This window comes from Peromyscus leucopus, chromosome 6 (genome assembly GCF_004664715.2).
Source record: "Peromyscus leucopus breed LL Stock chromosome 6, UCI_PerLeu_2.1, whole genome shotgun sequence".
NCBI classification, from domain to species: domain Eukaryota; kingdom Metazoa; phylum Chordata; class Mammalia; order Rodentia; family Cricetidae; genus Peromyscus; species Peromyscus leucopus.
This window is the reverse complement of record NC_051068.1, coordinates 113,641,958-113,714,046: the sequence shown is the minus strand read 5'-3', so window position 1 is coordinate 113,714,046 and position 72,089 is coordinate 113,641,958. Positions and strand designations below refer to the sequence as shown.

The following is a 72,089-nucleotide window of genomic DNA, read 5'->3' as shown; positions in this document are numbered from 1 at the left end:
GTGGGGTAAAGCTGCAGTAACAGTGGAGACCCAGGAAGTTAGAGATGTCCACTGAGGAAAACTGGAGTCAATGAGTGGACCTAACCCTAGGGGGAACCCTTGTATCCTGTAAAAAGCAGGAACCAGGAGGCAGGGTCTGCAAGCTGCTATGGTCTAGAGAAGGCCACCACAAGCCCTATATGCTGCACATGGAGCTACAGGGTTATGTTTGTCCTTCTGAGTTCAGTCTTGCTATGATGTGTTCTGTCCTTCCTATCCCCCTGAACACTGCAAATGGGGATGTTTATTCTGCGCCATTGTAAATTACAGGTTTCCTTGAGTCTCAGATGTCATGGTGGACTTTTACACAATGTTAGAACTATAAGACTATGGGGACTTTTGAAGTTGGTCCAACTGAATTTTGGAGGCAGGAGCAGAATGTTATGGTCTGAATGTAAATGTTCATCACAAGCCCATGTATGTGAACACTTGGTTCACAGTTAGTGGCACTGTGTTGGGACTTGTGGAAGCATTAGGAGTTAGGACCTGGCTGGCAGAGGGCAGGCTTTTTAAGGTTATTGCTGGCCTTGTTTGTGGCCCTCTGCTCTCTGCTTCCTGGCCAGCCATGATATGAACAAGCTGCAGGCTCCTTCCACTATACATATAGCCATAAAGTCCTGTCTCCCCTGCCATAGTGAGCTGATATCCCCTGAACTGTGAGCAAAGTACATCCTCCTTCCTTACATTGCCACTGTCAGTCATTTGATCAATGATGAGACTAATACAACCCAGAAAATCTGAAAGCCTGGACTCAGACAGGTGTCTGTATAGTCAACTTCATGTCAGCATCATTCAGAGTACTCAACTGTCTTGTTTACAAGTGAATGGATGAGGCAATGTTAGACATACTTTATCACTGAAATTCAAAAAGGAAGAAAACTTTGACACACATTCTCAAAGTGACAAACCTTGAAGGTGTCATGTTAAATGAAGGAACCAGTCGCAAAAATTCTGTAATTGTATGAGTCTACTTATTCATGTGGTATTCCTAGGACAGCCAAATTCATAGATACAGCATATAGAATAGTGGTATAGGATGGGCAATGAACTAGTTCTTAAGATGGATGGTGGAGATAGATGTATGAATTTGTTTAATGCTACAGAACCAGATACTTAAAAAATTATGAAGATAAATCTGATATAATTTATAATAATAAAAAGTCAATACATATACTATAGATAGCCGCTTTAACCTTAAATATCAGTAGAAACTTTATTACATGACTGTTTTAGCAATACTTTAAAGTTTATTAACACATCAATTAAATTATCTTTATTACTATCTCCATCTAGGAAATGAACCATTTGTGTTTTTGGAAGGTAAACTAGGGGTCAGATGTGGTAGTACAGGACTGTAATCAGCTCTCAGGAGTCCAAGGCAAGAAGATCATAAGTTCAGGGTCAGCCACCACTACATGCAGAGCTAAAGGCCTGCTTGTGCTATGTAGCATGACTGGTCTCAAAAACGAAAGCAAACAGACAAAGCAACAGCAAAAAGGATCCCCACATCCAACTGTGACTGGAAGATTAAATTCTTCACACTCCAATGCAGGAAGCAGACAATGTGAGTGGACACAGGGGACCCAGCTCAGCTTTGTTGATGGCACTCACCTGTTTTCTTCCCAGCCAGCTTGTTCATCAAGTAGGATTTGCCTGTGCGGTAGAGGCCCACGATGGCCACCACCACCACAGGCTGCTCGATGGCTGACAGGAACCCCAGAGCCTCCTGGTTGACTGTCAGTTGCCCTTCCACGTTCTCAATGAGGCACACAGGGCCTGGCATGTGGACCTCTGAGGCCATTGTGCAGGCTTGTCCCCTGTCTATAGAGGGAGAGATGAGATTAACTAGAATCTTATTTGTTCACTCAGAAGTAGAGTTATGAAACTCTCAAAAAACACAACATATATCAGAGATATAGGTGAAGAAGAACCTGTATGGTTTTAGAATCTTATAAGATATTATTGAGGAATTTCATTTATAATGTGACATTGACAGCATTCTACTGCCCACAACACAAATATTCTGTTTAATTTTGCACTGAAAATTTTCCTTCTTAAAGATTTTGTACTAGACATCAAATGGACAATGAAATCAGATTTAGAGAAATTATTTTATATTGCAGCTTATATAATCAATCAAACATCCATTTACTCATTAGTTTACCATATGATGAATAATGAATTTATAATGAATAAAGACCATGGAGTTAATGCTTCATTGTTTGATGCATGCCCTTACACAAATTCTAGATATTATAAAGTATATTCATTCTATGTTTCCGAGTAGTTATACCCATGTTGTAGCCCAAATTTCTAGAGATTATAAAATGTATTCACTCTATCTATCCTTGTAGTTATTCTCATGTTGTGGCCATGAGTCTCTATCCACAGAATTAATCACATTGCCATTCATGAAAGAGAACCAACGTAATATGTCTTTTGCAAGATTTATGGAAATATGTGACAGTGACTCTTCCAAAGAAATAGTTGTACAAGAGCAGTGCCTTGAAATTTAAACTTCATTAGCTATGAATGAGCAATGAATAAAAACTGGGTTTAGTCTCGCAGCAAATGAGGATTTGCAAAATAAACCCAACTATGCAAACATTGGATATTGCAGAAAGCAACTGTGATGTAAATATTAAGAAATGGGAGAGCTGGTCAAGACCACAGGAAAGAAAGTGGTTCAAAGAAATCACTTCCTGCCATTCTCCTTTAGGTTTTCTGTTTAGTTTTCATTTGGTAGAGAAAGGAGAAATGCAAGAGGAGGAAGAAAAACAATGGAATCAGAGGCTAAGAGCTGACCATACAGAACAAGACTAGTAAACAGGAATGTGATGAGTGAGAATGGGACCTGAACTGGTGTTCTGGCCTCCAGAAGACAGGAACAATTGCCTGAGGGCCTGGAGTTGGGGACAGTGTAAGCAGACTTTGTCCTCAGCCTTTTGTGCCCAGAGTTCTTCTAAGAAAGCCGTTCACTACAGAATAGGTGCTGATCCTGCAGAAGAGGGTTAAGAAGTAAGTGGATATGAAGAATGAAGCCATCTTCCAACTGAAGGAGGAAATTCACTTGGCAGCCAAGATTAGATGTGTGATGGACACGCCCATCTTTCATCTTTCACTAGGAGATTCAGCTGTGAACTGAGGTTCCCAGAAAACAGCCACAATTCTATAAAAGAACCCACAAGGCTGACTGATTAGAATTTGTGTGATTGTGGAGAGTTGGGATGTTGTAAAGTCTGGAGCCAAATTTTCCTAGGCAATCTTTAGCTGACTCCATGGCCGTTTCTTGCATCAGAAGGCTTGTAGCAAACTCCTCCTTTTGGCACATTCTGCCTTCCCCACGTTGCCACCAATGCATTTTAAAAGTACATTGATTTATGACTTTCTTTATTCTGTTGCTACAAAACTTCAAGAAACTTGCCAAGTTGGAACATGATATGTGTGGTAGGCAGAGCTTGTGTTTCTGGGATATCGATCACTCATATTCAGCTCTAGAACAGATCATATCTCTTATTCCCTTTGTGTTCGTACATCAACACCATGTTTCCTCTATTTGTCCTTCACCATAGCAGTGGCTGTTCACCCTGCATCTTATTCTGTTTCCCTCATGAAAATCAGCTACAGGCAGCCCTTTCTGTGCCAGATCTGCTCCATCACTGATCATAGCCATTTAACTGTGTCCCTGTTAGCAGAGACAAGGTGAACACTGAGAAAGACAATCCCAATGCCTATCCTGCCCTGTTTCAGCCACATGGCTCCTGGTCCCTAACTCATAATGAGTACAGTGGTGTCCTTTAGAGCCTGGCTGCCCTGATAATATGACCTAGGGTTCATTTGCCATGCCCAGGAGCAGCCTTTTCTAGTCACAGTAGTTCTTACAAAATGAATTATGCCATCTCATTCCTGCCCAGGTCATGGCAGGTCATCAAAAATGCCATCTCATTCCTGCCCAGGTCATGGCCACATGTTCCGGATCAGAACTCCTCAGACCTCGAAAGAGCAAGTGTCCCTTCTTACCTGCCTTTGCTGCTCAGTTGGTGGAAGGGCTCTGCTTCTTGTCTTATATCCTCCTGCAATCTGGAGAGGCTTTCTGAATTTCCCCAAGTGAGCAAATGTTGAAAAGCACTGTAACTTTTGTAGTAGGGTGAGGTCCTGAGAAACTGAAACCATTTGGCCACGGAAGTGAAGCAACAATGGTGGAAAATCCCAGTGATTTTGTTGGGGGAAGAGTTTGACCTGACTTCCCCACCAGAACTTTCAGTATTTGGTTCCAAGAGATCTTGAACCCCTTTGTTATTTAAAATCATACCACAAGAGGGAGCCCAAGCCTGACACTGTCTGGGTGGCCAGGAACCAGAGCAGAAGCTGTGTAGCCAGATATTCTCGATAGAACCAAACACAACTTAAAAAAAAAAAAGGGTGTGTGTGTGTGTGTGTGTGTGTGTGTGTGTGTGTGTGTGTGTGTACAAACAAACAAAAAATCCAAACCCATTTCTTTGTGATATGGAATGATTTCAATTTATGTGCTGTTTAGAAAAGCATAGATGAAGAGGAAGGATATATATAATCCTTGTAGTGTAATTTGTGGACATTACAAACTAACAATGGGATTGCATATTCTTTTAGAGGAGCAGTAAGTGAGAGGACAGCGTGACTCCATCCTTCTGACACTCAGCAGCTGGTTCTTAGGCTCAGTACAGCCAGGTGGTAGGGTCCTTTTTCATACAGATGTCCCAGGCTCAGTGCTGATGTCTGTTTATGGATCACATGTCTTAATGTCATAACACACATTGCCCCGTGAGTTCATAGAAATAAAGGCAGAGGAAGACTCTCAGGCATCACATTATAATATCTAAGGAATCTTCATGGAAGCACTCTTGACTCCTAAGCTGTGTCGTGAACCCCTCTCCATGCTGCCTGTCTATTTACTGAGTGAATGAATAGCTATGAAAACCTCACTGACAGATTAATTTCTAATAGCTCCTTACGTTCCTCACTGAGGTCAACCCTTTCTGACTACAACCATGAACAGATAGGGTGCTGTCTTGGATGTGGTGGAAGTGGGACTTTCAAGCTGGCCTCAGTGTGGTGATATTGGAAAATGGGGAGCTTCAAGAGCTGTGGCTATGGGGTGGGGGGTGACAAAGTTTGAAAGACAGTTGAAAACTTTCCTTGGGGCTGTGGTTTGGGGGCTCTTGTGGGAAGTCTCCCTCTCTCACCATGCGACATCTCTGTCACTTTGGGTCTTCTTGGCAAGATGACACGTGCCATGTTGTAATGTAACAGACAGTGAACTACCACTCTTGGATTTTTAGCTTCCAGTGCTGGCAGCCAAACGATCTCCTTTCTGTATAAAATATCCAGTCTCATATATTTTTAATTTTTTCATAACAATACCAAACTTACAGAGGCTATGTGTAGTCCTGCCTCCATCCCTGAAGCTAGTCCCAATGGTGGTGTGAAAGTGTGCAGTACGACAGACCCGTAGGGTTGAGGAAATTAGCTCAGACCAGTTTCCAAGGCATGCGCATAATGTACTTCTTTATGAGCCAACCTAGAGTCTGCCTGAAGGCCTAGCCACAGGCACTGTCAGAGTTCCTGATTGCGCCCAGCCAATGAGGGATGACCACGCAGACTGGGTGCTCAGAGGAGGGGATATAAGGCCTTCCCCATTGAATAAAGGAGTTCATTATTTGCCTTCAACTGACTCCTGGTGTCTGTGCCATCAATGCTGTGCCTTCTGACTCCTTCCTCTGAGGGAGCCGTCATACAAGTGTTCAAGAATTTGTCTCTATGCTCTTCCTTCCTTTCCTAATTGCTTCTCAAAGTAGAGTGAACACACTAAAGCCCCTTAACAGTGCTGAGGTCCCTGATAAACTTTTCTGTGAACACAGTCCTCTCTGGCCCTGTGAACTGAACACCACACAGTGTCTCCTCCCTACCTAGGGTCCTCATTAATGTCTGCCCTTCCTCTGTCGTCTTCCAGTTTCTGCTATTCATGGAGTCCACAGGTAGTGTGATCCTAGCATCCCCAATGCCTCATGTGAGCTGGTCTCTCAGGGAATGATTTCCCTGGTACTGCCTCAGGCTATGCAGGCTTATCTTAAAAATCTGTGGTGGCCCACAGCTTTAATCCCAGCACTCAGGAGGCAGAGGCAGGTGGATCTCTGTGAGTTCAAGGCCAGCCTGGTCTACAGAGTGAGATTCAGGACAGGCACCAAAACTACACAGAGAAACCCTATCTTGAAAAAAAAATGCATGGGTGGTTATATTTCTCTCCTTCACCCACACTCAAACTGGTCCCACCCACCATCCTGTCCCATTGACCACCCTGTCCCACCCACTACCCTGTCCCATCCACTGCCCTGTCCCACAAGTCAGTGAGGATCATTTTCTTTTTGGTAAAGAGTCTTCTCCATTTCACAAAGTTCAGATGCAGACTATTTCTTAATTATCATAGTTCCACACTGAGCCATTATAAACATACCCAGTACACATACCACATTTTCCCTTTCTCTCTGTTAAAGGTCAGAATTGAGAGCTATCGTCTATGATGAGCCTGTTTCACTCTCTTCATCGTCACTCTTCAGTTCTTGCCGTGGGCCCCACAGTTTTGGATCTCAAGAAGAGCTCATCGCAGATCTAACTTGTTTATATTCCTTATGTTGACATCCAGTTAGCTGTGAGAAGCACCAAAGTTGCCCAACTCATCTCTTCTCTTCTACTTTTCCTGCCAAATCAGGGGCAAATGAAGCAGTTAGCAGGGACCCCTGCTCCCACTCTAAGACCTCCATTACTTTGTCAAGTTCATTTTGTGAAGACAGCTAAAGCTTGGTTGCATGTCTTAACAGTTTACAACAGAAACCACACAGATACTACTGCCAAAAGTTGTTTACAAACCCTTGTCTTGTGTGGTCAGTTGTAATATATTCAGTCTATCTACTTTCAGGGGCATTCTACACTTAGGGGATGGACCCAATCCATCAAAGATGCATGCCACTCCACAGCACATAGAGGAAGATGGCTGTACTGGTATTTCCCTCAAGGTCACTCTGATTCTCAGAATGACTTATTCAGGTTGCATGTCTCATCCTCTCATGGAGCATGTGACCACCACTATAGCAGGAGGCACAACATCCATGCTGCATGGATAAAAGGAAACTTATTGCAGGAAGATAAGGCTCAAACCAGTTTGCAAAGGCATGCACATAGCCTTCTTCCTTATGAGCCAACCTGGAGTGTGCCTGAGGGCCTAGCAACAGGTGCTGTCAGAGTTCCTGATCATGCCTAGCCTATGAGAGGAGACCATGCAATGTCACCAATAAGGGATGACTAAACAATGTCACTGGATCAGGATGCAGGGTGCTGGGAGGAGAGTATATAAGGCTTCCCCAGTTACGGAATAATTGAGTCTGCTGTTTGCCTTTCACCTGACTCCCAGTGTCTGTGTCATTGATGCAGCACTTTCTCACCCCCTCCCTTAAGGGAGCTTTTAGGACCCAGCAACACCTTGTAAGGATTGGGCTTGCAAAGTGACATGGATCAGCCTCAGTTGCCTGTCTCAGCACCCATTGCAGGGACCATGTCACCAGTCCTTCCCAACCCGTCTTTGGTTCTTTTGGTATCTGTACAGGTGACAGTTGTGTTCTGTGACTTTTTCTAGGAAGATATGAACAACCATATACTCACCATAAAAAAGTACGTGGTGGTTTGAGAGAAAATGACCCCCAAAGGGAGTGGCACTATTAGGAGTTGTAGCCTTATTGGAGTAGGTGTGGTCTTATCTGAAGAAGTGTGTGTCACTGTGGAGGTGGGCTTTGAGGTCTTACATATGCTCAAGCCACACTCAGCGTCCCAGACCACTTCCTGTTGCCTACAAGCCAAGATATAGGACACTTGGTTACTTCTCCAGCACCATGTCTGCATGCCACAATGCACCATGATGATAATGGACTAAACCACTGAAAGTGAAAGACAGCCCCAATTGAATGTTTTCCTTTATAAGAGTTGCTGCGGTCATGGTGTTTCTTCATAGCAATAGAGACCCTAACTAAGACAGAGGGCCCATGACATATTGAAAAGTGGTCCTATCCAAGTCCAGGATAGTGAACCCATGAGTGGGTGACTTAAAGGCAGATACAACACCAAAAAGCCCACCCTGGCATGAGTGATGGCCATGACTAGGGAGTACAGATTTAGGTTACCCCACATTTCATATTCCAGTGTGGTAACAATTTTATGAAGTTTCTACAGTGACAGAATAAAAGTCATAAATCAAGACACTTCTCAAATACATTCATTGAAACCTTAGGTGAGCAGGTTACAGCAAGGTGAGGAATCTCTGCTGTAGACCTCACATGCTATCAGAGGACATTCTTAGATTTGGGGTTGGTGGAAGTCAGAGAGTTTGTTTGTATTTCAGAAAGATGTTAGGTTACACATAGAGAGGTACAATGAATGGCTACTTAAAGCTGCGAAGGTAATTTAACTATGCTCTGGCTCTTAATATCCCAACTTGTCTGCAATCACTGAAGTTCAGCTCAGTCACCAGCATTTGTAGGAGGGTTCAGTTTGGCTTCTTTTTAGTATCTTCAGTTCACAAATGATACATTCTTTCAAGCTTATACATGTCCCTAATTGTATTATGTCCATCATCAGTTTGAACAAAAATGAGCAAATATACTTAGGCACTTTTCATTCCAGGTATTGTCACTCTGTAATTGAAAGTATTAAATGCTATCAGAGTCTTGATATGCCATTATATATATGGCACTATATATAATAAAAAAAGCTGGCTGTTTAATACATTGCTCAACCTTCTTTGATTTTTCTCTGTAGCATCCCAATAAAGCTTTATAACTGTTTCCCATGGACATTTTGTTACAAAAAGAGGGACCATACAAAAACTCCAATCCATCACTCCCACCCAGAAGAAAGCAGGCAGAACTGAGGCCCTGATCAATTCAATAAGCGTGGAAGGAGGAAGTGAACCAATGTAAATATTAATCCTGCCTCAGCTTCCCCTTTCTCAGCTGTGATAGGTGATAGAACCAGAGGTTGGTTGCCCAGTCTTCCTCCCTCTAGCCTTCTCTTCTCTTTGCCTCTCATTTCTTTACTAACTTTTGCACAGGAGGCAAGGGTTGAATAATATTTTCAGAGAAGAAAATAGACACTTCCACCCTGCTCTTGTCAAAGAAAAGATGAGGATAGGCAGACAAAGGACTCTGCCCAGCAGGAAATGAATGGGGATTATCCACTCATTATTCAGTATAAAACACCTGATACTCAATATTTTGGAACAGACTTAAGAGTAGACTCCAGCTAAACTCAGCCCACAAGCCCCCCTTCTAACCCTGTCACTTGCATGCATTTGTCAAAAGGTGTCTCTTTTTGTCATTGACTTTTTGAATCCTTTCAATTCCCTCCCCGTGTGGTATCAGATCACAAAACCACACACAAAACAGGGACCTTCATTCAGGCATTGTGTGTGACAGTTAAAACCAAAGCACAGGAATGCAGATCAATAGAATCTTGAAAATTGCCCTAGGTCCAGGGAGCAGCTGTCAGAACTGAAATGGGTCACAACAGAGATGGTGGCACCAAAAAATAGAGGTGTATGAGTTTGCCGCCAACTTGAACAGCTGGACAGAAAGACACAGAGATTGTGCAGACATGGAAAGGGCAAGGAGCTCCTCACCCTAGATGAACACCTCTCACCAGCTAAGAAAATGGAATTCCAGACCAGGTATCCTGTGCTATAAAGGCTGATGGAGTTGAGTTTGCCGATGTTTCGTGTGGCTGAGGTCAAAGCCTGAGTGTATATGACTTTGGTCAGGGCCTCACTTCTTTCCTCAGACATAGCCTCAGTTTACAATGAAGATTTCTCACCTTCCTATAGCCTTGTGAGCTGGAGGTTCACTTTCTTGATTGTAATCCTGAGTGGTGTCCTTAGGAATCACCCTTTAAAGGTAGTAACTTGAAAACCCAGCAAAGTCTATATGTGATTATTGTCTGTTATATGACAGGCATACTCCATCTTTATATTTGTTAGTGGGTTGTTGTTGTTCTTCTTTTTTTTTATTATTATTTTACAACACCATTCAGTTCAACATAATAGCCACAGATTCCCCTGTTCTCCCCCTCTCGCCCCCCTCCCCCCAGCCCACCCCCCATTCCCACCTCCTCCAGATCAAGGTCTCCCCGAGGCCTGGGATCGACCTGGTAGACTCAGTCCAGGCAGGTCCATTCCCCCCTCCCAGACCGAGCCAAGTGTCCCTGCATAAGTCCCAGGATTCAAACAGCCAACTCATGCAATGAGCCCAGGACCCGGCACCAATGCACAGCTGCCTCCCAAACAGATCAAGCCAAATGAGTGTCTCACGCATTCAGGGGGCCTGATCCAGTTGGGGGCCCCTCAGCCTTTGGTTCATAGATCCTGTGCTTCCATTCATTTGGTTATTTGTCCCGTGCTTTATCCAACCTTGGCTTCAACAATTCTCACTCATATAAACCCTCTTCTTTCTCACTAATTAGACTCCCAGTGCTCCACCAGGGCCCAGCCGTGGATGTCTGCATTCAGATTCCTCAGTCCTTGGATGGGGTTTATGGCACAACTATCAGGGTGTCTGGCCATCCCATCACCAGAGTAGGTCAGTTCCTGCCGTCTCTCGACCATTGCCAGCAGTCTTTTGTGGGGTATCTTTGTGGATCTCCGTGGGCCTCCCTAGCTCTCTGCTTCCTCCCTTCTCACCTTCTCATGTGGTCTTCATTTACCATGGTCTCCTATTCCTTGTTCTCCCTCTCTTTTCTTGATCCAGCTAGGATCTCCCACTCTCTTTCCCTCGACCGTCGCCCTTCATTGTTCCCACTCATGACCAGGCTGTTCATGTAGATCTCGTCCATTTCTCCGTGTCTTTTTTTGGGGTCCCGTTTTCCAGGTAGCCTCACTGGTGATGTGAGTAGCAGTCCAGTCATCCTTGTTCCACATCTAGCATCTTCCTATGAGTGAGTACATACCATATTTGTCTTTCTGAGTCTGGGTTACCTCACTCAGGATGATTTTTTCTAGATCCATCCATTTGCCTGCAAACCTCATGATGTCATTGTTTTTCTCTGCTGAGTAGTATTCCATTGTGTATATGTGCCACAATTTATTTATCCATTCTTCAGTTGAAGGGCATCTAGGTTGTTTCCAGGTTTTGGCTATTACAAACAATGCTGATATGAACATAGCTGAGCAAGTGCTCTTGTGGTATGATTGAGCATTTCTTGGGTATATGCCCAGGAGTGGTATAGCTGGATCTTGGGGGAGATTGATTCCCAATTTTCTAAGAAAGCGCCATATTGATTTCCAAAGTGGTTGTACAAGCTTGCATTCCACCAGCAGTGGAGGAGAGTTCCCCTAGTTCCACATCCTCTCCAGCATAAAGTGTCTTCAGTGTTTTTGATCTTAGCCACTCTGACAGGCATAAGGTGGTATCTCAGAGTTGTTTTGATTTGCATTTCCCTGATGATTAGGGATGTTGAGCAATTCCTTAAATGTCTTTCAGCCATTTGGGTTTCCTCTGTTGAGAATTCTCTGTTTAATTCTAAAGCCCATTTCTCAATTGGACTGTTGGTCGTTTTGATGTCTAATTTCTTGAGTTCCTTATATATTCTGGATATCAGTCCTCTGTCACATGTGGGGTTGGTGAAGATCTTTTCCCATTCTGTAGGCTGTCGCTTTGCCTTGTTGACCGTATCCTTTGCTCTACAAAAGCTTCTCAGTTTCAAGAGGTCCCATTGATTGATTGTTTGTCTCAGTGTCTGCGCTACTGGTGTTATATTTAGGAAGTGATCTCCTATGCCAATGCGTTCAAGACTACTTCCTACTTTCTCTTCTAGCAGGTTCAGAGTAGCTGGATTTATGTTGAGGTCTTTGATCCACTTGGACTTAAGTTTTGTGCACGGTGACAGATATGGATCTATTTGCAGCCTTCTACACGTTGATATCCAGTTATGCCAGCACCATTTGTTGAAGATGCTTTCTTTTTTCCATTGTACACTTTTGGCTTCTTTGTCAAAAATTATATGTCCATAGGTGTGTGGGTTAATGTCAGGGTCTTCAATTCGATTCCATTGGTCCACATGTCGGTTTTTATGCCAATACCAAGCTGTTTTTATTACTGTAGCTCTATAGTAGAGCTTGAAGTCAGGGATTGTGATGCCTCCAGAAGTTGTTTTATTGTACAGGTTTCTTTTAGCTATCCTGGTTTTTTTGTTTTTCCATATGAAGTTGAGTATTATTCTTTCCAGGTCTGTGAAGAATTGTGTTGGTATTTTGATGGGGATTGCATTGAATCTGTAAATTGCTTTTGGTAAGATTGCCATTTTTACTATGTTAACCCTGCCTATCCATGAGCATGGGAGATCTTTCCATTTTCTGACATCTTCTTCAATTTCTTTTTTCAGGGACTTAAAGTTCTTGTCATATAGGTCCTTTACTTGCTTGGTTAGTGTTACCCAAGTTATTTTATGTCATTTGTGGCTATTGTAAAGGGTGATGTATCTCTAATTGCCTTCTCAGCTTCTTTGTCCATTGTATATAGGAGGGCTACTGATTTTTTTGAGTTGATCTTGTATCCTGCTATGTTGCTGAAGGTGTTTATAAGCTTTATCAATTCCTGGGTGGAATCTTTGGGGTCACTCAAGTATACTATCATGTCATCTGCAAATAGGGAAAGCATGACTTCTTCCTTTCCAATTTGAATCCCCTTAATCTCCTTATGTTGTCTTATTGCTCTGGCTAGAACTTCAAGTACTATATTGAATAAGTATGGGGAGAGTGGACAGCCTTGCCTCGTTCCTGATTTTAGTGGAATTGCTTTGAGTTTCTCTCCATTTAATTTGATGTTGGCTGTTGGTTTGCTTTATATATTGCCTTTACTATGTTTAGGTATGTTTCCTGTATTCCTGATCGCTCCAAGACTTTTATCATGAAGGGGTGTTGGATTTTGTCAAATGCCTTTTCTGCATCTAGTGAGATGATCATGTGGTTTTTTTCTTTGAGTTTGTTTATATGGTGTATTACATTGATGGACTTTCGTATGTTGAACCACCCTTGCATCCCTGGGATGAAGCCTACTTGATCATAGTGGATAATTGTTCTGATGTGTTCTTGGAGTCTGTTTGCCAGTATTTTATTGAGTATTTTTGCATCAATGTTCATGAGGGAGATCGGTCTGTAGTTCTCTTTCTTTGTTGCATCCTTGTTTGGTTTAGGAATCAGGGTAATTGTAGCCTCATAGAAGGAGTTTGGTAATGTTCCTTCTGTTTCTATTATGTGGAACAATTTAGAGAGTATTGGTATTAACTCTTCTTTGAAGATCTGGTAGAATTCTGCGCTGAAACCATCTGGTCCTGGGCTTTTTTTGGTTGGGAGACTTTTAATGACTGTTTCTATTTCCTTAGGGGTTATTGGACTATTTAAATAGTTTATCTGGTCTTGATTTAACTTAGGTATGTGGTACCTATCCAGAAAAATGTCCATTTCTTTTAGGTTTTCCAGTTTTGTGGAGTAGAGGTTTTTGAAATATGACCTTATAATTCTCTGGATTTCCTCAATGTCTGTTGTTATGTCCCCCTTTTCATTTCTGATTTTGTTGATTTGGATTCTCTCTCTCTGTCTTTTGGTTAGTTTGGATAAGGGCTTGTCTATCTTGTTGATTTTCTCAAAGAACCAACTCTTTGTTTCATTAATTTTTTGTATTATTCTCTTAGTTTCTAATTTATTAATTTCACCTCTCACTTTGATAATTTCCTGGCATCTATTCTTCCTGGGAGACTTTGCTTCTTCTTGTTCTAGAGCTTTCAGATGTGCTGTTAAGTCACTAGTGTGGGATTTCTCCAACTTCTTTATGTGGGCATTTAGTGCTATGAATTTCCCTCTTAGCACTGCTTTCATAGTGTCCCATAAGTTTGGGTATGTGGTGTCTTCATTTTCATTGATCTCTAGGAAGTCTTTAATTTCTTTCTTTATTTCTTCCTTAACCCATTGGTGATTCAGTTGAGCATTATTCAGTTTCCATGAGATTGTAGGTTTTCTGTAGTTTTTGTTGTTGTTGAAATCTAGCTTTAAACCATGGTGGTCTGATAGAACACAGGAGGTTATTCTGATTGTTTTGTATCTGTTGAGATTTGCTTTGTGGCCAAGTATGTGGTCGATTTTAGAGAAAGTTCCATGGGGTGCTGAGAAGAAGGTATATTCTTTCTTGTTAGGATGGAATGTTCTGTAGATATCTATTAGGTCCAATTGGGTCATGACATCAGTTAAGTCCTTTATTTCTCTGTTAAGTTTCGATTTGGGAGATCTGTCCAGTGGTGAAAGTGGGGTGTTGAGATCTCCCACTATTAATGTGTGGGGTTTTATATGTGGTTTAAGCTTTAGTAATGTTTCTTTTACATATGTGGGTGCCCTTGTGTTTGGGGCATAAATGTTCAGAATTGAAACTTCATCTTGGTCGATCTTTCCTGTGATGAGGATGTAATGTCCTTCTTGATCTCTTTTGATTGATTTTAGTTTGAAGTCTATTTTGTTGGATATCAGGATGGCTACCCCTGCTTGTTTCTTAAGACCATTTGATTGAAAAGTCTTTTCCCAGCCTTTTATTCTTAGGTAGTGTCTGTCTTTGAATTTGAGATGTGTTTCTTGTATGCAGCAGAAAGATGGGTCCTGCTTTCGTATCCATTCTGTAAGTCTATGTCTTTTTATAGGTGAATTAAGTCCGTTGATATTAAGGGATATTAATGACCAGTGATTCTTCATCCCTGTTATTTTTGGTGGTAGTGTGTGTGTACTTCTCTTCTTTGGGGTTTACTGTTGTGGCTTTATCTATTGCCTGTGTTTTCGAGTGTGTATCTGACTTCCCTCGGTTGGAATTTTCCTTCTAGTGCTTTCTGTAGGGCTGGGTTTGTGGATAGGTATTGTTTAAATCTGGCTTTGTCTTCGAATGTCTTGTTCCTTCCGTCTATGATGATTGAAAGTTTTGCTGGGTATATTAGTCTGGGCTGACATCCATGGTCTCTTAGTGTCTGCATTACATCTGTCCAGGTCCTTCTGGCTTTCAAAGTCTCCATTGAGAAATCGGGTGTTATTCTGATGGGTTTACCTTTATAGGTCACTTGGCCTTTTTCCTTGGCTGCTCTTAATATTCTTTCTTTATTCTGTACATTTAGTTGTTTAATTATTATGTGTCGAGGGGACTTTTTTTGGGGGTCTAGTCTGTTTGGTGTTCTATAGGCTTCTTGTATCTTCATAGGCATTTCCTTCTTTAAGTTGGGAAAGTTTTCTTCTATAATTTTGTTGAATATATTTTCTGTGCCTTTGAGTTGGTATTCTTCACCTTCTTCTATCCCTATAATTCGTAGGTTTGGTCTTTTCATGGTGTCCCAAATTTCTTGGACATTTTGGTTCATGACTTTGTTGGCTTTAGTGTTTCCTTCGACTGATGAAACTATTTCTTCTACTGTGTCTTCAATGCCAGAAATCCTCTCTTCCATCTCTTGCATTCTGTTGGTTATACTTGCATCTGAAGTTCCCGATCTTTTACTCAGGTTTTCTATTTCCAGCATTCCCTCTGTTTGTGTCTTCTTTATTTTTTCAATTTCCCTTTTCAGTTCTTGGACTGTTTCCTTTGTTTGTTTCATTACTTTTTCATGATTTTCTTTCAGTGCTTTATTGTTTTCTTGCAGGAGTTTATTGTTTTCTTGGAGGGCTTTATTGTTTTCTTCTAATTTGTTTGCCTTTTCCTCTAGTTGTTTACAGCGTTCTTCCATTTTTTGTCTTTTCCTCTACACAAGCCTCTACCTTCTTCATGAAGTTACTCATAAGGCTACTTTCTTCTGCTTCTTCCAATTTTTGGTGTTCAGGTCTAGATGTTGGAGGGGGGCTAGGTTCTGGTGATGCTGTATTGCTCTTCATTTTGTTGTATGTACTTCTGCCTTGACTTCTGCCCATCTCCTCGTGGTTCCTTCTTGGTCTTATCAGTGTACTTGTTTCAGAAAGCTGACAGATTCAGGAAGTCTCTCTCTCTTGTCCAAAAGGGAGTTCTCTTGTCCAACTCTCTGGTCCAGAAGGGAAGTTGGGGGCAGGATGGGAGCTGGGGGCCGGTCTCTAAGTCTCAGGAAGTGGCTGGGGTCTCGGGCAGATGGGCGTGGGGGCAGGGCACGGAGATTACAGGGGCTGTCGGGGGGCTTGTAGAAGGGGATCCCTCCCGGTGGGGCTAGAAGGGGACCCGCCCGGTGGCCAGAGCCTGTGGCCAAGTTGGGCAGGATTTCCCGGAGTGGCTGGTGCCCAGGGATGGGGTCCGGGTCGGACCGGATACTCACCTCTGGTCCAGAAGGGAAGTCGGGGGCAGGATGGGAGCTGGGGGCTGGTCTCTAAGTCTCAGGAAGTGGCTCGGGTCTCGGGCAGATGGGCGTGGGGGCAGGGCATGGAGATTGCAGGGGCTTCCGGGGGGCTTGGAGAAGGGGATCCCTCCCGGTGGGGCTAGAAGGGGACCCGCCCGGTGGCCAGAGCCTGTGGCCAAGTTGGGCAGGTCTTCCCGGAGTGGGGTTGTTCTTCTATATGTGCTATTGTCTGCACTTTGGAGAACAATAAATACAGCTTGGAGGTGTTAGATGTGTTTTTGAAAGATTTATTTTCTTTGCTCATGTGTATGTGTTTGTCTATCTCCTGTGTGCAGTTCCCTGCAGAAGTCAGAAGTGGTCGTGGGATCCCTGGAGCTGGAGTTACAAACACTTGTGAGCTGCTCTGCATGGATGCTGAGATACAAAGTTTGGTCTTCCTAAGAGCAGAAAGCCCCACCCTTAGCTGCCAAGCCATTCTTCCAGCCCCTAATGTGTTCTTAATAGTTTATCAGGACATGGTGTCCACACAGCTGCTCCATCTGGGATTTTAGCAAACAGTAAAGTGGCCATTGTTCAGATGAATTCTGTATAGGTTCAAATTGGTTTCTATATGGCTGTGTTTTACCAACATGATCAGAAACTTTCTTCCCATGTATTCCTGCCCCTTCACCCCCTCTGAATTTGAAGTCTACATAGTCTCCAAACAATGGATAAGGAAAGCCCCAGGCTTCCTCCAATTCTTTTGTAAGGAAAGATTTCCTGCTATATTCAGGCCAAACCGGACTTCTTTTTATTTCCTGCAGAAGTGAAAGCAGACAGACTAGGCTTCTCAGAAACAGCCTGGATGTCAAGAAACCAGGTGCTTTCCTTTTTGACAGGGTTGGAGTTTGGTTTGTGCAGTTGTTTGTACATGAGGCTGTTGGAAGTTTTTTCAAGTCCCAAGATTATGAATATTGGGATGAATGCTTTTATGCTAGTTGCCATTTACAAAACAAACTCTATAGCAAGCTTCACTACATATAGCAACAGGGATCACATAGTTCATGTAGAACAGAGGCAGGACCTTCAAGTTAGGAAAACAATTGGCACTGTGAATGTAGGTGTTTACTAAGCACAAATACTTTGTATACAAAACTCTTCGAGATGTACAGGAGAGTGTGAAGACTCATTTGACCTGGTCACTGCCCTAAGAGGGTTCACTGCAGTGAGTAAAATGGACTCCTCAGAGAATGGAAGAATGGAGGAAAGCAAGAACCCTAGACTTTACATGACAGCACCCCAAGATTGCCAACAAGAGCATTAGGGAACATAACAATGAGGAATTTATTTAAACGGTTTATACGTGAAATGGATTCAGATTATTAAAGCATGGGCTTGCAGTTTTCTTACGTATAATTGTTTCCTGATATGTTTTCTATTATTTTAATGAACTCTGGTATCAGTTACATGTATTTTTTTAAAAGATAGAGAGTATCACGATAATTACCCTCAAGCTGATGAGACCTGGGCCATAGCACCTCAAGTACTGTGACTTGAAGGGTGTGCCACCACACAAGCTCCTACACAAGTCTTAGAGATCTCAGGATGTCTTTTCAGAGCTCTGCTTTGACCCCTGTGACTAAGAATTCTCTGAGTCATGATCAGCATCATTTTGTGAAGTTTCAGAAGAACTGTACTTGTCTTTAACAGAGTGGGCAATTATACATTGATTTATAAATATTATTTTTACCTAATTCCTCTCATTTGTTGTTCCACTCATTTTTACCTCATTTAAAATCTTACATTATTATTTGGTACATTTCTTCATTTCAATTCTAAAAGGTTTCTAAAAAGTTGCCTTTGCTGGGTATTTTTTTTTTTTTTGCAGCAATTAGGGAAGTAACAAATATGGTGAGTTTTAGTGTTGTGTGCTTTCTCTGAAAAATTAGTTGATTTATCTGAATTGCCAATGTTATTCAAATTGGGTTGTCAGAATTCTTATTTTAAAATGTTCTTTGCTGATCACAAATTGTTTTTTTAGTTTTCATTGCATATACTTATTATACATATTGTGTCATGATAGGATATGTTCATATAAGCATATCTTGCATGTTTAGCATACTCCCATGCTCCCATCATTCTCAGCATGCCTGCCCCCTCCATTAGTCCTCTTTGTTTCCCTAAACAGTTACATTTTTACTTTTATGTCATATATACAAATATAATTTTATATATCTATATGCAGTCTAGGAGTTCAATATTAAAGAAAACTGGACATATGATGCCAATACTATTCTGTGAAATTCTGGATATGTCAGTCATTAATGCCTTAAAATACCAGTGTCCTTAGCATCATTTGGAAGAATGACAGACAGAAGAATCGCAGGGTCTAACTCACATTGATGGATTCGACCTTCCTCTGTGCGAAGTTCCTCTCATGAAGTGTGTGAGACCCCAAAGGCTAAGAATGCTGCATGGAGACTACATGGGCCTGTGTCTATGGAATAGACAAGTACCGTTTTCAGTGCAAGCACCATGAGAACAGGCCCCACGCCTCTCTCATGCTTATCTGTGTCACCAGTCCTGTCCATAGTAAGCATTTCATTCCAATTCAAGAGCAAAATGTGCTCTCCCAGTCAAATATCTCCATCAGCGTGATTAGAAAAAAACAGCATTGCTCAAGAGAACTTTCTGTATGTGCTGATGTGAAAATGACTGCCTCCATGTAGATTTTATTGTACTTTCATTTCAGTTTAGAAGCCACATTTATTTAGTTGCTATCATATTGGTGAACACAGAACCAGTTTGCTGGGTAATTTAAAAAGGAGTTTTACCTTTTGCCCCTTTCCTCTTTCGCAACAAGAAAATGTCATAGACAGAATCTATTATAAATGGTGGTGACATCCACAGCTTAGCCCTACAGTGGTGACAGGTCTACATTTCTTCAGAGCTGAAGCAGGTCATTGCTATCTCATGATGCTGTGGCCTAAACAGTGAGCAGAAGGACTGGAAGGGACTCACGTGGTCCATTGACCTTGATGCCTCCTGAAAGCGTTTTAACCTTGGAACAGCTGAACACGTAGGAACAGAACTCTGCCACTTGTTCCACAAAACTGGGATCAATGTCATGATCTTGCAGAGATCCCAACTGGCCAAGCTTCTTCCCATGTGCTGGCTGCTCAAAGACAAAGCATTTCTTTGGAAAGAATTTACAGATACAAAGCTGTGGCAGATTTAACTTTTTCTTTTTCTTTTTGGTTGGTACCTACGTGAGGTGAAAAACAGAATTTTCCAGCCAGTACCTAGAAGGTGAGTATATGTTTTTAAATTTAGTCAGGTGAGCTTTGGAAATCCTGGAACACTGGAAGCTGAGGCAGGAGAATTAGTAGGTGAGGCCAGTCTAGATTTCACATAGTGAAACCATGAAAGCACAAAACAAAAAGGACAAAAGGGGAGGCTTGTCTGCTTTAAGCACTTTCAGTAATCTAAAATGATTTATAAAGCTCTTCTGACTTTGTAGGGAAGGGGGCTTCATTCTAACTATTCAGTTCACACACTGTAGCTGAACTATGTTCATAGACAATATGTAAACCCACAAGTTCAACATCATTTGCTTTCCAAAGATGCCTGGCAGCCCATCAGTTGTGTGTGGGCCACACTCTTCCAAAGTTTGGGCTAGGATACTGGTAACACTTTAACCTACTTTTTTCAAACATATAATCATTGTGTACCATATTTTGTGTTTTAGCATAAAAACAAGTCTGAAGCAGGGAGTCCAATTAACCATTTTGTAAAGGGAAAGGTGAAAGACAAATAAATTTGTTCCTAGAACAAAAGAGAAAATGTTTAATTTAATCTATTAAACTATATTTTAAGCACAGATTCTTAGGAGTAACTAGCTAGAAGAAATAGAAACACCAGGTATAAGAAAATTATTGGTAGAATAATCTGAATTATCAGGGGTTTAATTGACATCCTCTTTAGCAGCTGTAGGTCTCTTACTGTGTATAAGTTTCAGGAATTCTCTAGATATTCATCTGTAGAGATGAGTTCCCCATTTATTTTTAGCTCAAGAAAGAAGTTACTCAGAGTCCACACAAAGTCTGGAAAGAGGCTCACAAATTCATCTGAGTCCTCCAATTCATCATGGTCAGGCGAGAATCTTGTTCTGATTCTGTCAGCTCTGTCGCATAGCTGAACAGCTAATTAAGGAAAGCAATGAAACAACCATAGCACCAACCAAAGTTCAGGGTTACCATCCTACATTAATCCCACATCTTCCTGGAACCTAGCCCAAACCTTCATTTGCCTTGTTCCAAACCTCAGGGTGAATACTGTAGCTACATAGATGTGGGTTATTTTCTTGTTTTGTTTTGTTTTGTTTTATGTCTCATTAACCAAGAGCCAAAGTCATGGAGCTGGATCATGAGGGAAGGTCACCCCACTTACTCTGGTATTCTGAACCTCAGAAAAGATACTGCAGCTGGTCCATGGCCTGCTGGCTGATGACTCCCATGCTGTTGTACACAAAGGTGCTGCTCAGAAGTATAGCCAGGGAAAAGATCCAGCAGTCATTCTGGTTGTCACCCTGGAAGTCAGAACACACATGGGTATGTTCTGTTCTTATGTCACTTTTCAGCAGTGGTAAAATACATTCACTTCATTAGAGGGTACTTTTGCCTAAAAAAATAAGAGAAACCTTTGTGACCTATGCAAGGTACAAAACAGAACCAAAGAAACAGCAATAAACCTACAGATGCTATCCACAGCACTTGCAGGGTGAATGTTATTTTAGTTTGTGGTTTTATTTATGATGATTCTCACTGGTGCTTCTTAGTCTGTTGTTAGTGTTTCAGTACTGTGGACTACCACCCTGCTGTTCTGTGACCCAGTCTTGTGACTATTTTCATCCTATTTTTGACTAAACATAACTACATGTCATGTAAGTAAAAAATGAAAAGGATGCTATGATGAAGTTCAAACTCTTATCGAAAAACTGGATTTCCAGTGAGATGACTTAGTGGGCAAAAATGCTTTCAGTCAAGTTACAGCGTGTGTTCAATCCCCAGACCCCACATGGTAGAAAAGAGAATTGACCACACATATTGTCCTCTATCCTCCACATGTGCATTGTAGCACAGGCAGTATGGCACATACAGTGTGCACAAGAACACATGCATGCCCACAAACACACACACACATACACAAACTCACAAAACAAATAAATATAAAATGTTTTAAAATAGCATAGAGAGCAGTGTAACAGTGTAGAACACTCAGAGATGATGGGATGAGCTGGAGTTTTCTCCAGTCCCGCCCGGGCCCGCAGCCACTCAGACCCAAATAAACACACAGATGCTTATATTATTTAAGCTGTTTGACCTAATGGCTCAGGCTTCTTGCTGTCTAGTTCTTATATCTTAAATTAACCCATTTCTATTAATCTATAAGTTGCCACGCCGCTTGTGGCTTACCGGTACTTTACATCTTACTTCTCATGGTGGCGGCAGCTGATAGCATCTCCTGACTCAGCCTTCCACCTCCCAGAATTCTCCTCTCTCTTTGTCCCACCTATACTTCCTGCCTGGCTGCTGTCCAATCAGCACTTTATTCATTAACCAATCAGAGCAACACATTCACAGCATACAGATATCTACAGCACTTGGTAATGCTTTTAATTGCTAAATGACATCATCAGAGTAGTAAACTATTCTGGGGACTAACTGAACCAGAATGCAGGAGTCTTTTGTTTGCTTTAAAACCTGAACATTGACACAGGAGGTTAGGCCATAGGCAATGCCCCCCACCTCATGTGTTATCTGGTGGGATCAGGAAGCCAGCTCCTATTGGGCTTTGAGTGAGATGGCAAAGGTAGGAATAGCCATGTGGGGGTTGGCCTAGACAGAAGCCATTTCCTATTACTAATGGCAGGGTGAGCCTTCCATTGATCAGTTGCTGCCATCTTCAGGCTTGTGAGTTACAGGATATAACATAATTTTCTCCAATTGCTATTCCTTCATTTATAGGGAGGCTTGGTATGTATGCATAACCAGCAGTTTTTAATGAGACTAGGCCTTGAAGCAATTAGAACTGAGAAGGTGGCTGATAGGAGCCTCAGGGGCCCCAGGCTAGAGGGTATGTCTGAATGAGGGATTTGACAGGTTGATATTGGGGCTCTTGTGCCTTCTAATTTAACTGGAGGAGCCAACACTTTATTAGGATCCAAACTCTGGGTGACAATAGAGTCTGGGCATACAACTGTGTAGTAAACAGCCTCCCTGGATCACTGGACTCCCATGCTCTGATTCTCAAACCCCAGATTTTATCTGATGTCCATCCCATGGCTTTCCTGCCAGTTTCAGTGAACCAAATTAGTTTCAGATTACTCTTTTCAATCTGAGAGTACTTTAGTCAATGTGACATACAGGCCAGGTAGCCTGCCCTAGAGATGGTGATGAGGTCTCAATGTTGTAGGGCTGTCTACCTAAAGTGGCTCCTGGTAACACAGTCCCAAGAAGTGCAATAATCATAATACCACATACACACACACACACACACACACACACACTTTTCCTCCCATTTTCTGTCCTTGGTATGGGGCCAGGGCAGACATAGAAATAATGCTTCTGTAGGAAACATGGGTTGTTGACTGAAAAAATGACTAGGAATCAAGGGTAATAAGTCAAAATATAGGCCAAGAAACCAAGTTCATATGGGGGCCTGGTGGGTGGTCTGATTCAGGATTTCTTCAGTCTGTAACTTAGTAATAACCCAAGTGAGATTGTAAGGGTGATGGCAATTATGGATACTTTGTCCAGTCATTAAGAGGGAGAGTCCCAGCAAGTACAGACTAGGAAAGAAGATGAACATAGTCAGTGTTTAGCCTATGTAGCTGGGTCAGGGACTTTCTGAATTCTCAGTTTGAGAGGGTCCTGTGAGTAGGCAATGGCCCTCAAAAGTCTAAGGTTTATTTCTTCAGGAGCATAGTTCTCAGGGTCAGTGTGTGGGTCCACAGGCTCTACATGGGAATGGTAAATCCAGGTGGTGACTCTGTCCACTTTAATAGACATTGGTGTAGTCAAGATGACAGTTTGGGGTCTTTCCAGCCAGGCTCTAGGGTCTCTTTCCAGTGTGGTTTGATGACCCATGGGACACTGGAGGTGGCTCATTCTTGTAGACTGCATGAAGCTGTGGCTAGATCTGCTTCTGCACCTGAGAGAGAGGAGTGAGGGAGGAGAGAAACTTTCGGTCATCAAATTCAGCTAACAGTTCTGCCTTAAAATTAGGCAGAATGGGTAGGGGCTTGATATCCATGATTTCAAATGGAGTTAAACCCAGTGTACAAGGGGAGTTTCAAACCTGCTAAAGAGCAAAGGGAAGGAGAGAAATCCAGTCACTGCCAGTCTGTGGTGGTATTGTGCTCCCCAAAATATTGTGCACCCTAATAAACTTATCTGGGGTCAGAGACAGAACAGCCACTAGATACAAAGGCTAGAAAATGGTGGCACTCACATCTTTAATCCTAGCACTCCAGAGGTAGAAATCCCTCTGGATCTCTGTGAGTTCAAGGCCACATTGGAAATAGCCAGGCATGGTGACACATGCCTTTAATCCCAGAAAGTGAGCCTTTAATCCCAGGGAGTGGTGGTAGAAAGTAGAAAGTTATATAAGGCATGAGGACCAGAAACTAGAAGCATTTGGCTGGTTAAGCATTTGGCTGGTTAAGCATTTGGCTGGTTAAGCTTTTAGGTTTTGAGCAGCACAGTTCAGCTGAGAGCCATTCAGATATGAGGACACAGATGCTTCCAGTCTGAGGAAACAAAATCAGCTGAGAAGTTGGCCAGGTGAGGTTAGCTGTGGCTTATTCTGATTCTCTGATCTTCCAGTGTTCACCCCAATAACTGGCTCCAGGTTTGATTTTATTAATATGAACTTTTAAGATTCATGCTACACCCGTCTCAAGGGCTAATTTAGTTAAGGTCTCCTTAAGAGTCTGATTCATCCTTTCTCCTTAGCCAGAACTTTGGGGACAGTATACACAATGAAGTTTCCTAATAGTCCCCACTGCCTTGACTAATTTCTGTGTTACCAGAGAGATGAATGCTGGCCTATTGTCTGAGCCTAAGAGCACTGGAAGGCCATACCTGAGGATAATTTCTTCCAGTAGCTTTTTGACTATTATTGAAGCCTTCTCATGTCTGGTTGGAAAGGCTTCAGTCCATCTTAAAAATGTATCTATAAAGACTGCTAAGTATTTATAGCTGTATAGACCCAGTTTTACATCAGTGAAGTCGATTTCCCAGTTGGCTGCTGGTCAGGTTCCTCTTTCTTGGTCCCCCATTTTTGTGACTCTGTTCCTTGTATTCACAAGCCTGCATCTGGGGCATCAACCTATGGCATCTTCTGTCTTAGATTTAAGGTCAAAAACCTTAAGGTGTGCTCTTCTTAGAAGGTCTTCTATTTTCTTCTCCCCCCAGGGTGTAGCTGGAGAGTTTTCTCTCTGGGTCCCGCCAAGCCCCAGCAGTCTGACAGCCCACTTATAAAATAAACACACAGACGCTTATATTATTTAAATTGTTTGGCCTAATGGCTTAGGCTTCTAGCTATCTAGTTCTTACATCTTAAATTAATCCATTTCTATAAATCTATATCTTGCCACATGGCTCGTGACTTACCAGTGTCTTCACATGCTGCTTGTCATGGCGGCGGCTGGCAGTGTCTCTCTCTCTACCTTCCTGTTGTCTCCATTCTCCTCTCTGTTAGTGCTGCCTTTACTTCCTGCCTGGCCACTGGCCAATCAGTGTTTTATTTATTGACCAATCAGAGCAACACATTCGACATACAGACCATCCCACAGCACCAAGGAGGTACTCTGATGTATCTGCCAGACTAGTTGAGTGGTGAAGTCTGATGGGAGAACGATCCGTTTGTCTGGAGTCTTGAACCATCCTTTTTCTTTGTAGGTATTTGTGCATGTGTGTATTTTCCAAATCTCTTGATCAGTGTAAGCTGGAAACTCTGGCAGTGTGGGTGCTACCAGCTTTGGTGGGACCAGAAGGATGCTTGCCTTCTGAAGTGCAATTTCCTTTGAGGTCCTGTCTGCCTGGTTGTTTCCCCTTGAGATGAGGTCCTCTCCTTTCTGGTGTCATGGACAGTGCATAACAGCTATTTCTCTGGGCAGCCCTATGGCCTGTAGGAGGTCTAAATTTTTCTATTTGTTTCTAATAGGCTTTCCTTCTGCAGTTACTAACCCTGTAGATGGTGCCATGTGCAGGTACTGTTGCAAATGTGTACCAACTGTCAGTATAGATAATAGCTCTCTTATCTTATCCCAGCTGCAATGCTTTGGTCAAAGCTATCAGTTCTGCCCTTTGTGCTGATGTTCCAGGAGGTAGAGCCTCTACCCATATAACCTCATCCTCAGTTGTGACTGCTGCCCCTGTATACCTGGTACCATCCTTGATGAAACTACCGCCATTAGTGTACCATGTTACCTCAGCCCTTGAAGTCTGGTCTGGTTCTGTGGAGATGACTCACAATATCCATGTAGTTGTGGAGGGGTCAATCCAGGTCCAGATCTGGAAGCAGGGTGGCAGGATTCAAGGCACCATTGCTGATGAACTAGATTCTAGGTAGATTTTAGAGCAGAGTTTGGTAATCGGTCAGCTGGGCATTGGTTAGCCATCTAACAGGAGGGTGTTTGGGTAGCATGGGATTGTCACCCTTAGAGTTTGTCCCAAAGTCAGTTTATCTGAGTCTTTAACTAATAGGGCTGTTGCCACTATTATGCAAAGTGGTCACTGATCTACTCATTTTGATAAGTAGGCTACCAGCCTCTTCCATGGTCCAAGGGTTTGCATTAAGACCCATTTTGCAACCAACTCCTGTTTTCTCATCCATATATAGGTGGAAAGGTTTGGTGACATCTGACAGCGCTAGAGCAGGTGCATTTAGTAGGGTTGCCTTAATCTCATCAAAACCTTTTTCTAACTGTAGGGTCCAGTCAAGGGGAGCTATCCTTCCCCTTGTGGTCTCATATGGGGGCCATGCAAACCCAGGTATCGGGAGTCTACAGAACTCAGCAGACTCCAGGAGTTTTCTTATTTCTCATCAGTTCCTGGATCTAGGGATCCTCAGGATGGTTTTGTTTCTCGCTGTTGGTAACCATCTCTTGCTCCCCTTGAGTATGTATCCCAGGTAGGTTACTTCAGTCTGAAAACTGCCAATAGGCTGATATTAAGGTTGGTTTTACAGTACTCATCCAAGTCCTCATGGAGGGCTATTGCTCAAATTTTAGAAAGTCTTATTAATAAAACTGATTTGGGGGTAAATGCTGAAAGATCAGAGAAGCAGAGCAAGCCAATGCCACCACCTCTTACCTCACCAACTCCTCAGCATGAAAGAGCCTCAGCCAATAGGCCTCTAACCAAATGAGCTTCCTCAGCCAAAAAGGATTCTGGCTTAAAGGAACACTTCTCCTGAAAAGCCTTTAGTTCCTGTCTCTTCACACCGTATATACCTTTCTCCACCCAGCTGTCACTTCCTGGGATTAAAGGCATGCGTGCTTCCCAGTACTAGGATTAAAGTGTGTGCCATCACTTGCTGGCTCTATTTCTCTCCTAGACTGGGTCAATCTTATGTAGTCCAGGGTGGCTTTAAATTCACAGAGGTCCAGATAGATCTCTGTCTCCCAAGTGCTAGGATTAAAGATGTGTGCTACCATTGTCTGGCCTCTATGTTTAATCTAGTGGCTTGTTCTGTTCTCTGATCTTCAGGAATATTTTATTAGGGTACACAATATATCACCAGAGAGGGCTTCATCAAAGATGGTGAGAGAGTTTTTGAATCTTTGAGGCATGTGTGTCCAAGTCAGTTGTCCATTGAATCCATCCTTTTGGTCTGCCATTAGAAGATGAACAAAGGCTGACTAGCTGGAGGCAATGGCAGGCTGAAAAAAGCATCCTTAAGATCTAATACAGTATAGACAGTCCTATCCAGGGGCAAGGCACTAAAAAGTGTTTAAGGATTAGGTACTGTGGAGTAAATGTCTTTCACCTGGTTGTTAACCTCTATGAGGTCTTGGACTGGTTGGTAGTCATTAGATTTGGACAGGCATCCGAGGTGTGTTCCATGGTGACTTGCAGGGGACCAGAATACCTAGGTCCCTGAGGCACCTTTTACTAATGCTGAAATTTCCTCTTTATGGGCAGAGAATGAACATTGGCAAAGAGGCAGCAATAATTTTTTTTGGGAGAGATTAAGAACAGATATCCCAAAAGCAAGAGCCTTCAATTCATAAAAAGAACCAATTGGTCCTTCCTCACATTGTATGGGGAACACCAATATCTGGATCCCCTATATTCTATACTGATGCAAAAAAAAATTAGGAAAGGCAGGTTATAAATTAGGAAATTTAAGTAAAGTTTCTCAAAGCTTTTATGATTCTGCCCAAAAGTCAGAATTATATGATATTCTCATGGTATTAATGGATTTTACAGAACCTCTTAATGTAGTTGCTGACTCTCAATATGCAGAAAGAGTTGTTTTATGCATTGAAACCACTGAACTTATTCCTGATGAAAAAGAATTAACTTCATTATTTATAAGATTACAGGAAACAGAAATAGAAATCATCCCATATATATAACACATATCAGAAGCCATATGTGTCTGTCAGGCCCTCTAGAACAAGGCAATGATCAAATTGATCAACTTATGATAGAAAACGAGTTGGAAGCCTCAGAATTTAGTTTAAAAACAAGCCATGTCAATAGCAAGAGTTTGAAACAGAATTTTTTTCCTTTTATTGAGAAACATTGGCAGAGTTGCTTTTACTTGAATTTACAAAACTTCAACATGATTATTCCAATTCTTCAAATATGATCGTTTCATATTCCAGATCAAGTACTGACAAGCTATATGATTTACAGGTCACTAAACTTTGTGGAACATATTTTCTTATCTCAAAGTAAGAATAATTATGAACAATACAGTCAATGTGATAGTTGATTTGATCATATGATATAATTTAGTGAAGAGCTTAGTGCCTAATAAATTACCAATAAATTTTATCACATTGTTTTTCTTGCTTTATCTATTATTTTTCCGCTTTGTATGTAAATGAATGATCTTGTCTCATATTTTAACTTTGGAATGGCTCTTTTTTTACAACAAAATTATAAGAAAATGTCTTACTTGTTCCCTTTATAATCAAACACCACTATCTGCAGGAAGTAACCCTAAAGCTATATAAAGAAATAAAATTTGGCAAATGGATGTGTCTCATTTTGAAGAATTTGGAAAATTAAAATATGTACACCATATCCTAGATAAATATTCATGATTTTAATTGGCAACTGATATGGAAACATAGGATATAGATATGATAGGATAAAAAGATAAATTATTGAATCTACTTCTAAAAAACTTTTTAAAAAATAGTTTACATTGTTATGGATTTTAGTCTATTGATAAAAATAGAGTTAATTTTGTTATACTGTATATTTATTTCTACTCTTTTTTAAGGTACTATGTTTGTGTGGCTCATTCAAATTGTAATGGATAATTAAGAAATACAGATTAATAATTAGTTTTCTATGATAGTTAAGCTTTTAGTCATGTTAAGTTTTCTAGGTATACATAGATATAATTCAATTAGGTTGGCAATCTTCAAACACTTCAAAGACCTACAGAATATGACATTTAAAATGTTTTCAAAACTTAGACTTTCCTGGATAATGAGATATGGTGCTCCCTGGATGTCAGGCTGGTGTCTCCTGACTCTGCTCTTCCTCTTCCCAGAATTCTCCTTGCCTGCTTATCCCGCCTATACTTCCTACCTGACTACTGGCCAATCAGTGTTTTATTAAACCATTATACAAAAGCATTATCCCACAGCATTTCCCCTTTTCTGTTTAATTAGAAAGGAAGGTTTTTAACTTTAACATAGTAAAATTGCATATAACAAACAGTTACAATATCTAGTCTATTTGTATTTTGCAAAATTAAAGAAAATTTGTGAGTTTAAAGTTTTATATATAATTTATCTTTTATCATAACCAAGAAAAATTATAACTATCTAGTCTTCAACTACATCAAAGACCTCAGAAGGATATGATATTACCTAAGTAAGCAGAAAGAACATTGTAAGCAACTTCCAAAAATCTAGAGTGACAGAGACAGGTGACTAACTGGATAGTTACCCAAAGTTCTTCTGTAAATTTGGGGCATCCATCTTCAGCCATATAGGCCTAGATTTTCTCAGTCACTTCTGTCTGTGTCCTGTAGAATGTCTGACTCTTTCTTCTGTGAAGCAGGAACCTGAAGGACCATTTTGCCTTGCAAAGTTCAGTGGTCACCTTTCTATGGTTCCTGCATGCCCAGTTGATACAACATTTTGTTAAGCAGTCCAGGCAAGAGCAGTTTCTTGCCCAAATGGCTATTTTTGTCAAGAAGATAAACTTCTTATGAAGTGTCTTCTGTGCCCATCATCTTCCTTGAAGTAATTTGATACTGCCAAAAGGAGAAATGTCTCATTGTCCAGAAAGGACAAAGTATAGATTTATAAAAATAGATTAATTTAAGATATAAGAGCTAGATAGCAAGAATCCTGCCATGGCCATAGTTTAAAAATAATATTAGCCTATATGTGTTCATTTGGGTTTGAGTGGCTGAGGGACAGTGAGGATGTAGGAGCCAGGTGGGCACAGGAAAACTTTCAGCTATAGGCAACTGCTTTAAGTTCTGAAAAGGTTGATTCTTTAATTACACATCTATTAGAAGTCATAGCCATCATGGGAATATTTGTACATATTAAGACTGACAATGCCCCAGCATATGTCTCTAGTAAAATGAAACGGCTTTTTGTATATTACAATATAAAGCACATTACTGGTATACCACAAAACCCAGCAGGACAAGCAGTTATAGAAAGATCTAATTGCACTTTAAAAGAGTTGCTAAATAAACAGAAAGGGATAATTAAAAACTTTAGAAATAGATTGCATAATGCCTTATGAACTTTAAATTTCCTAAATGCTAATGAGAAAGTAATGGCAGCTATGGAGAGACATTTGATAGTAGAAAAAGAACTACTTAATTAAATCAGCCTATATAATTTAAAGGCATATTGACCTCAAAATGGAAACCAAGATATGTGTTACATTGGGGGAGGGGTTTTGCTTTTGTTTCCACAGGAGAAGAAATGCTATCTATGGATATTATCAAAATTAATAAAGATTTGATTTGAACAGGAGAAATCTCTTTATAAACAGAAGTGATAGTTCATCAACCCATGTAGAGATTCAACATGTCAAAAGGAAAAACTAACCAAATTAGGGTCAGGTCAGGGTTTCACTTTTCTATTTACAAGAAAATAAAATATTCATCTTGAAGATGTCAGGTGCCTTTGGACAGATAGACATCTAAAAAAGAAGGGAGAACTGCCTGGAAAAAATTACCAAGAAAAGAAATAATCTGGCCTAATGGTATAATTACTTTCTACAGGATAAAATCTCTTTACTTCTTGAAATATTTGTAGTCCTAACTCAGTTAAAAGGTAAAGTTGACTTTGGAGTTGGAGTATGGTTCTCTCCTTCTCTAAACCCAAGCATGTTGCTAAAGTAATTTCAGCGTCTCTGTCTCATATCAGAAGAACCACCTGGTATGGGACAGAAGAAAAACAAAATATAGGTACTATTATCACAAATCTTTTCCCCCTCAAATTTATTTTGACTCTTTAAAACTTTTCTTTAGGTATAACACCACCTTAAAATTTAAACTTTTCTTTTTGATATTAATATTTAAGTTTTCCACAGTGAACAATAAATTTTCCTAATAGCTATCTCTAAAGTCTCCAAAAGGATGATGGGGACCTACAACAATGATTCTACCTGGATCATAATAATGCATTAACCCAATAAAAACACTACCCAAAGATTGGCTTTGGACTACAAACTGCTCAGGGCAATTCTAAGGTGGCCAGCTGAGATTGTCCACCCTCTTGCACTACTTCAGCCAGAACTTCGGATAAGATTTTCCCATTAATCAGAGACTGGCTACAAATGTTGTAGCTAGTTCTCCCAAGACTTAACCACCGTTTCATCTTTTACAAGGTCCCATAGAGATACCTTGCCCCCAAGACAGCAGGAAGTAATCTAAGAACACAACATCCACTTTCCTAATAGATAGGGTAGATGGTTTTTTGTTTTTCTTAGGGTTATGGATCATTGTTATCTGTATGGGGTTGGTAATAAGTTGTTGTAGGATTGGGATAGAACAAAAGAGATTAGACTCAGGGATCTTGTTTGGAATAAAAAGGGGGGATAGATGTGATAGGATAAAAATGTAGGTTGGTAAATTTACTAGCAAACTCAAAAAGCAATTATCAGTTTTAAATAATGTATATTGGTATGGACTTTTGGATATTGATACAAATTTGGGTTATTTTTGTTATACTATATATATGTTTCTACTTCTATTTAATGTGTTTTTGTATATTAAAGTTATTTTTGCCATACATATATACATTTCTATCTCTGGGTAAGATATTTTTGTATATTTTCACAATTTTGAGGATATTGTCCTTATACTATACATCTTTCTATTTTTGCTTAAGTTATTACCTATACAGCTTGTTTATATTTATTGTGTGAAGTTTTAGTCCTTATAGCTTATAGGATAACAAAAAATTACAGGTTAATAGTTACCCATATTTGAGGAAGCAGAGAGCTAGGGAGGCCCACGGAGCTCCACAAAGATACCCCCACAAAAGACTGCTGGCAATGGTTCGAGAGACGGCAGGAACTGACCTACTCTGGTGATGGGATGGCCAGACACCCTGTTAGTTGTGCCATAAACCCCATCCAAGGATGGTCTGAGGAATCTGGATGCAGACATCCACGGCTGGGCCCCTGGTGGAGCACTGGGATTCTAATTAGTGAGAAAGAAGAGGGTTTATATGAGCGAGAATTGTTGAAGCCAAGGTTGGATAAAGCACAGGGACAAATAACCAAATGAATGGAAGCACAGGATCTATGAACCAAAGGCTGAGGGGCCCTCAACTGGATCATGCCCCCTGAACGGGTGAGACAGTCATTTGGCTTGATCTGTTTGGGAGGCAGCTGTGTGTTGGTGCCAGGTCCTGGGCTCGTTGCATGAGTTGGCTGTTTGAATCCTGGGACCTATGCAGGGACGCTTGGCTCGGTCTGGGAGGGGGGGACTGGACCTGGCTGGACTGAGTCTACCAGGTCGATCCCGGTCCTCGGGGGAGACCTTGATCTGGAGGAGGTGGGAATGAGGGGTAGGGTGGGGGGAGGGGGAGGAGGGCGAGAGTGGGAGAACAGGGGAATCTGTGGCTATTATGTTGAACTAAATGATGTTGTACAATAAATTTACTTAAAAAAATAGTTACCCATATTTGTCAAACTTATAGTAATGTTAGTTAGGTTTTTAGTCATGCAGACATATGTCCAAATAAACAGGTAATCTTCAAACACTTCAAACTCCTATAGAATATGGCATTTAAAATGTTTTAGTAACATAGAATTTTGGATGTGGGACATATCTGCTCCTGGCAGCACTTATATACTCCTGAGAAGATGATGGGCACTGAAGAGTCCATATGCATTTTGTTTTCTTTATGACAAAACTGGCCTATTTGAGCAAGAAATTGCCCCTTCCTCCACTGCTGACAGTAAGTACACTGTCAAATATGAACAAGCAGGACACAAAGAAAAGCAACTCCCAAAATTTGCCAAGACAGGGTAGGACAGTCCTTCAAATTTTCCTGCTTCTGAAAAGGGGCTGTCAGATATTCTAGGCCTGTGAGCCAAAGTTGAATTCCCCAACACTGCAGAGAAACCTTGGGTGGCCAACTGTTTCTATTGTTTCTTACATATTTGCTTGCTTATACTTTCTGCTTACTCTGGCAATATTATTTTCCTTCTCAGGTCTTTGATGGGATTGAAGACTAGATAGTTACAATTACAATCATCCCAAATCTTAGCAAAAAACAAATTAGGCATGAAACTTACATTCTTCGGAAAGGATTGGAGTAATCTCTACATATTTGCCTATTACCTATGGTCTGAAACACATCTAGAATGTGTTTCTTACATGATAATTGTTCTTATATGCAGTTTCATTTTTGTTAAGGTTATTACCATTCATTTTTTTCTAGACAATATTTGATAATAGTTTTTTTTTTCCATCACAGGCAATTTATTTTGTTCTATTCATTCACAGTTAATACAGAAAATACTTGGAAACATTTCCATATAATGTTTGACACAGAAATCATCAAATAGAAGTATACAATGTTGACAGGAGGCAGTACATTTATAATTTATAACCCCAAATGTATTTATAAATTAGAAATGGAAAGATCTACAAATGAAATTATGAAGGTTCACCAAAGTCATTTAATCTGTCAGTTTCTCATTCATTTTTATGTCTTAATAATATTCTATTGTATGAATAAGCCACATTTTATTTCTCTCCAGTATTTGATAGCTATTTGAGTTGTTTTAACTTTTTTTACTATTAGCAACACACTGCTGTAAACCTTCATGTACATGTTTCATAGGTGCACATTTTCAGTAGTTTGAGGATATATTCCTAAGGGTAGAATTGTTGAGTAACAGAGTAACAATGTTTTGCATTTTGACCAACCACCAAACTGTTTTGCCAAAGTGGCACACCATTTTACAATCTCACCAAATCCTTGTTTTTAAGGCTCTGATTTTTGTACAAAAGCATTCAATCATTCTGTCAGACCAAACCAGGAAAAGTAAGCTATAGTTCAGAGATGTTCTATTCCATTTACTATGCAAAGCCATTCTTGGCATTTGCAACTCTCAGCCCTTTTGAGTATTCTTGCAGTGTTCACCTTTTCCTCCACCACTTTTTTTTCTTCTTTTTTTCTGGTTTATTTCTATCTATTACAAATGTATAAAAAATCCTCCATCAACGCTGCTGATAGCAGCAGAACCTTGAGAAATATACCTTTGGTTTGCCTCAGAAAAAGAACACATATTGCACTGTAAAGTTTATAAAATTGGTGCAAAACATTGTGATAATTTTACAATGCCAGTTTTAAGAGTTCAGTGACTAATGGGGAACCGATGGGATACATGCAGAACTGTGAAAGCGATCTCACTTAGCCAGCTGTACACGTAGACTGTAAATCTACATTCAGATCATTTCTGAACTAAGACTATCATCTCAGTTTATCTGTTGAGGTCAACCAGGAAACCCTAGAATATACCTTGATTTTTGCAAAAAAACAAAATAGGGGAGGGGTTTCTTCAGCATTTCAGTCCACGAGTAACAGTATCCTAACAGCAAAGTGTTCTCTCACTGTCAACATAGAATGAACTGCTGCTGGAGGTCAACTTGGGCTTTAATTTGCATTAGCACTTACATGCATAGTAGTCCAAGTTGTTGACCTCATGACTTTGAAAAGTAACTCTAAAAAAGTAAAATGGCCCTTCTTGGAAGACTAAAGAAAGACATCCAGCCACAGTTGTAAAAAGTCTCATCAAAACAATATACCCTTTTATGAATTACGCCTCAATTAAAAAAAAAGTAGCCCCAAATAAGAAGCAGCTCTGAAAAAGAAAATATAACTTAAGATATTTGAAAAAAACAAGGTGAATACAGGTTCAAAAATAATTAAGATACTTTTCTTAAGGCTACCTAGAATTAGGCTTTAAAGAATTCTACCATTTCAAGTTTACCACTAGTTACTAGATACCTATTTACAAACAAGATGTTCACCTTTTTTGTTCCTTTATCAAGAGAAAAATCTACCTTCAGACTATGAGGGTGGTGATGGGGAGGGACTAGAAAACAAGATTCAAACAATCCCATGCAAATATCACATTTTTCAAATGGAAGAACTCCAAACTGCACTAGAAGTTCCAATCACTAAGACACTTTCCATTGAAATGATTTAAGTACAACTACATGGCACCAAGATTTAGGCCTAATATAGGCCTGACAACCAAGTCCTTGTTTTCTGGAAGAAGGGCCTCAAAAGTCCCACTCAATTCCACATAACAATACTTCAAAGATCAATTAGGTTTTCCTTTCCTTAATATTTTTGTTTTTGACTTCTAATCTTAAAGACTAGATTAAAACTTAGCTCATTTCCCAGAAGCATTGCTTCCCTTTGCTCTATGAAAGAGTCCACCAAGACCTCTTCCTCAAAACCATCTAGCCCCAGCCTCCAGCCTGTGCTTTGATGCATCTTTCTCAACATCCTGAAAAGGTACTGTAGGTAAAATATGCTCATAAACATTAAAACTAGTTGTTAGAAAGACGTAACTAGCTTTATAATTAAGTTTTAAAGCATAAATACTTGCAGCTTAATCTGCACTGACAATGATTGTCGAAGCCTAGAATTCAACATTTACAAATTCTCATTCACACACACAAAACACACTATTATCACACAACTTGTGTCTTGAGAGAATCTTCTGCTTTTTAAATCTTTGGCCTCCCAGTCAATCCCAAGTTCAACCAACTTTTCTGAGTTCTGGTAGTTACCTGGACCACTGAGGCATTGCCACAAGAGATAATAGTTTTTTTAAGTAACTTTTTTATTAAGAATTTTTTTATTCATTTTACATACCAATCACAGATCTCCCTCTTCCCTCTTCCCACCCCTCCAGCCTCACCCTACTCACCAACACCCAATTTCCTTCGACAAGAAGGTAAGGTCTCCCATGGGGAGTCAGCAGAGCCTGGTCCATTTGGTAGAGGCAGGTCCAAGCCTCTCCCGCCTGCCTCAAGGCTGTACAAGGTGTCTCATCATAGGTAGTAGGCTCCAGAAAGCCAGGTCATGTAGTAGGGATGGATCTTGTTCCTACCACCAGGGGGCCCCTTGAGCAGATCAAGCTACACAACTATCTGACTTATGTAGAGGGCCTAGTTCAATCCCATGGGGGCTCCACAAGTGTTGGTCTAAATTTCTTGAGTTCTTACTAGCTTGGTTCATTTGTCTCTGTAGGTCCATTTGATTAGAAAATCTTTCCACAGCTTTTTGCTCTGAGATAGTGTCTGTCTTTGAAGTTGAGGTATGTTTCTTATATGTAGCAGAAGGATGAATCCTGATTTCACTTTCATTCTGTTAGCCTGTGTCTTTTTATAGGCATATTGAGTCCATTAATATTAAGGAATATTAATGACCAGTGATTGTTAATTCCTGTTATCTTTTGGTGGTAGTTTGTGTGTATTTCCCTTCTTTGGTATTTGCTGCTGTGGGTTTATCTATTGCCTGTGTTTTCATGGGTGCATCTGACTTCCTTAGGTTGGAATTTTCCTTCTAGTGCTTTCTATAGGGCTGGATTTGTGGATAGATATTGTTTAAATCTGATTTTGTCTTGGAATGTCTTGTTCACTTCGTCTGTGGTGATTGAAAGTTTTGTTGGGTATAGTATTTGGACTGACTTCTGTGGTCTCTTAATGTCTGCATTATGTCTGTCCAGGACCTTCTGGCTTTCAGAGTCTCCACTGAGAAGTCAGGTGTTATTCTGATGGGTTTGCCTTTATAAGTCACTTGGCCTTTTCATTTGCTGCTCTTAATATTCTTTATTTTGTATGTTTAGTGGTTTAATTACTATGTGGCAAGGGGGCTTTTTTTGGGGGGGGGTCTAGTCTATTTGGTGTTCTACAAGCTTCTTGTATCTTCATAGGTATTTTCTTCCTTAAGTTGGGAAAGTTTTCTTCCATGATTTTGTTGATTACATTTTTTGTGCCTTTCAGTTGGTATTCTTCTCCTTCCTCTATTCCTATTATTCTTAGGTTTGAACTTTTCATGGTGTCCCAGATTTCCTGGACATTTTTTTTGCCTTTGGTATTTTCTTTGACTGACAAATCTATTTCCTCTATTGTATTCTCTACACCAGAGATTCTGTCTTCCATCTCTTGTATTCTGTTGGTTATGCTTGCATCTGTAGTTCCTGTTTATTTACTTTTATATTCTATTTCCAGCATTCTTTCTGTTTGTGTCTTCTTCATTGTTTCTATTTCAATTTTCAGGTCTTGAACTATTTCCTTCACATGTTTAATTGATTTTTCTTGATTTTCCTGGCTTTCTTTAAGAGGTTTATTAATTTCTTCCCATTTTTTGTTTGTCTTTTCTCAATTTCTTTAAGGGAATTTTTCATTTCCTCTTTAAAGGTCTCTATCATCTCCATAAAGTTATTTTTAAAGTCAGTTTCTTCTGCTTCTTCTATGTTGTGATGTTCAGGTCTTGCTGTTGTAGAAATGCTAGGTTCTTGTGATGCCATATTACTCTTTATGTTGTTGTATGTATTTTTGCACTGGCATCTACCCATCTCTTCCCCCAATATGTGCAAGAGGTGCCTGTGACTGAGTGAGCTGTTCTTGGTCTGATGTGTGCTTGCTGTGTCTGGTCTCAGAGGGCCACTCTGTGTCTAATCTTAGTTCTTGGTCTAATTGGAGCTGTTAGATTCTTTGTCTCAGGGAGATGCTTTTGGACAAACACAACCTGGCTGATTCTATGTCTCAGGGGTTTGCTCTTGGTCTTATCAGGGCTCTTGGTCCAATCTGAGCTGGATGATTCTGTGTCTCAGGAAGCTGCTTTTGGTCCAATGACAGATGGCAGATTCTGTGTCTCAGGAAGCCACTGGCATCTCAGGGGGATGGGTAGGTTTGGGGTAGGGCATGGATCTTGTAGACTGCAGGATCTGGTGGGAAGTTAGTGGAGGAGTCTGCCCACAGGAGTGTTCCCTGATGGCCAGCAACTGGGTGGGAGTTCCCTTTGATAATAGTTTTTATTGTATATAGTTTTATTATGTTAGGATTAGAACCTTCCTTCTTAATTAGACAAAAAGGGGGAAATGTTATGAGAATTATTGACACCGGCCCACTAGTCAAATGTAAGGAGCAGCTTGGCTCAATGGGTGTGATCTTCTCTGGAGAGATGTGACTCAATAAGAGGCCTGGGAGGGCTGAGGTACTCTCTCAGATAGTGGGAGCTACCACCAAGCTACAGAGCAAGTGGCTGTGGCTTGGTTCAAGGTCCCCATTCCTCACTGGAATGAAGAGGTGGTGGCAGCTGTACTTGCAATTGTGTGGCAGCTTCATTTTGTATCATGAGTGTAGCATTCTGATTCTGATTTTGCTTATTAATAAACTCTGACTTGATCCACAGACTCCCTCCTTCATTATTAGTGCTTTATGCTTTCCTTGAGATGCTAGTTGACTTAACCGAATTGTCAAAGTTATCCACCTAAAGTTGTCAGAATGCTTATTTTTAAAAATGTCCTTCATTGATCACAAATTGTTTTTTATAATTTTCATTGCTTATATTCCTTATGCATGGTGCTGTGTCATAGGAGCATATTTTCAGATAAGCATATCTTGTATGTTTAGCATACTCCCATGCTCCTATCCTTCTTTTTATGCCTCCCCCTTCCATTATTCCACTTTTTTTCCTTAGACAGTTTCACTTTGACATTCATGCTGTGTGTGTGTGTGTGTGTGTGTGTGTGTGTGTGTGTGTAATTTTATGTCTCCATCAGCTGTCAGAAGCTGTACATCACAAAATAGAAAACATGTATTTGTCTTTATGAGACTGACTTAATTTGCTTAATATGGTTATCTCTGATTGCAACCACTTTGAGCAAATATCATGATTCCATTTGCTTTCCACCTTATTTTTGAGAAAGGCTCTCTCAGTGAAGCCAGAACTTATCTGTTGGCTAGGCTGACTGGCTGGTATCCCCAGGGATCCTCCTGTCTACCCCTGCCCCACCCTCAGTGTTAGTCTTATGGCTGTGCACCCCATGTCTGGTTTGTTATGTGGGTGCTGGGGTCTGAATTTAGGTTGTCATGTTAGCACAGCAAACACTTTACCATCTCAATGTTTTTAATCTTTTTCCGTGATCATCACCAGTTCCTTTGTGCTTTTGGCAGTTGGGATAGAGTTTATATATACTCCAGAATACTAAGAGATGGTCAAACATGAAGAAAGAACCTTTATTCTGCTTGGGGAAAATCAACAGGATTTCAAGCTCAGGTGCTAATAATAAGAAAAGAGCAGTGTAAGTTATGGTTATAGATAAATCATTAAAATTCCTTTGATATCTACTGATTACACAATCACTTCAAGTCCATCTTTAAAACTACTACTCTACAATATGGTTAGTTGTCATCATGTTATGTAATCACTATCCACTATTAATGATTGGAAATGTCCTGCTACATTTTCAATCTACATGAACTGAAGTATTTCCTTCTTCACCCATGGATATGTGGATTTATCTCCTTGTCATGCCAATGGCTTATTCCATCTCCTGTGGATATATCATATATGGGGACTCTAGAGCTCCAAGCGGGTGTCTTGATACATAATGGAATATCTTGATAGGGTTAACCAAATCATATGATTTGAGCAGTTATTGATAGAATGGAGAACTTTACATTGTCTCCGGTAAGGAATAAGGCTGGCTATTCCTGTCCTTCAGAATATCACAACACTGGCAAACTGGTTTCCTAATTATGTGCCAATATTTAAGAACATGCTCAGTGCCCACTTGCCTCTTGGAGATTCTTGGTGCTCAGTCTTATAGGAAGATAAATATGATTTCAATGATCACACTACATGACTTTGCAGATTTTTAGTTTTCTGATACAAGACACAATTATTATCACCTGAAGTGACTCTTGTTCCCATTTCTACATGCTATTCATCTGTTTTAAATGTCAGGACAGGAGTATTCTTTAGTCGTTTAGCTTACGACGCATTTGCGTGAGGCTTCCCTTTCATTGAGAATCTTTATCTCATCTTGCAGTCTTCTATTTTCTTGCTGAAATCTCTCATTTAGTAGCCGTTCCTGTTCCTAAAAAGTGACAAGTGGAGACAATGAATCATTGCCCTAAGTTGATCCCTACGTTCTATGCAGTTTACATAATAATTAATTTTGTTATTTGGTTTCTTAAAAATTTATCTAATCTTAATTTTTATTATATTTGGTTAACCTATTTTTGTTTATGAATAAATTTTAACATTAAAATGTTTGCTTTTGTTTTTTCTTTTTGTGAATTATTTAGCCCTTTCCCCAAATTATGCTCTTTCTTGGTCAGGAGTAATCAATTCTCTTTGGTTCCTTTAGCTAAGAAGCAGTTCCACTGATGAACCTAGGTTACCACTATTTTTTTTTCCTCATTAGTTGTATATAATCTCTATACATAATCTTAATCAAGTGTTTGATTTCAAATTTTAGCCCTAGAAACATTAATAATCCCCCTTATCACCAAATATCTAAACACGCAGCACAGGGATGAATTCTGAAAGTCTGACTATGGCTCTAAATCTTAAATTTAAGAAATGCAGTCTGTGGGGAGTAGGGGCATGGATGAGCCAGTAACATGACTGCTGCATAAGCATGAATACCTGAGCTGGAATCCTGAGCACTGATGTAAAAGCTAGATGCAGCACTGTGCTGTACAACCAGACTGAGGAAGAATGTATAGGCAGATCCTTGAAATTCATTGGGTAGCCAGGCTAGCCTCATCCATGAGCTCAAGGTTCAGGGGGAGACCGTGTCTCAAAGAATATGGTGTAGAATTATGGAGGAGGTTTGGGAATAGATCTCTGGCTTTCACATGTAACATGTGTACACAAAGAGGGAGAATGAGGGAGAGAGAGAAAAGGAGAGGAAGATGGAGAGGGAGAAGGAGAGGGAGATGGGGGAGAGAGAGAGAGAGAGTAAGCTTCTACAACTTGATAGCAGGATGATAGATGATAGGTAAGAAAATCAGAGTCACAGACTGAAAGACCCTAGCCCTTCAGGCTTACACCCCCAAGCCTCAGGAAAAGAGAAACTTCAAGCACCAGGAAATGAGAAACTAAAAATCTAGTTCCAACGGCAACCTGACTTAGCCATTGTTCAATCTCCCCTGCAACCATATAACAATGTAAAAAGATTTCTGTTAAGAGATGTACTCAACTGTGACTGGAATAGTTGCAGGTGTTCCAGGAAGGACCACTGTGACCTTTGTGTGAACTCCATTCCTGCCCTGATACCCCCCTTGAAGTTTCAGGAAGAATGTACCTGTTGACATAACTGTACCCTCTCTGTGATTACTCTGTACCCAGACCATGATCTTATGAAACAAAATTGTATGGGAATTGTAATCTTGTGGGGTTTGTGGGTTTTTCCTTTATAAGCCCTTATGGGGCTGCAGTAAGATGTGGCTCTTGCTCTTAGGAGCAGAGTTTGCCCTTCTATATAGAAGCTTTAGTAAATCCTCTTGCATTTGCGTCAACTGGCCTGGAGTCTGGGTTCTTGGGACGTCCACTCGAGACCCCCAGATTTGGGGTCCAACAAGACTGAAGATAATGAATTTCTACATTAAACTCCCAACTCAACACAAATTAGAAGCAGTGTATAGGAAAGAGGAGGGACAGACAAACTGTCACATAGTTGTGAGGGTTAAATAGTTCCTCTCCTCTTAGGAATAAACTCTCGTAGGAATAAACTCATACCATGTGAGACAAACAACAACAACAACAACAACAACAACAACAACAACAACAAAAAACCCAAAAAACAAAAACTATCTTTGTGGATCCCACTGTGGGAAACACAGTTTAATCTGTTGTATGTATCTTATAACTAGTGCTCATTTACTCATTTTTTGAATTCCCTATATAGCTAACGATGACTTGGACCTTTTGATCCTACTGCCTCCATTTCCCAAACTACTAAGATTGCATATTTTTAATCTTATGTGAACCTGTGTTTCTTCCATGTAATACAGTTATACTTTATGGTTCATAGAGTCTTAAGAAAGAAATAAAGATAAAATATAAAGAGTATAGCTGTCATAAATAAATAGGTATATTACTAAAGGACTTAGCGTGACACCATTACACATTGAAAACTTAATCCCCAGACGTGGGCAACAGACTATCAAGCATGTGTTTAGGAATTAATAGCACAAGGGAACAGGCTTAGTCAGCCTTTAGGCTTCATCACATTTCATGATGAACAGAAATGGAGAGAACAGGAGGAGGCTGGATAGATGGCTCAGCAGTGAAGAGTGTGTACAGACTGGAATTCAGTTGCAAGCATCCAAATCGGGTGGTTCACAGGGACCGATAACTCCAGATCCTGGGGGTCTGACTCCCTCTTCAGACCTCTATAGATATTACATGATACATGTGCAAATATATATGCACGCACACAACACACACATATTTTTAAATACGTTTACACACATTTCAAAAATGTTTTTAAATGAAGAGAACATAGAGGAGGTGCAATGGCAATACCTGAAGTTTGTGCTCAGTGGCCCTCTGTTGCTCCTCCCTCATCTGGGCCTGTTCCTTCTCCATCTTCTCAGTCAACTGTTGCATGCGTTCCCAATAACTCTTCTCTTTCTGTTGCAGCAACTGTTCATTCTTCTGTTGCATATCCTCCATTATTTTTGCTGTATTCTTTGCAGCTTCAGCTTTCACACATTCCACTGGAAAGGAAAGTGAGAAGGACGGTGTAAATGTATTATCTGTTCCTCTCTTCTTCACGTACTTCATTTTTACTGCTGACGTCATAGTACCAAGTCTGATTCCAGCCAGTCAGACACAGCTTTGTTCTTCTAGCTCTGATTTAGGATCCCAGATTTATAAGGAATTTAAACTTGTCATAGCTTTCCAGGGTACACAGTCTTTTAACTTGTGCCTCACCTTCAATCTGTCTTTCTCTTTGTGTCAGAGCCTGGTCTGTGAGTAGAATTGCATCAATCACATCCTCCTTGGACTGCAAATACTTCTGCAGAGTTTTTTCAGCCTTGGAGTCCAGAGAACATGAGGTTAACAACAGGAATGACTGAACACTTTGTTGCCTGTCTCCCCACCCCTCTCCCCTTCCTCTTGGTGCAAGATTCTTAGGCATAGAAACAGTTCCCACTAATGAATGCCTTTATTCAGGCTCTAAATCTGGAGTTGATGGTGATGCAGTGAGTTTACTGTAGCCCTAGGGAAAAACAAAAAGATCTGACAGAATGAGGAAGTGTGGGCCTGGGGAAGAGTGATGGACAGGGAGTCATAGGGTGATATTATTGGACCCAGTTGTCTCTTAAAGCTAGTTTGAATCCCAAATAGATGCAATATAAGTTTTCTTTAAGGCCCTACCATTGGGTCCTTCACAACATGAAGAGTCTATTGGAAACAGGTTGGCAGTCATATTGGTGGTTAATGTGATTGTTCAGTTTTAACTCAACTGTTAAGTGAGTACACTGTGTCTGATGAGTAAGCAGGATGTGATAACCTTGATGTATGCAATGTTGAGGAAGCATAGGCCCGGTATGAAAACAATAAGACCTTGTTCCAGTGATGCTTGGGATCATGCTGCTATCTAAAGGTAAGCAACTCCTAGAACACACATGTAACCTTGGTTACCTGAATCCCTTTCCTGGGTGCCTGATAGTACATTTTCTTCAACTCTTGTATCTTCTTATTAAAAGGACAGTATCCTCCTGGTTTAGAATAAACCCCCATCTTCACATCCTTTTCCAGTGGACCAAAAATATCCTGAATTAGAGTTAAGCAGCGATCTGAGGATGCCTGTAGATTCTTCTTACAGAAATAGCCTTGCTTTGTTTCTAACTCAGCCTTTAATGTAAAAATGAAAAGAAAAAATTAAAAAAGAAGCCTGAGTTTAGAAATTCTGGGATCATTTCTCAAAAGAAAAACAGAAAACCCCAAACAAAGGAAAATTTAAAGCACTGACTATAACTACATCCTTCCTCTGGTCCAGCTTTTTAATGATGTCATCCTTGCTTTGTGGCAGTGTAGTTCAGAGGAGAGATTTACACCTTTAGAGGTAAACTACTTTTCCACACTGCACCAGAGATGCTACAGAAAATAAACACGGCTCAATGTTAATTTGCCTCTGATAGCTAAGATTAAAATTTTCTTTTCTATTGTCTTAAATATTGAATCAGACTGTTGACGTTGGGCATGCAACTTGATCAGACACACTAATTATTTCTTTGTACTCAATTCAGTAAGGGAAATAGTACTAGATAATTAATGAAAGGAGAGATATTTTAAATCTTTGAGTTTTTGATAATCAATTTTTCCTGATAATTGTGATTATTAATACGTAGTTGTTTCTGTTTCAAAATCTAGTAACAGTTGCCCCTCCTTAAACACCAATTTCATTTCCTCATAGCACTTTGCCTTCCAAAATCTACATAAGAGGTCAACTTGAAAGATAAATTACTCCTAATTGTGTTAGGAACACTTGATCAACATCTTTGAAGGAATTTTCCATGAAGATCTTGGTAGCTTCTTTCTCTATGGTCCTGTGCAGATCCAGCAGCTCCTGGAGGGTCTCTGTGGGTAATTTCAACATCTGGCTCATCTTCTGGTCATAGTGGGCAATGGCCTTTTGCACTGCAGCTGCATTCTCTGTCTGGGACAAAGCCAGGATAGCATTCTCCATGCAGGGCAGACCCCCAGTGCTGATGGTGTTCACATAGGTTATCACCAAGCTCTTTAGTCCTACAACCAGGAAACAGGTGGTGACAATATTTGCTATAGATGGATAAAAACAACACTATTCTGTAATTCTAGATATTTCAATAATTGTTGCCTTAAAGCTTCTATGTCCTTAGCATCATTTGGAAGAATGAGAGACAGAAGTATCTCAGCCTCTACCTCACATTGATGGCATTACACCTACTTCTGTGCAAAGATACATCTGTAATGAGGTGTGTGAGACCCCAAAGGCTAAGAGTGCTGGATGGAGACTACATGGGCCTGTGTCTATGGAATGTTTGTGTGCCTTTAAAGGAAAGCACCATGAGAACAGGCTCCATACTTCTTTTATGCTTATCTGTGTCACCAGTCCTATCCATAGTAAGCATTTTATTTCAAGTTTGGAGCCAAACATGCTCTCCCAGTCAGAACTTCTCTATCAGGCTGAATAAAATAAATATCACTGCCCAAGAGAACTTTCTGTATGTACTAATGTGACAATGACTGCCTCCATGTAGATTTTACTGTACTTACATTTAAATTTTAAGAGCCATACCTGTTTAGTGGCTATGGTAGATGAATACAGGTCCAGTTTGCTAGGGTACTTTAAAGGTTTCTTTTTTCAAATTTTTCTTTTACCCCTTTTTCTCTTTTTTCAACAAGAAAATATGATAAACAACGTCTATTATAAATGGTGGTGACATCCACATCTTAGCCCTACAGTGGTGACAGGTCTACATTTCTTCAGAGCTGAAGCAGGTCATTGCTATCTCATGATGCTGTGACCTAAACAGTGAGCAGAAGGACTGGAAGGGACTCACGTGGTCCATTGACCTTGATGCCTCCTGAAAGCGTTTTAATCTTGGAACAGCTGAACACGTAGGAACAGAACTCTGCCACTTGTTCCACGAAGTCTGAGTCCAGGTCTTGCTCCTGCAGCGATTCCAGCTGGCCAAGCTTCTTCCCATGTGCTGGCCGCTCAAAGACAAAGCATTTCTTCTTTGGGAAGAACTTACGAATACAAAGCCGAGGGAGATTAAGCTTTTGTTCTTTATCTCTTTGACCTGTACCTAGATGAAGTGAAATATAGGATTTTCAGCCAGGGATTGAAAGGTGAGTATGCATACTTTAAATTCAGTCATGTGAGCATTTATAGTCCTGGCATACTGAAAGTTGAGGTAGGAGGATGGTAAATTGAGGACAGCCAATGCTCTTAACCTCTGAGCTATCTCTCCAGCCCCTGAATTCTTAGTTTTAATCGACTTCCTCATCAGCAGCTGTAGGTCTCTTACCGTGTATAAGCTTCAGGGAATTCTCTAGGTATTCATCTGCAGAGATGGACTCCCCATTTACTTTCAGCTCGAGAGAGAAGTCCCTCAGAGTCCACACAAAGTCAGGGAAGAAGCTCACAAATTCATCTGAGTCCTCCACCTCATTTTGGTCAGGTGAGGATCTTGTTCTGATTCTGTCTGTCAGCTCTGTCACATAGCTGAACAGCTAATTAAGGAAAGTCATGAAACAACCATAGCATCAACCAGGGTCCCTATTGTGCCAAATCCTAGTCCCAAACCTTCATTCTCCTTGGTGTGAAAATTGTAGATACGTATAGTTGAGTTATTTTTATGTTTTATGTTGCATTAACCAAGAGCTGCAGACATGGAGCTGGATCATGAGGAAGGTCACCCCGCTCACTCTGGTGTTCTGAACCTCAGAAAGGATACTGCAGCTGGTCCATGGCCTGCTGGTTGATGGCTCCCATGCTGTTGTACACGAAGGTGCTGCTCAGAAGTACAGCCAGGGCAAAGATCCAGCAGTCATTCTGATTGTCACCCTGGAGTCAGAACACATATGTGTCAGGAGTATGTTTTGTTCTATGTCACTTTCTAGATCAGCAGTGATAAAATATATTCACTTCATTAGAGGGGATTTTAGCCTTAAAAATGTTCCTATGGTTTGTGGATTCAGTTGTGATGATTCTCATTGGTGCTTCTTAGTCTGTGGTTAGTGTTTCAGGACTGCAGACCACCACCCTGCTGTTCTGTGACCCAGTTTTGTGACTAGTTCCCTCACCTCTGTTGGCTAAATGTGACTTCATGTCATGTAAGTAGATTGAAAAGGGTGCTATGATGAAGTTCAAACAAGTCTTCAAAAAACTATGGATCTAGTGACCAGACTTGATGGGCAGAAATGCTTGCTGCCATACCTTAGTGCCCGAGTTCGATCCCCAGAACCACATGGTGTTAAAGAGAAGTGACTCACATGTTTTACTTTAACCTCCATATGGGAGTTGTAGCACATGCATCATGGCATATGTTACACACACACACACACACACACACACACACAAATAAATATATAAAAAGTTTTTAAGACAACATAGAGGATAGTGAAGAATTTCCAAAGATCAGGGGCTGAATTGCACACTGGGCACTCAATCCTTACTTTCTCCACATCTCCCAGGCCCTCTGTGTCAAGCAGAACTAGGGTGTGGTCTGACTTCTGGGGATGAGGGACACACCACATCCAGATCCCCTTGGTGTGAGACTGCACTGTGGAGCCCAGAGAGAAGCCTGAAAAGCAGAGAGGAAAGGAGGGATTAGATGTGTAGAAACAGGTGCTTCAAGAAAGTGATAATAAAATTAGCATAATCAAACAGGGAAGATGCCTCAGTGTTCAGTGTGCTTGCTGTTCTTGCATAGGACCAGAACTCTGTTCCCAGAATCTACATAACAGCTTACAACTGTCTATAAATACAGTTTCTGGGAGCCTTATGTTCCTTTCTAATACTTGTGAATACTAGGGATGCAGGGTTGTACTCACACAAAATTCTTGTACATGTGAATATAAAATAAATACATCTCTTTTGAAAAATCAGCACAATCAAGTCAGAAGAATGAACTGAAACCTAAGCTGGTGCTGATCTCACAGTCAGAGTCATAACAGAAACTCAGTTTTCAGAGATGCAGAATGCAATGGTCATCCAGGCTTGCATCAAGGATCCACAGAAAATGTGCAGCAGGGTCAGTTTCTCAAGCACAGCTCCTGAGCTTGCTGTGTGAGGCTGTGGGGTAAAGCTGAAGTAACAGTGCAGATCCAGGAAGTTAGGGATGTCAGGCCTGGGATGTCCACTGAGGAAAGCTGGAGTCAATGAGTGGACCTAAACTCTAGAGGGAGCCTTTGTATCCTGTAAACAGCAGGAATCAGGAGGCAGGGTCTGCAAGCTGCTATGGTCTAGAGAAGACCACCACATGCCATATATGCTGCACATGGAGCCACAGGGTTATGTTTGTCCTTCTGAGTTCAGTCTTGCTATGGTGTGTCCTGTTCTTCCCGTCCTCCTGAACATTGCAAATGGGGATGTTTATTCTATGCCATTGTATATTACAAGCATGTCATTTAAAATTTCATTTTGTAAAAGATCACAGATGTTTGTCATATGGGACTAGACTGCCATATGCTGTTAAAACTTTAAGATGATGGGGACTTTTGAATTAAGACCACATGCATTTTTTTTTTGGCCGGGAGAAGAATGTTATGGTTTGCATGTAAAATGGCCATCATAGGCTCAGGTATATGAACACTTGGTCCACAGTTAGTGGTACTGTGTTGGGTAATGTGAAAGCGTTAGGAGGTAGGACCTGGCTGGCAGAGGGCAGGCCTTTGACTGTAATAATACTGGCCTTGTTTGTGGCCCTCTGCTCTCTGCTTCCTGGTCAGGCATGATATGAACAGCCACAAGCTCCTTCCACTACACATGGAGTCATAAAGTCCTGACTCCTCTGCCATAGTGGACTGATTTCCCCTGAACTGTGAGCAAAGTAAATCCTTCTTCCTTACATTGCCTCCAACGGTCATTTGATCTGTGATGAGACTAATATAACATAGAAAACCTGAAAGCCTGGGCTCAGACAGATGTCTCTATAGCCATCTTCATGTTAGTATCATTCAGAGTACTCAGCTGTCTTGTCTACAAGCAAATGGATAAGGTAATGTTAGACATTTATTATCACTGAACCTCAAAAAGGGAGAAAACTTTGACAAATCTTGAAGGTGTCATAAGTGAAAGAACCAGTTCCAAAAATCTCTTGTTTTGTACAAATCCATACATATGACATTCCTAGGACATTCATATTCATAAATATAGCATGTAGAAGAATGGGATGCTTTGGGCAATGAGCTTCCTTCTAGAGATGGGTGGGGGCTATACACAAATCATAAATTTCTTTATTGACACATAACCATATGCTTAAAAATTATAAAGATAAATCTTATATAATTTATATGAATAAAAAAGTCAATACATAAACTATAGGTAGATTTTTTATAACCTTAAAGACCAGTAGAAACTTGCGGTTGCTACAGAACATTTTACCTATATCTTAAATCTAATTAACATATAAATTTAATTATCTTTACTAGTGCCTTTGTCTGTCTAGGAAATGAACCAGTACAGTTTTAGAAGGGAAGCTAGGGTTTTGATGTGGTAGTGCAGGTCTGTAATCAGCTCTCAAGAGGCCAAGGCAAGAAGATCATGAGTTCAGGGTCAGCCTGGACTACATGATAATCTGAAGGCCTGCTTGGACTATATAGCATGACTGGTCTCAAGAAATGAAAGCAAATGGACAAAGCAACAATATCAACAAAAAGGATCTCAACAGCCAACTGTGACTGGAATATTAAATTCTTCACACTCTCATGCAGGAAGCAGACAATGTGAGTGGACACAGGGGACCCAGCTCAGCTTTGTTGGTGGCACTCACCTTTGTTCTTTCCAGCCAGCTTGTTCATCAAGTAGGATTTGCCTGTGCGATAGAAGCCCACAATGGCCACCACTACCATAGGCTGCTTGATGGCAGACAGGATCTCCAGAGCTTCCGTTTTGGCTGTCAGTTGCCCTTCCACATTCTCAATGAGGCATACAGGGCTCCTTGCATGTGGACCTCTGAGGCCATTGTGCAGGCTTGTCCCCTGTCTATAGAGGAAGAGATAAGATTAACTGTAATTAGTTCTTTTTACTCAGAAGGTAGAGTTATCAAATCCTTAAAAACCACACCTTGTTGCATGCATCAGAAATGTATGTGAGAGAATCTGTAAAATCTTAAAATCTTATAAAATATTATTTAAAGTTTTTCATTTATAAAGTCACTGTGACAACATTCTGCTGCTCTCAACACAAATATTCCATTTAATCTAGCATTGAAAACTTTCCTTATTAAAGATTTTATACTAAACATCAAATAAAAAAGAATCAGATCGAGAAATGATTTCATATTGCAACTGTATATAATCAATTAAATATTCATTTAGTCATTTATTTACCACTATAATTAATAAAGACACCCAGGAATTAATGCTTCATTGTTTGATATATGCCATGATAATAATTTCTATAGGTTATAAAATATGTTCATTCTACCTGTAGTATACTAGTATTTATAATCATGTAATAGACATGAGTCTCTAGACACAGAATTAATTGCATTACCAACATGAAGCAATATAACATATTTTTGTGAAAATTAATGAAAATACATCATAGTGACTTTTCCAAGGACATGGTTGTGGTGATAGTATTCCCCAAAATATTGTGCACCCTTATGAGGCCAGAAAATGGTGGCACACACACCTTTATTCCTAACATCCTGAAGGCAGAGATCCATCTGGACATCTATGTTCAATGTCATATGTAAAATAGCCAGGCATGACAACACATGCCTTTAATCTCAGGAAGTGATGGCAGGGAGAAGAAAGGTATTTAATGTGTGAAAACCAGGAACTAGGGTCTGGTTAAGCTTTTAGACTTTTGAGCAGCAGTTCAGCTGAGATCCATTTGGATGAGGACTCAGAAGCTTCCAGTCTGAGGAAACAGGATCAGCTAAGGAATTGGCAAAGTGATATGGCTGTGGCTTGTTCTGCTTTTCTGATCTTCAAGCATTCACCCCAATAACCAGCTCCAGGTTTGTTTTTGTTAATAAGAACTTTTAAGATTTGTGCCACACATGGTTACACAAGATCAGTGACCAGTAAAACAGCTGCACAGTAAGTGAGCCAAAATCTAGAGAGGCTGTCAGTACATCGATGAGAATACTGGATACTGCAGAAAACAACTATAATGTACTTAGCAAGATATCAGGGAGCTGTTGGTTCAAAGAAATGACTTCCTGCTATTCTTCTTTAGGTTTTCTGTTTAGTTCTCATTTGGAAAAGAAAAGAGAAATGCAAAGAGGTGGAAGATAAACACCGGGAATAAGAGGCTCAAGCTGATCAGGCAGAACAGCTATAAAGCAGGAACATTATGAGTGAGAATGGTGACTGGACTACCATTCTGGTTTCCAGGAGACAGGAACAGCAGCCTGAGGGCCTGGAGTTGGGGACAAATTAAGCAGACACTGTAGCTGGAGTTATTTCTAGTCCCGCCCAGGCCCGCAGCCACTCAGACCCAAATAAACACACAGACGCTTATATTATTTAAAGTGTATGGCCTAATGGCTCAGGCTTCTTGCTATCCAGTTCTTATATCTTAAATAAACCCATTTCTATTAAGCTATACATTGCCATTTGGCTTATGGCTTACCGGTACTTTATGTCTTACATCTCATGGCCACTGCAGCTGGCAGCATCTCCTGACTCAGCCTTCCTTTTCCCAGAATTCTCCTCTCTCTTATTCCACCTATACTATACTTGCTGCCTGGCTACTGGCCAGTCAGCATTTTATATATCAATCAATAAGAGCAATACATTCATGGCATACAGAGCCAGACATTGACTTCAGTCTTGTATTCAGGGAGATCTTCTAAAAAAGCTGTTCACTACAGTACAGGGCTGATCCTAAAGGTGAGGGTTAAGAAGAAAGTGGGCATGAAGAATGAGCCAATCTTCCTAGTGAAGGAGGAAGTTCACTTGGAAGCCAAGATCAGATGTGTGATGGTGACTGCCCTGTCCTTCACCTTTCACTCTGGGTTTCAGCTATGACCTGAATTTCCTACAAAACAGCCACAACTGTGTCAGTGAACTGCAAGGCTGACTGATTGATTAGAATTTGTGTGATGGTGGAGAGATGGAATGTTGCAAAGTCTGGAGCCACATTTTCCTGGGCTGTCTTTAGCTGCCTTCAGAGCTATTTCTTGCATCATCAGAAGGCCTGTAGCTCACCTGTTTTGCTACAACCTGCCTGCTCCTTGTAGCCAACAATGTATTTCAAAAGTATGATCTATGGCTTTTTTAATTCTTTTTCTAGAGAAATGTCAAGAAATTTGCCAAGTTGTAACATGGTGTGTAGGGTAAGCTGAGTTTCTGTTCCTGGGCCGCCAAACACTCATATAAAGCTCTACAACAGATCGCATCTCTTCACTGGAGGCTGTGGCTATTCACACTACAAGTCATTCCCTTCCCCTCATGAAAATCAGCCACAGGCAGCCCTTTCAGTAGGAGTGGGAAGGCATCAGCTCTGCTCCGTCACTGACCACAGTCATTTAACTGTGCCCATCAGCAGACAGTGTGAGCACAGAGAAAGGCAATCCCAGTGTGGTTTTCACCCTTGGTTAAGCTGCACATCTGCTGTTCCCTAACTCAAAGCAAGCCCAGTATGTCCTTTAGAGCCTGGCTGCCCTGATAACACCACCCAGCATTGATCTGCAGCTGTGCCCCAGCCAAGTCCAGGTGCAGCCTTTTCTAGTTAGAGAAATTCTAAAGAAAGTGAACTAACCCTCAACAATGCCTTCTCATTCCTAGTCAGGGTTAGGTTCCATGTTCCAGATCAGAACTCCCCAGACCTACAAGAGCAAATGTCCCTTCTTACCTGCTCTTGCTGCTCAGCACAGGTAGATGGGCTCTGCCACTGTCTTTTATTTCCTCCTTCAATACAGTGGGGCTTTCTGGAGTTGGCTTAGTGAGCAAATGATGGAAGCACTGTATGTAACCTTTGAAGTAGGTTGCAGTACTGAGAAACTGAAACCATTTTGACCATGGACATAAATCAACAAAAAGATAAAAAGATGTCCCTGAGCTTTGTTATGGGGAGGATTTGTCAGGACTTTCCAACCAGAACCTTTAGTACTTAGTTCAAAGGGATCTTGAAGCCATTTGTTATTTAAAAATATTTCCATGTGATATAAAATATGTGAGATAATTTTCAGGTTTGGAATTGGTTGTAATAAAATAAATGAGGGGGAAGGATATAATCATTTTAAAGTTTTCTTTCTGAAAATACTGTAACACGCCCCAAGACCTTTGCACACCTGACTCCATGATGGAAGTGCCATTCAGGCCATTAAACTCAGCATGTAGACACCACCAGCAGCCAAATGAAAAGAGAGACCCAATCTATGAATGTCAGTAGTTCTGGGAAAGTCTCTCAATGCTTACTGGTTTCTGTAGTTCCACTTCTGGCTAACTGTTCTTGTCGACCGAACTATGTCAACTCAGAATGTGGATGTTGTGCTTAAAAGCTTACCCTGAGAAAGGCTCAGTGCTACCACTGGGATCCTGAACACCCAGACTAGTCCCAGGACAGCTAATAAAGACTTCCTCTTGGATTAAAACCAAATCCAAGCTGTCTTCTCTGGTGGATATCACACAGCATTTCTGGAAGTCTCACACAGATCCCCAGAGACTAGACCTTGGGACCCAGGAGGTCTCAGAGCCCCTTGGAATGGAGAGGACACTAGTGGTCAAGGCACTCCTAGAGGGTGCCTAACCTGAGATGTTGCAGGTACACAGGATTCCCCTTGATCAGTCATTGCCTAAAGCTTCAGAAGAGTCTACCACCTCCATCCCAAAAGGGAACAAATGAGAGAGTTTCCTGGCCTGTCACCTTAGTGTTAAGTCTTGTTACGGTGATGCCTCTGTTTGGACACAAATTGTTTTGGTCCAAGTAACCATAGCAGCTCCCATGAACCTGGGTTCATCTTTCATCTTGAGACAGTCTCAGAGGAACACCTGCGAGTCGGCATAAGGAAAGAGGGTAGAGGAATTGACAGTGGTGGGTTCTTAACCTAGACCCAGGGTGGTCCAGGAGTAAGGCCTGGGACTGGATCACATGGGAGGTAGACTGCCCCTAGGAGCAGGCTCTCAGCAGGTCACAGAAACTGGAAGGACATGTGGATAGGCCAACTCCTGGTCAGACAAGCCAGCACATGGGGACTTTCTCTGAGGGCCGACGCTTACTTCTTCACTTTATGTTCCTTTCTGCTGCTTGTTTTCACTCTGTTCTCTTTCTACACTGTTCTTCTACCCTGATGGTTTCCTGCTCCTTCTCCTCCTCCTCCTCTTTCTCCTCCTCCTCTAAGAAAAGAAATCTTTTTAGCAGCTCACTTTTGAATCCCTATAAAAAAAAAAAAACAGTGAAAATTATTCAAAATCTCTTTGGTCAGTGTTGACAGAAGGAAGAAGCCGTTCTGTCCAGGCTGCCTTGTCAGGCAGCCATCTCCTTGTCTACCTGTGAGAGCCAGTTATTTTCCTTTCTCTTTTTCCAGAAAATGATGAGTTTTGAGTTATCCAATTATATGAATTACTGTTTGAAAAGGTCACAAAAATTACAAAAGATGAAGGAATAAAACTTCCTTTTTTTCTTCCCTGAGGCTGCTTAGAACAGGCAGTGACCTTGGGGAACTCTTTTCTCCTCCCTGTGTGCATTCCACTTAGATGGCAAGGGACCCTGGGTGAGAGGCTCAGCCCATCCCTTTCCCACACAGGGACCAGCACAATGGGGACCCTGAGCAGGAGTCAATCCACAAGATCTCTGAAGTGGGGCAGCCGGGGCTGTTTTGTGTTTGTGTGTGTCTCTGGGTGACCTGGAAGAACCAAAAGAGTTCAGGTCCCCAGCACAAGTGGCAAAGGCCTTAAGCCTGGGAGGGAGAGTCTCACACCAGAGAAAGTCACCATTCAATACAAGAAAATGGAACTGATAAAAACACAGTAAAGACAACCAGGGGTGAGCACCACATACTCACACACCAGAAAGAGACAGGGTGAACCCAGTGACATCTGACATGGTTCCTGGACACTGGATCAGCAGCTGCATCTGACCTCTCCTATGTGTCCAAACAGAGGCATCACCGTAACAAGACTTAACACTAAGGTGACAGGCCAGGAAACTCTCTCATTTGTTCCCTTTTGGGATGGAGGTGGTAGACTCTTCTGAAGCTTTAGGCAATGACTGATCAAGGGGAATCCTGTGTACCTGCAACATCTCAGGTTAGGCACCCTCTAGGAGTGCCTTGACCACTAGTGTCCTCTCCATTCCAAGGGGCTCTGAGACCTCCTGGGTCCCAAGGTCTAGTCTCTGGGGATCTGTGTGAGACTTCCAGAAATGCTGTGTGATATCCACCAGAGAAGACAGCTTGGATTTGGTTTTAATCCAAGAGGAAGTCTTTATTAGCTGTCCTGGGACTAGTCTGGGTGTTCAGGATCCCAGTGTAGCACTGAGCCTTTCTCAGGGTAAGCTTTTAAGCACAACATCCACATTCTGAGTTGACATAGTTCGGTCGACAAGAACAGTTAGCCAGAAGTGGAACTACAGAAACCAGTAAGCACTGAGAGACTTTCCCAGAACTACTGACATTCATAGATTAGGTCTCTCTTTTCATTTGGCTGCTGGTGGTGTCTACATGCTGAGTTTAATAGCCTGAATGGCACTTCCATCATGGAGTCAGGTGTGCAAAGGTCTTGGGGCGTGTTACAGTATTTTCAGAAAGAAAACTTTAAAATGATTATATCCTTCCTCCTCATTTATTTTATTACAACCAATTCCAAACCTGAAAATTATCTCACATATTTTATATCACATGGAAATATTTTTAAATAACAAATGGCTTCAAGATCCCTTTGAACTAAGTACTAAAGGTTCTGGTTGGAAAGTCCTGACAAATCCTCCCCATAACAAAGCTCAGGGACATCTTTTTATCTTTTTGTTGATTTATGTCCATGGTCAAAATGGTTTCAGTTTCTCAGTACTGCAACCTACTTCAAAGGTTACATACAGTGCTTCCATCATTTGCTCACTAAGCCAACTCCAGAAAGCCCCACTGTATTGCAGGAGGAAATAAAAGACAGTGGCAGAGCCCATCTACCTGTGCTGAGCAGCAAGAGCAGGTAAGAAGGGACATTTGCTCTTGTAGGTCTGGGGAGTTCTGATCTGGAACATGGAACCTAACCCTGACTAGGAATGAGAAGGCATTGTTGAGGGTTAATTCACTTTCTTTAGAATTTCTCTAACTAGAAAAGGCTGCACCTGGACTTGGCTGGGCACAGCTGCAGATCAATGCTGGGTGGTATTATCAGGGCAGCCAGGCTCTAAAGGACATACTGGGCTTGCTTTGAGTTAGGGAACAGCAGATGTGCAGCTTAACCAAGGGTGAAAACCACACTGGGATTGCCTTTCTCTGTGCTCACACTGTCTGCTGATGGCACAGTTAAATGACTGTGGTCAGTGACGGAGCAGAGCTGATGCCTTCCCACTCCTACTGAAAGGGCTGCCTGTGGCTGATTTTCATGAGGGGAAGGGAATGACTTGTAGTGTGAATAGCCACAGCCTCCAGTGAAGAGATGCGATCTGTTGTAGAGCTTTATATGAGTGTTTGGCGGCCCAGGAACAGAAATCAGCTTACCCTACACACCATGTTACAACTTGGCAAATTTCTTGACATTTCTCTAGAAAAAGAATTAAAAAAGCCATAGATCGTACTTTTGAAATACATTGTTGGCTACAAGGAGCAGGCAGGTTGTAGCAAAACAGGTGAGCTACAGGCCTTCTGATGATGCAAGAAATAGCTCTGAAGGCAGCTAAAGACAGCCCAGGAAAATGTGGCTCCAGACTTTGCAACATTCCATCTCTCCACCATCACACAAATTCTAATCAATCAGTCAGCCTTGCAGTTCACTGACACAGTTGTGGCTGTTTTGTAGGAAACTCAGGTCATAGCTGAAACCCAGAGTGAAAGGTGAAGGACAGGGCAGTCACCATCACACATCTGATCTTGGCTTCCAAGTGAACTTCCTCCTTCACTAGGAAGATTGGCTCATTCCTCATGCCCACTTTCTTCTTAACTGTCCCTTGTAGAATTCCGCCTCTGCAGTGTAGGGAAGGGCTTTCTGAGAAGATCATCTTGCCTAGAAGACTGAGGACAGTGTCTGCTTACCTTGTCCCTAACTCCTGGCCCTCAGGCTGCTGTTCCTGCCTTGTCAGCTCTTAGCCTCTGGCTCCCAGTGTTTCTCTTTGCATTTCTCCTTTTGCCCTCTGTCAAATGAGAACTAAACAGAAAGCCTAAAGGAGAATGGTGGGACGTAATTCTATGAACAGCAACCTCTCGTTATCTGGACCAGCTCTCTGATTTCATGGTGTTTATATCCCAGCTGCTGTCTGCAGTGTCCGGTATTTGCATTGGCGCTCTCACAGCTCTCTGGATTTAGGCTCATTTACTCTGCAGCTGTTTTTCAGGTCACTGTTCTTGTGAAACCATGTCCTTGGTAGAGTCACTGTCACATATTTTCACATATTTTGCAAAAGACAAACTGTGGTGGTATTGTGTTCCCCAAAATATTGTGCACCCTAATAAACTTATCTGGGGTCAGAGACAGAGCAGCCACTAGATACAGAGGCTAGAAAATGGTGGCACCTTTAATCCTAGCATTCCAGAGGCAGAAATCCATCTGGGATCTCTTTGAGTTCAAGGCCACATTGGAAATAGCCAGGCATGGTGACTCACACCTTTAATCCCAGAAAGTGAGCCTTTAATCCCAGGGAGTGATGGTAGAAGGCAGAAAGATACTTAAGTCTTGAGGACCAGGAACTAGAAGCATTTGGCTGGTTAAGCTTTTAGGTTTTGAGCAGCACAGTTCAGCTGAGAGCCATTCGGATATGAGGACTCAGAGGCTTCCAATCTGAGGAAACAAGATGAGCTGAGGATCCGGCGAGGTGAGGTAGCTGTGGCTTGTTCTGCTTCTCTGATCTTCCAGTTCACCCCAATACCTGGCTCAGGTTTGATTTTATTAGTAAGAACTGTTAAAATTCCTGCTACAACAAACAAACAAACAAACAGCAAAAAAAAGTTATTTTGTTTCACGTTGATGATATAATTAATTCTGTAGAGACTTATGCCTCCAACATGTGTTGCACACAGCATTGTTTCCTTTTTTTTAAAAAAGTAATTATAACTCTACCTTTTGAGTAAAAAGGATTGATTCTAGTTAATCTTATCTTCTCCTTCTATAAAAAGGGAACAAGCTGGCACAATGGCATCAGAAGTCCACATTCAAGGACCTGTGTGCCTCATTGAGAATATGAAAGGACAACTGATACCTAACCAGGAAGCTCTGAGGATCCTGTCTTCCATCAATCAGCCAGTGGTAGTCGTGGGTATTGCAGGCCTCTACTGCACAGGCAAATCTTACCTTATGAACAAATTGGCTGGGAAGAACACAGGTTAGTGCCACCAATACAGCTATGCTGGGTCGCCCGTGTGTGAACGTCTTGTCTGGTTTCTACATGAGAATTTAATCTTCTGGTCACAATTGGCTATGGGGATCCTATTTGTTATTGTTTTTGATTTGTCTGTTTCCTTTTGTTTTTGAGACAAGGTCATGCTATATAGCCCAAACAGGCCTTTAGCTCTGTATGTAGTCCAGAATGACCCAGAACTCATGATTCTCTTGCCTTGGCCTCCTGAGCGCTGCTTACAGGCCTGCACCATCATATTTAACCCTTAGTTTCCCTTGGAAAAGCACAAGTGGCTCATTTCATAAATGGAGAGAGGCAGTAATAAAGATAATTTAATTTATATGGTAACAAACTTTAAGGTGTTAGTAAAATGTTCCTGTAGCAACAGGAAGTTTCTATTGTTCTTTAAGGTTAAAAAAGTCTATCTGTAGTTTATGTGTTGACTTTTTTAGTATTGTAAATTATAAAAGACCTTTGTTTGTAATTATTTTTAAGTATAGGATTCTGTGGCACTAAAGAAATGTGTGCATCTGTGTATCTCCCACATCCATTTCTAGAAGTAGCTCATTGTCCATCCCATACCACTATTCTACATGCTATATCTATGAATATGATTGTCACAAAAATATCATGTAAGTGGACTTGTACAAAATAGTTTTTTTTCCTTGTTATTGGTTCTTTCTCTTAGATGATATGTTCAAGGTTTTTCACTGTGAAAACGTGTCAAAATTTTCTTCCTTTTCGAGGTTCAGTGGTAATATATGTCTAACATTGCCTTATCTATTCACCTGTAGACAAGACATTTGAGTACTCTGAATGATGCTGACATGAAGATGACTATACAGACACCTGTCTGAGTCTAGGCTTTGGGGCTTTTTAGGTTGTATTAGTCTCATCACTGATCAAATGACTGACAGCAGCAATGTAAGGAAGGAGGAATTGCTTTGTTCACAGTTCTGGGGATATCAGTCCCCTATGGCAGGAGAGACAGGACTTTGTGGCTAGATGTGTAGTGGAAGGAGCTTGTGATTTGTTTCCATAATGGCTGATCAGGAAGCAGAGAGCAGAAGGCCACAAACAAGGCCAGTGTTATTCACTTTCAAAGGTCTGCCCTCTGCTAGCCAGGTCCTACCTCTTAATGTTTTCATGTGTCTCAACACTGTGACAGTAACTAGGGACCCACTGTTCAAACACAGGAGCCTGGAATGGACATTTTACATTCAAACCATAACATTATACCCCTGGCCCAAAAATCTAGTTGGTCTTATACATAAGTCCCCGTCATCTTGGGTTTTAACAGTGTGTAACAGTCCAGTCTCTTCTGAGACTCAAGCAACCTTTTAGATATTAACCTTCGCAAAAAAAAAAAAAAAAAAAAAAAAAATGTGCCTGTAATATACAATGGCATAGAATAAACATCCCCATTTGCAGTATTCAGGGGGACAGGAAGGGCAGAACACACCATAGCAAGACTGAACCCAGAAGGACAAACATAATCCTGTAGCTCCATGTGCAGCATATAGGGCTTGTGGTAGCCTTCTCTTGACTACAGCAGCTTGCAGACCCTGCCTCCTGATTCCTGCTGTTTATGGGACACAGGGGCTTTCTCTAAGGCTTAGGTCCTCTCATTGACTCCAGCTTTCCTCAGTGGACATCCTAGGCCTGGCATCTCTAACTTCTTGGGTCTCTACTGTTACTTCAGCTTTACCTCACAGCCTCACACACAGAAAATTCAGCTGTGTAGTGCGTTTACCCACCAACCCCACAGCTCCCCAGAGTTTTCTCTGTGAGCAGCAGGAAATATTAGATAGAGGGATTTATATTGCGGAGATAAACAGATAGAAAATAAAGGATAGCCTTGAAAGGGCCTGCAACCTTTTCCAACAGGCCCGACTGTCTCTGGTCCAGGGTATTTATAGAGATGCCAATGGGTGGAGCGAAAGACCTCCTCCCCCAGCACAGCCAAGTACAGACCATCTCAGACACCTGCACTCAGGCCTGTGGTCCTAATCATCCTCTATGCGGACCTGCTGGGTAAAGCCTCGAGGAACCTGAAAATGGGCTCCCACAGAGATGTACATGACAGATTGACCCTGCTGCACATTTTTTTGTGGATCCTTGATGCAAGCCTGGAAGACCATTGCATTCTGCATCTCTGAAAACTGAGTTTCTGTTATGACTCTGACTGTGAGATCAGCACCAGCTTTGGTTTCAGTTCATTCTTCTGACTTGATTGTGCTGATTTTTCAAAAGAGATGTATTTATTTTATATTCACATGTACAAGTATTTTGTGTGAGTACAACCCTGCATCCCTAGCATTCACAAGTATTAGAAAGGAACATAAGGCTCCCAGAAACTGTATTTATAGACAGTTGTAAGCTGTTATGTAGATTCTGGGAACAGAGTTCTGGTCCTATGCAAGAACAGCAAGCACACTGAACCACTGAGGCATCTTCCCTGTTTGATTATGCTAATTTTATTATCACTTTCTTGAAGCACCTGTTTCTACACATCTAATCCCTCCTTTCCTCTCTGCTTTTCAGGCTTCTCTCTGGGCTCCACAGTGCAGTCTCACACCAAGGGGATCTGGATGTGGTGTGTCCCTCATCCCCAGAAGTCAGACCACACCCTAGTTCTGCTTGACACAGAGGGCCTGGGAGATGTGGAGAAAGTAAGGATTGAGTGCCCAGTGTGCAATTCAGCCCCTGATCTTTGGAAATTCTTCACTATCCTCTATGTTGTCTTAAAAACTTTTTATATATTTATTTGTGTGTGTGTGTGTGTGTGTGTGTGTGTGTGTGTGTGTGTGTGTGTAACATATGCCATGATGCATGTGCTACAACTCCCATATGGAGGTTAAAGTAGAACATGTGAGTCACTTCTCTTTAACACCATGTGGTTCTGGGGATCGAACTCGGGTACTAAGGTATGGCAGCAAGCATTTCTGCCCATCAAGTCTGGTCACTAGATCCATAGTTTTTTGAAGACTTGTTTGAACTTCATCATAGCACCCTTTTCAATCTACTTACATGACATGAAGTCACATTTAGCCAACAGAGGTGAGGGAACTAGTCACAAAACTGGGTCACAGAACAGCAGGTTGGTGGTCTGCAGTCCTGAAACACTAACCACAGACTAAGAAGCACCAATGAGAATCATCACAACTGAATCCACAAACCATAGGAACATTTTTAAGGCTAAAATCCCCTCTAATGAAGTGAATATATTTTATCACTGCTGATCTAGAAAGTGACATAGAACAAAACATATTCCTGACCCATGTATGTTCTGACTCCCAGGGTGACAACCAGAATGACTGCTGGATCTTTGCCCTGGCTATACTTCTGAGCAGCACCTTCGTGTACAACAGCATGGGAGCCATCAACCAGCAGGCCCTGGACCAGCTGCAGTATCCTTCCTGAGGTTCAGAACACCAGAGCAAGTGGGGTGACCTTCCCTCATGATCCAGCTCCACGACTCTTACCCTTGGTTAATGTAACATAAAACATAAAAATACCTCAAGTACATGTAGCTACAGTGTTCACACTGAGGCTAGGAACAAGATAAATGAAGGCTTGAGGCTAGATATTGGGACGAAGTAGAACTAATTCAGGATTGTAACCCTGGAGATTTGGTTGGTGCTATGGTTTTTTCATGGCTTTCCTTAATTAGCTGTTCAGCTATGTGATAGAGCTGACAGACAGAATCAGAACAAGATCCTTACTTGATCAGGATGAGTTGGAGGACTCAGATGAGTTTGTGAGCTTCTTCCCAGACTTGGTGTGGGCTCTCAGGGACTTCTCTCTCAAGCTGGAATTAAATGGGGAGTCCATCTGCCCAGATGAATACCTAGAGAATTCACTGAAGATACTTCGAGGTAAGAGACCTACAACTGCTAAATGAAGATGTCAAAAAAAAAAAAAAACCAAAAACAAAACAAAAACAAAAACAAAACTCAGAACTTAGATTTTTTTCTATCTATAATATTCTTACACATGAAGTTTCTGTTTCCTGTTTTTCACTGTATGTAGGTACTGGCCAAAGAGGCAAAGAACAAAAGCTGAATCTCCCTCGGCTTTGTATTCGTAAGTTCTTCCCAAAGAAGAAATGCTTTGTCTTTGAGCGGCCAGCACATGGGAAGAAGTTTGGCCAGCTGCAATCGCTGCAAGATGAAGACCTGGACTCAGACTTCGTGGAACAAGTGGCAGAGTTCTGTTCCTACGTGTTCAGCTGTTCCAAGGTTAAAACGCTTTCAGGAGGCATCAAGGTCAATGGACCACGTGAGTCCCTTCCAGTCCTTCTGCTCACTGTTTAGGCCACAGCATCATGAGATAGCAATGGCCTGCTTCAGCTCTGAAGAAATGTAGACCTGTCACCACTGTAGGGCTAAGCTGTGGATGGTACCAGCATTTATAATAGATTCTGTCTATGACATTTTCTTGTTGGGAAAGAGGAAAGAGGCAAAGGAGAAAAAAAAAAAATATTTAAAGTACCCTAGCAAACTGAACCTGCATTCACCAATGATAGCCACTAAGCAAGTATGGCTCTTAATATTTAAATGTAAATACAAAAAAATATCTACATGGAGGCAGTCATTGTAACATTAGTACATATAGAAAGTTCTCTTGGGCAATGCTATATATTCTAATTAACCCAATGGAGAATTTCTGACTGGGAGAGCACATTTTGTTCCTGAATTGGAATCAAAGGCTTGCAGGGCTGGTGACCCAGACAAACATGAAAGAGTTATGGAGACTGTTCTCATGGTGCTTTCCTTAAAAGGGACACAACATCCCATAGACACAGGCACATGTAGTCTCTACCCAAAATTTTTAACCATTGGGGTCTCAGATATTGTTTGAATTTCTTTAGGTCTTATTAATAAAAGACCCATAGCCTGATATTGGTGAAAGCTGAAAGATCAAAGAAGCAGAGCGAGCCACAGCCACTACCTCTTCCCTCACTAACTCCTCAGCCTGAGAGAGCTCCAGCTGAAAGGGTGTCAGCTGAAGGAGCTTCCTCAGCCTAAAAGGCTTTTAGTTCCTGTCTCCTCATGCCTTATATACCTTGCTCCATCCTGCCATATCACTTCCTATCTCAACCTCTCTAGTGCTGGGATTAAAGGTGTATGTGTGCTTCCCAAGCAAAAGCATGAGATCTCAAGTGCTTGGATTAAAGGTATGTGCCACCACCGCCTGGCATCTATGTTTAATCTAGTGGCTTGTTCTGTTCTTTGATCTTCAGGCAAATTGTATTAAAGTACACAATATCTCACCACATTTCCCCTTATTTGTCTAAAATAATAAAAGAAGGTTATGACTAATATGAGAAAAACTATATACAATAAGTACAGTAAGTATAACCAATATATACAGTCAATAATTACATTAATAATGTCTAGTCCATTAACATTTGACAGATTTAGAGAAAATACTCCATTATCTATCCTATTTTTGTGAGTCCAAAGTGTTGTACTTAATTCACTTTCTATCCTAACTTGTATTAGCAACCACAAACTATCTTTTGATGTCTTTCAAACTTATATACTTTACACCTATTTAGTTTTCTTTTCTGAATTTGTTAACAAGAAAAACTAGTCTTCAACTTCATCAGAGACCCAAAAAGGAAATAATATTACCTAAGCAAACAGAAAGTCTTGTATAATATTAGAGGAACCAGCCTCAATATTATACATCCCAGGGGCTCAGGAGAGAGAACTACTGACAGCGAGAACTATTATCAGGAAATATAATCGCAGCACACCGAGTTCTATAGTCCACTTGCTTTAATACACTTTATACACAGCTTCAGTTCTGTTCTCATGTCTAGCTCCTTTCTTGCCTGATTTCTCTCTATATTTATCTACTGTCCCCTCAAGGTTCTATCTTAATTCCTTCATCTAGTTCTGTCCCTTCTAGGTTCTCATCTATCTAGTTCTTTCCCCCATCAGCTTCTCTCCCATCTCCTTCTCTCGCATCTGGCTCTTCCTCATCTTGTTCTTCCCCATCTGGCTCTTCCTCATCTTCCATCTCGTTCCTCTAGTCCTCTCTTTTTGCTCTTCAATCTAGTTCTTCCCCATCTCAGCTCGTTCCTCTCAAGTTCTTACCCATCTCGTTCTTCCATTCTCTTCTCTCTTCTCTCCTCTGTCCCCTGCTTTACAGTTATATATCTCCCCAAAATCACAATCCTCCCCTCCACCCAGGACACTCAGCCTGAACTTCCTCAGGCAGTGATTGTCCGCTATCAGGATCAAATGGAGGGTTGATAAGAATTACAAAGAGGGGCACTAGTTGTTAATTACCATTTGTGACCCAAAGGGGAAGTGACTAATGAATTAACTAAAGGCTAAATATGGGTAACATCTAAGAAGAGGGATCTTACGTGCACAACTATAACCTTAAATGTGTTTGGTAAAGGATGTTAAAAATCTATAAGTTGCTAGGTCAATGGGAGAAAATAAAACTGTCTTCTTTTTTCCTGTGGCTCCTATCTGTCCAAGCTGTCTGCCGTTTTTCTGCAGGGTGGGGGAAAGTGTGCTCAGTCTCTAGGCAACCTGTGTACAGCTAGATGCCTCCGGTGATAGTTAAAGGGAGATCTGGAACTGGAGGTAAGGTTTGGGAAAAGAGGAAGTAAGGCTTAATTGGCACATCTGCCAGGCCTTCTCAAACAGGTAGCCTGGATGCTTAAGTCTGTTCTAGAGAGTACAGAGGTATCTCTGATAAGGTACTTTCCTCCATCCGGTGATGGACCTGGCCAGATGCTACCAATAATGATAATTACAGCGAGGCTTGAACTGGAGTTCTGGCTGAGCATAGCTGTTAGCACAGAAGTTTATCTAAATATTCCTAGAAGTGGTTAGGTAAGTAGCTAGAGGTCTATAAAGTTAGTAAGGCTGTAAGAAAGGAGGGGTCTGAGCTAAATTGTGTAAAGCTATTACTTAATGTCTACCTGACTTGGGCGGTGTCTCCTTGTGGAATTTACCTTAAGTCAGGAGACTTGCATGTGGGCTGTTATCATTGTTAGTCCACCTGGGACTAACAATGGACGCCCACCTGGGTGGTGTTTCCTGTAGTCCTTGAAAGTGGCCAAGGGAGATAATCTGATTCCAGAGAAAGCCTTTCCTGAGGCTGTTCTCCAAATACCTGGAATGTGTATGTCCAGAGAGTGATCAGTCTACACTGTTAGCCCTTCTTAGGGAAAAGTCAGTTGGGAAAGCTATGAAGGCACACATGATTTTCATAACAGAATACAGCTGATATATAACAAGCCAAGTAACACCAAAAACTCCTTGGGATTTGGCTTCCTCTGGAGGAATTCCCTGATCCCTCCAGGTAGTGACTTTGCCATAACCAGCTGAGTTCTTATGATATATTTCTGCGGCCCGCAGCAAGGAAGTGCAAACAAGTGACTTCCAAAGAACATGAGAAATGACAGAAACAGCTGGCTGACTGGACAGTCACCCAATGTTCCTTTGCAATATTGGGGCATCCATCCAACTCATGAGAGGATCTTTGTACAGGGGAATATCTAATCCCACCAATCTGAAGTTGACACAGAGATGGTTCTGTCTTTTGTTCTTCCAAATGATGTTAAGGATATTAATGTTTTAAGGCATCAATGATTGACTTATCCAGAATTACAAAGAATAATGTTGTCATCATCCATCTATAGCACATGTTGTCACCTGTTCCCTGGTTGTAGGACTAAAGAGTTTGGTGATAACCTATGTGAACACCATCAGCAGTGGGGGTCTGCCTTGCGTGGAGAATGCTGTCCTGGCTTTGTCCCAGACAGAGAATGCAGCTGCAGTGCAAAAGGCCATTGCCCACTATGACCAGCAGATGAACCAGAAGTTGCAGCTGCCCACAGAGACCCTCCAGGAGCTGGTGGATCTGCACAGGGCCAGTGAGAAAGAAGCCACCAAGATCTTCATGGAAAATTGCTTCAAAGATGTTAATCAAGTGTTCAAAATGGAATTAGGGGTAATTTTTCACTCAACTTTACCTAGATATAGATTTTGAAAGGTAAAGCGCTATGGGGAAATGAAATGGGTGTTTGAGGGGGACAAGTGTTACTAGATTTTAAAATAGTAACAGTTACCTGTTAATAATCACAACAAACAGGACAAAAATGTATAATCATACATTCAATGCTTTAAAACATTTCTCTTTTAATGAATAAGTTAGTAATATTCCACTTTATTGGATTAAGTACAGTGAAGCAATTAGTGTGCCTTATCAAGGTGCATGCCCCGTGTAAGCAGAATGATCTAAAATTCAAGCCAATAGCGAAGAAATTTTAAGCCAAACCTATCAGAGGCAAATTAATTTAGAGTCATGTTTATTCCATGTTCCATCTTTGGCCCTCTCTGAAAAAGTAGTTTACCTCTAAAGTTGCAAATCTCTTTGTTGAACTTTACTGCCTAGGAGCAAGTATGACATCATTAAAAAGCCGGATCATAGGAATGAATGTAGTTATAGTTAGTGATTTTAAGTGTTCTTTTGTTAGGGGTTTTCTGTTTGTTTTTCTTTTAAGATAAAAATCTGAGAAATTCTAAACTCAGACTTCCTGTCGTTCTTAAATATTTTCTTTTCATTTTTACATCAAAGATCAAGCTAGCAACAAAGCAAGATGAATTCATTAAGAAGAATCTACAGGCATCCTCAGATCGCTGCTCAGCTCTGCTTCAGGATATTTTTAGTCCATTAGAAGAAGATGTGAAGCAGGGGCTTTATTTCAAACCAGGGGGATACCATCTTTTTATCCAGAAGAAAAAGGAGTTGAAGAAAAAGTACTGTGAGGAACCTGGGAAGGGGGTACAGGTAACAAAGGTTATTTGTGTGTTCTTGAAGGCTTGTGACCTCCTTCAGACTGCAGAGTGACCCCAAGCATCACTGTGAGAGGGTCTTACTGTTTGCATTCCAGGAACATGCTCCTTCAACATCACACATGTGAACATTATCATACTGGATATGTCCTGCTTACTCTCTATAGACGGTGCACTCATGTAACAATTGATTCCACACTGACCAATCACATTAATCGCCAGTATGACTGTCACCCTCTGTTTTAGCTAGATTCTTTGTGTTGCAAAGGACATGGTTATAGCCCCTGAAACAAAACTTATAATTATCAGTTTAGGTCTCAAACTAGCTTTAAAAAACAACTGGGTCTAAGTATCACCCATGTCTCTCTGTCCATCGCTCTTCACCAGCCCCCTACCTCCCTTCCTTTCTCATTGCCTCAGATCTTTTTGTTCTGCGCTAGGGCTACAGCAAACTTGCCTGATCTACAGCCACAGCACCATTAAACTCCAAAGTTAGAGCCTCAGTCTAAAAGGACAGTATTTGTTTTCCAAAACGGGCCCCAATTAAAAGATACTCTTTTTTTTCTTTTTTATTAAGAGATTTTCTATTCATTTTACATATCAACCACAGATTCTCCTGTCCTCCCTTCTTCTCCTACCCCCAGCCTTTGCCCCCAACCCATCCCCCATTCTCATCTCCTCCAAGACAAGGTCTCCCATTGGGAGTCAGCAGAGCCTGGTACATTCAGTTGAGGTAGGTCCAGGCCCCTCTTCCCTGCACCAAGGCTGCACAAAGTGTCTCACCATAGGCACTGGGTTCCAAAAAGCCAGCTGGAGAGATGGCTCCGCCATTAAAGGCTAGGCTCACAACCAAAAATATAAAAGATATTCTTTAATGGGGTCCAACTGGGACTGTGTACCTGTTCCTGTAACTGGGAATCAGTACCGAGAGGCATCTCTAGAGGAAAGGCGGGCAGGGAGATGGGCACAAAAGTGTTCAGCCATTCCTGCTGCTAACCTCATTTTCTCTGAACTTGAAGGCTGAAGAAGCTCTGCAGAAGTTTTTGCAGTCCAAGGAGGATGTGACTGATGCAGTTCTACAGATAGACCAGGCTCTGACAGAAAAGGAAAACAAGATTGAAGGTGAGGCACATTTTAAGGGACTAATGTCCTCAAAAGCTGAGGAGTATTTAAATTACTTGTAAACCCTAAACCAGAGCTAAAAAACAAAACAAAACAAGAAAACAAAGCTGTCTCTCACTGTCTGGTATCAGACATGGTAGCACTATGACATTAGCAGTAACAATGAAGCCTGTGAGGAAGAGGAGAGGAACACGTGATGCACTTACACCTTCCTCCTTGCTTTCCTTCCCAGTGGAGCATGTGAAAGCTGAAGCTGCCCAGGCTACAGTAAAGTTACTAGAGGAAAGGCAAAAGAAAGGTGATGAGTTGATGAAAGAGAAAGAGATGTTTTACCAGGAGCAACTGAAAAATTTGACTGAGAAGATGGAGAAGGCACAGGCCCAGCTGAGGGAGGAGCACCAGCGGGCCACTGAGCACAAACTTCAGGTACTGTAATTGCATCACCATCTATGTTCTCTTCATTAAAATAGATTTTAAAATATGTGTGTGTTGTGTGTGGGCATATGTATTTGCACATGTGCTTGTAGTATCTATGGAGGCCTGAAGAGGGAGTCAGATCCCCTGGATCTGGAGTTACAGGCACTTGTGAACCACCCAATTTGGATGCTTGCAACTGAATTCCAGTCTGTACACACTCTTCACTGCTGAGCCATCTATCCAGCCTCCTCCTGTTCTCTCCACTTCTGTTTGTCATGAAATGTGATGAAGCCTAAAGGCTGACTAAGCCTGCTCTCTTATGCTCCGTATTCCTAAATACCTGTTTGATAGTTTGTTGCCCACATCTGGTGCTTAAGTTTTCAATATGTAATGGTGTCACACTAAGTCCTTTAGTAATATACCTGTTTATTTAAGGCAGCCATGCTCTTTGTATCTTATCTTTATTTATTTCTTAAGACTCTCTGAAACTAGAACTATGTCCATATTACATAGAAGAAAAACACAGGTTCACAAAGTTTAAAAAATATACCATTTTATTGCTCTGGGTAGAGGAGGATAAAACGTCAAAGGCATCCTCAGCTTTATATGGAATTTAAAACCAACCAGGATAATAACCCCTGTCCCAAATAAACAAACAAACATACAAATAATAAAGTAATCACTATTTACAAGACACATACAATAGATTAAGCTGTTTTTCCCATAGTGGAATCCATAATGGTAGTTTTTCTGTCTCACCTGGCATGAGTTTATTCCTAAGAGAGTGTTTATGAGGAGAGGAATTAACTCTCACAACTATGTAATAGTCTGGCTGTCCCTCCTTTTTCCTATACTCTCCTTTCAATTTGTGTTCAGTTGGGAGTTGATGTAGAAATTCATTATTTTCAGTCTGGGACGCTGATTTTCTTACCTATCACTGGACACCACTGCTACCAAGTTCTGGAAGCTCACACGAAATTTCCTCTCCCCCACCACTCTTTCATTCTCTCTTTCTCTGTATGAGTGCCTATGTGTATTTGTGCTTGGTCATGTGTGCACATAGATATGAAAGACAGAAATCCACTTCCAATCTTCCTCCATCACTCTACGCCATATTTTTTGAGAAAGGGTCTCTCACTGAACCTCTGCTTCACTGATGGGGCTAGCCTGGCTGGCCAGTGCGTTTCAGGCATCTGTCTAGATCTGCCTCCCCAGCCTGGTATTACAGACAGTGCTGCATCTAACTCTCCCATGGGTGCTTGGGATTCCAGTTCAGGTCCTCACGCTTATGCAGCAGGCAGGTTACTGACTCATCCCTACCCTCACCCCAACCCTAGACTAAATATCTTAGACTAAGATTCAGAGCCTTCGTCAGATTTTCAGAATTCATTCCTGTGGTGCCTGTTTACATAAGGGGTGAGTAGGTGTATGTATTAATGTCTATAAAGTTAAAATTTGGAGTCAAACATATGATTAAGATTATGTACAGAGGTCATAGACAACTAATGAGGAAAAAAATGTCAATACTGGTAACTTAGGTTCATAAATTGAGCTGCTCTTTAGAAAAAGGAAACTGCAAAAGAAATGATCACAACTGCCCAAGAAAAAAGCATAATTTGGGGGAGGGGGATAAAAAAATCCAAAAATGAAATATTAAAGCAAACCTTTAAATACTAAAATTGACTCATGAATAAAAACAGGTTAAAATTATAATAAAATTAGGGTTAGTGAAATTTTTAAGAAATTAAATAAAGGAAAATAACTATTATGGAAACTGTATAGAACATAGGGATCAACTCAGTGCAATGATTCATTGTCTCCACTTTTCACTTTTTAGGAACAGGAACGACTACTAAATGAGAGATTTCAGCAGGAGAATAAAATCATTCAGGATGAGATAAGGAATCTCCAGGAAAGGAAAAGCACGGGCAAATGGGTGGTAAGATAAAGGCATAAAGAGTTGTGCCATCCTGCCACTCAAAGCAGAGTTGAGCAGGGAGTAAATCTGGAACAAGAGTCAATCCAATTGAATAAAATTGGGCCTTGCATCAGAAACTAAAAATCTGCAAAGAAGTTAGTGAGATCACTAAGGAGGTCATTGACATCTCTACCACAGGAGAGGTATCAATAGCACTGCTCAGAACAAAGTCCCCTTTCCAGACTCATCTCAAGGATACAAATGGACACTGAGCACATTCATATATGGTGGCTCATAAGTAGGAACCAAGTTGTCCAGTGGTGTGATGGTCTGAAAGACAGGGATTGCCAGCCTCATCCCTTAGTGAAGACAACATAAAGTTCTCCATTGTATCAAAAGTGTTCACACTCTCACCAATGGCATGATTTGTGGATACTGCTAAAGAACAACCCTATCAACACACTCCATAATAAATCAAGACACCTGCATGGAAATCTAGAGTCCACAGATGATGGAAGAAACCATTAGCTTGACAAGGAGCTAGATCACAGGTGCATGGGTGAAGAAGAAATGTCCCAGTTTATGTAGATGGAAACTGTAACCAGCATTTCCCAACTCTGAGTTGACACTGATTATGTAGAAACATGATGACAACTAAGCATAATGTAGAGCAATAACTTCAAAGATGAACTTTAAATGATGATGCGTAATCTGTAGACATCAAAGGCACTTTAATGATTTATCTGTAACAATAAACTTACACTGCTCTTTTCCTATTATCAGCTGCTATATTTGAAATCCTGTTGATTTTTCTCCAAATACAATAAAAATTATTTCCCCACATTTCTGACCAGCTCTTAGTACTAAGGAGTATATCTAAACTAATCCCAAAGGCCAGACGTGTAAAGAAAGCAGTTAGCATTTTTTAAAGGGATTGAGAACTTTCGGGGGGTGTGATGCAGTGGGTAGGATGCTTGCTGTGCACACATGAGGACAAAAATTCAGACCTCAGCACCCACACAGCAAACCAGACATACACACATGTAAGCCTAGCACTGAAGTGGGAGAAAGGGTACACAGGAGCATCCTTGGGGCCTACTAGCCAGCCAGCCTAGCCAACAGATGGGCTCTGGGTTCACTGAGAGACCCTGCTTCAAAAATAATATGGAGAGCAGTTGAGAAGGGGATCATGTGGTTTGCTGGAAGTGGATATGACCAGAGACAATCTAAGCAAATTAAGTCAGTCTCAGAAAGACAAATATATGTTTTCTTTGATGAGCACCTCCTGACTGCTTATAGAGACATAAAATTATATATATGCAAATGACATGAAAGCCAAAGTGAAGCTGTCTAGGGAAACAATGGGGACTGGTGGAAGGGGGAGGCATGAGGGAAGGGTAGGGGGCACAGGGTATGCTAAACAAGCAAGATATGCTTATATAAAAA

The 72,089-nt window shown here is 41.1% G+C and overlaps 2 protein-coding genes and 1 pseudogene across 3 annotated transcripts in view; 1 reads left to right on the top strand and 2 right to left on the bottom strand.

Moving 5' to 3' along the window:
* The window catches only part of LOC114681707 (guanylate-binding protein 1-like), a 12,799-nt gene extending 8,472 nt beyond the window's left edge, over positions 1–4,327 (bottom strand). Inside the window, exons 1-3 of one of the 2 annotated variants that reach the window (XM_028855362.2) lie at positions 4,060–4,327; positions 2,894–3,037; positions 1,651–1,860 (exon numbers count right to left, since the gene is read on the bottom strand). In XM_028855362.2, coding sequence (XP_028711195.1) covers positions 1,651–1,840 — 190 coding nt within the window. In that variant the 5' untranslated portion in view covers positions 1,841–1,860; positions 2,894–3,037; positions 4,060–4,327. The remainder of the gene's footprint in view (positions 1–1,650; positions 1,861–2,893; positions 3,038–4,059) is intronic. The other variant, XM_028855361.2, reaches the window with a different exon arrangement.
* A 35,073-nt stretch (positions 4,328–39,400) lies between these two features.
* On the bottom strand, positions 39,401–49,875 carry LOC114681709 (annotated as a pseudogene).
* Positions 49,876–58,141: 8,266 nt separating this feature from the next.
* LOC114681708 (guanylate-binding protein 1-like) lies at positions 58,142–71,422 on the top strand. Its single transcript, XM_028855363.2, has 10 exons — positions 58,142–58,343; positions 60,903–61,030; positions 61,659–61,768; positions 62,040–62,236; positions 62,391–62,639; positions 66,061–66,341; positions 66,969–67,181; positions 68,206–68,308; positions 68,541–68,734; positions 70,563–71,422. The coding sequence occupies exons 1-10, from the start codon at positions 58,154–58,156 to the stop codon at positions 70,671–70,673; spliced, it is 1,776 nt and encodes a 591-aa protein (XP_028711196.1). The 5' UTR covers positions 58,142–58,153; the 3' UTR covers positions 70,674–71,422.
* The last annotated feature ends 667 nt before the right edge of the window (positions 71,423–72,089 follow it).

Bases quoted from the DNA above. Each gene is read 5' to 3' on its own strand.
- LOC114681708 (XM_028855363.2), top strand. From the start codon at position 58,154: ATGGCATCAGAAGTCCACATTCAAGGACCTGTGTGCCTCATTGAGAAT. The intron at 62,237-62,390 runs GTAAGAGACCTA...CACTGTATGTAG, and splicing joins TTCACTGAAGATACTTCGAG to GTACTGGCCAAAGAGGCAAA. The intron at 66,342-66,968 runs GTAATTTTTCAC...TTTACATCAAAG, and splicing joins TGTTCAAAATGGAATTAGGG to ATCAAGCTAGCAACAAAGCA.